The following is a 52244-nucleotide window of genomic DNA, read 5'->3' as shown; positions in this document are numbered from 1 at the left end:
TGTAAAATTAGCAAGTATGTTGTTCTGATTTCTTTTAACATTCTACAAAGTATTCTTTTTGTACCTAATTTTATGATTTGCAATTTGTAATTCTTTTTCCTAAAGAGGCCCCCTAAGTTATCTAAGTTTCAGGGGCCGTAGAACCTGGGGTGGCCCCTGTAGTTAGGGTTAATATGAACACAGACTCGTTTGCTGAATTGAAAGGAGTGTCCACTGCTTGACTCAAGAAAACAGACTGGGGCGCCTGGGTGGCTCAGCCAGTTAGACATGTCTGCCTTCGGCTGGGGTCATGATCCCAGGGTCCTGGGATCAAGCTCCACGACAGGCTCTCCGCTCAGGGGGAGTCTGCTTCTCCCTCCCCCTGCCGCTCGCCCTGCTTGTACTCTCTCTCTCTGTCAAATAAATAAACAGAATCTTTAAGAAAAAAAGAAAACAGACCACCTGGGTTCAAGAACACCTAGATTCGATTCGCCTCTGCTACTCCCTAGCTGAGTTATTTTGGAAAAGTTGCCTAATCTTTCTAAGACCTCCGTTTACTCATTTACAAAATGAGAACAGCAATCATTTTTTTCCCTTCGGGATCAAATGAGGATCAAATGAAATAACCCCTAAAAAGAGCCAGGCCCACAGGAAATGTTCAATAAATATGAGTATCTTTTTTTTTATTATTGTTAGTCCTCAAGGTTTACTCTTATCATTTGCCTTGATGATCTTCTCTTTCCTCCAAGTCCAGGTAAGAGTGGAGGAACTGGAGACAGGAAAAATTCCCTCGGGATTGGCAGGTCGCCTCCCTAACCTGCTACCACACCAGCTCCCTTGCCCAACGGGCCCCGCCCCCTCACCTGGGCGTCCGGCTCGTTACCGGGCAACCACTGCCCGCCCCCGCATGAGGATTGGCTGGGCGGCCTGGCTCCCGGCAGGCCCCACGGCTCCCGGAAGCCGCTCTCGGCCATCTGTTTCGCGGCGGGTGGCAGCTATGGTTGGGGAGGCCAACGTGGGCCGCGAGGCCGCAGGGCTGGGAGCAGTTCCCGGCCGAACTGAGCGCGGCCGGACTGCATCGCCGCAAGTCAGCGGGTGGGACGGCCTCGTGGGGCTGAGGATCTGCCACCCCCCCCCACCCCACCCCACCCCCACCCCCCCGCCTGGCGCTGTGAGTCTCCTGCCAGTCGGACAGACCCGAGAAGTCGGGGCTGAGTCCGGGAGGCAGCTTGGAGCACCCGCGGCCCGGGCCCCTCAGCAGCAGCTCCTGCCACGCCACCCCGGGTCTGGGCCCCGAGGACCGGACACTCCTGGCCCTGGCCCACCAGCCTAGCCAACCTGGTTCAGCTCTGTGATCTGGGCAAATGACCCTCAGAAGCTTCTTTGCCTTCCTGGTACTGATAATATCAATAGTGATTAATACTCAATGACATTATTACTGATTGCTTATTTTTTACCCTTGATAAGCATTCTATCATAGACACTTTCTGATCCTAAGAGATAGGTATTTATATTATGACCATTTTGCAGAGATGAGGAAGAAACAGGCTCGGGGAGGGATTTAATTTGCCTTAAGTCACACAGCTCCACAGGGCCAGATTTCCAGCCCCAGGTAGTGCAATCCAGAGCCCAAGATTTTTAACTTAAAAGCTTCTTGTGAGGATTGATGAGAGGATGTTAAGTCTTAGCCAAGTGCAGGCATCTGCTAAGTGCTCAGGCAAGGTTAGTGGGCAGATCATCAGATTCATAGTAACAAGTAATGACAGTTGTATCAGCATTGAAGAGTGACTGTGGCCAGAGCTTTGTCAGAGACATATTGCTTTGTCCACTTGGGACAGGGACCGTCTGGAAAATGAAACTGCCCTACTCCAGTTTCAAGTCCTTAAAAATGTTGAAGCCTCTGTGTCTTCCACTTCCTACTTACATTTCTCTCCACTTCTATTTTTACCCCTTCCTCTCCTTTTTACCAGTTACTGCTAGCTCCAGGGCTGAAGCCCTTTGCCTCTGAAAGTGGCCCCATTTGTGCCCTGAGTTTAAAGGGAACGATGAATAACTTCAGAAGTTCTCACTTTTATGGGCTAATATGAAAACAGCCACTAGAGGAGAGTTAATGGGGCCTCAAGTTAAAAGGGGGCCTTACCTAGCCCTTGACCTCCAAGTGGAACACTGTGGTTCTCAGGGCACACAGATGTCTGTCTTCTTAAATGTCCGAGACACTCATTGTGGAATCTAGGGACTCCTGCCTGGATGTCAGTTTACCTGCCTTGAAAATAATAAACTTGAATGACATTTGCCATATGCGAATGTCACCTGTATCTTTTTAATTTAATATTCTTTAACTCAGTTGCTTTACTTATATTTACTTTAAAAAACAAACTATACGGACACCTGGGTGGCTCAGTCATTAAGCGTCTGCCTTTGGCTCAGGTCATGATCCCAGGGTCCTGGGATCGAGCCCCGCATCGGGCTCCTTGCTCGGTGGGAAGTCTGCTTCTCCCTCTCCTGCTCCCCCTGCTTGTGTTCTCTTTCTCTCTCTCTCTCTGTCAAAATAAATGAATAAATCTTTAAAAATAAATAAATAAAAAGGAAACTATACGGGGCTCCTGGCTGGCTCAGTCAGTACAGCATGTCACTCTTGATCTTGGGGTCATGGGTGCAAGCCCCACTTTGGGTGTAGAGTTTACTTAAAAAATAAAAACAAGCAAAAAAGCAAACTATATTATCACTGTTTAATAGAAAACCAGTATCCCCTGTCATAAATAGAAAAGGCAGGAAAGCATATAAGGAAGTACAAATAAAAACAAAACAATCCCAATTCTAGCAGGCAAGACCTTGAGCTGAGGGCAGATGTCATTTTGTTAAAAAGGGAGAATGGCGAGTTTTAGCGAGTCATTGAAGACTTTCAAGCACTAAACTGCAAGTGGCTCCTGCGGGTAATCAGGTTGAACGAATTGAAAAGGGAAGAGCCCCCAGAGGCTGAGATGCTGCCTCTTGACCCCTCCGACCTCCTAGCAGAGTATCAGTAGCTCACTTTCACCCTTGAAGACACAGTGGCCAGGACACTCTATTGAGTTTAAAAGTCACTATCATCCAGTCTTTGCTCTGATTCTCTTCGGGTCTGCGGGGCAGGTGGGGAGCAGGAGATATTCCACAATGAGGGCGCCGCGAGGCTGTCCCCTCATGCCCTCCCTTCTCTGCGTCTCGCCCCCTCAGGCACAGGGGAGGTGAAGCCGTTGAGCAGAATTTGGTGTGCACCCAAGTCTTCACCCACCTGCTCCGCCTTCCCAGGGCCGCAGGAGGCAAGGGGGAGGGGCCGCTCTTCCTGTCTTACCTTCTGGGGGTGGGAAGACTTAACTCACAGAGGCAAGCAACCCCACTTTGGATCAGGGTCCCTGCACTGCCAAAGGGTATCTGAACAGGAAGGGGACGTTGGGAAAGGGTTTTCTGTGGGGCAGAATGTGGACAGTGACACCTTCGGCAGCAGGCGAGGGAGAGTTAGGAGAACCCAAAGGGGGCCTCAACTCCTGGTGGAGAGTCGCTGGCTGCTACCTCTCACCAACTGACGTACGCCCTCTACCAGCTGAGGGTCTGCACCCTTCCAGGATGGAGGTGGGGGAGCACTGGGCAGGACCACTCTTCCTATAGTTGCCCCCTATACGAAAGTCTAGGCTTCTAGGGCCTCCTCCAGCCCCAGGTTGGAGCCCATGGCTTTTCTTGGTATCAGCTAGTTCCTGTGGCTTCGGGGCTGCTGTAGCACCAGCAGCGTGGAGCTCTGTCTTCCCCTGAAGCAGTAGAGATGTCCACTGTCTGCAAACCGCTTAGGAGGCCGGGAGGCAGCCACCGACCAGGGAGGACCCAGGGATCCCTGTCCCGTGTGTCACTAGGGGGGTGAGCAGTGGTGTGAGGAAGAGAAGAGAGCCCCTGAAATTTCAATAAACATCTCTGAGTCCCGACTACATTTCCAAATAAGGCAAGGCTTTGGATATTTAGGAAGACAGAGGAGAGGAAATAGGAGGCACAGAGAAAGAGGAAAGTAAGAGGTCTGTCTGGCTCAAAGGAAGTGGAATTTAACCTTTTTTTTTTTTTTAAGATTTTATTTATTTGACAGAGAGAGACACAGCGAGAGAGGGAGAAGCAGGCCTCCCGCGGAGCCGGGAGCCCGATGTGGGGACTCGATCCCAGGACCCCGGGATCATGACCTGAGCTGAAGGCAGACATGTAACGACTGAGCCACCCAGGTGCCCCGGAATTTAACCTTCTAATAATAAAAAGGAGCATGTGTGGGCCTGGTGCAAGAGTACCAATCGAGGCCCGTATACCATGTGTCTCCATATGTAAGTTAGAAGTCAAGTAGCAAACTTAAGTACGTTCTTCCTTCTGGAAGCTCAGGTCTGCATCTGGAATTCTCTGACTTCTTAGAGTTCTGCTGTGGAATGGGATGGTTCACCCCCACCTGTAGAGGGGTCTCCTGTGCACAAATTGGATGCCGAACCCGTATGTCCCAATGCAGCACCGCTTGCACACAGCCGTCCCCTGAGTCTAGAAGCACCTCGAGCCATCTGCCCGTGGGAGGACAGACCAGGAAAGAGCCCACCCGGCCGTGTTGGCAAGTTTAAGCGCATTTAGGCAAGGGACTTGGGAGTCCTGGGTACCCGGAGCATGGTTCGGAAGGGGGAGGGAGGTGTGAGCTCCAGGCTACCAAGTCCCCTTGAACCTACAGCCTCCTGGCCCCCGTGGGATGGGTTACGAGTGGGCCTGCAGTTAGTTTGGCAGTAATAACAAGAGCTACTGTCTTGATACCTTCTGCAGTTTACAGGGCACCCCGGGCTGATCAGAACTTCGAGGTACGCAAGATTAGTTCCCCATTATACAGGTGAGAACACGGAGGCTGACAGGGGTTAGGGACATGCCGAGAGTCCCCTGATTGTAATCCCTGTCCCTGAGCTCTTCCCTATTTGAAGAATTCAGGTGGCTAGTCCTTACCCAACATGGCAGAAGCCGAACGTCTTGAGCAGCAAAAAGCAAGGTAAAGGGACATTCCTGATGGCGTCACAAGAGGCCAACTGGTATGGCGTTAGCAGGCCTGGCGCATTTTGGCATTTGACCCCTCCTGTTCCCACAGAGCTCTGTGGGCAGAAGGTGAGCCACAGACAACTCTCTCCTGAAAGACAACTTAGATAAAGCAAGGCCAGACTTCTGCATTTTTAGTTCACAGAATGTTATGAGACAGTGCAGCCCCTTCAGTTTCTGTTGCAAAAAGCGTTGCTGTTTGGTAATGGCTCATTTCCCTTTTTGAGTCTCAGCAAAGACTCAGCAAAATTAAAAACAGTTAACACCACCTCAGCAACTAATGAGCCCAGAGAACAGGTAGGAAGTGTGACCCTGCCCTTGGCAGGAGGCGGCTCTGCACCCCCACGCTGCTGCTCCCCAATTACAGAACATGGGAGGGAGGGAGACCACAGGTCCTTCCGACTTGTCGACTCCAAGCTGTGGGCAGGACGCCTCGCGCATCAGGTCTCCCCCTTTCTCCCTCCTCCCTGCTGAATATTTATGGTGGAGGGAGCAGGTGGGAAAGAGGCAGCGAGGAGTAAAAGTCTTGGGATGCCAACTCCCAGGCAGAGAGCGTGAGTTTGGCTCTTAACGTGCACAGGCTCTGCCCTGGATCTGGGATCACTTTTAAAGAATGATGATTGAGTGTCAGCAGTGTGTTCACTTCTCTAGAGGCTTTCCAGTCCTGAGCCCTCAACTGGAACAGGAGCAGACGGAGGCCTTGCTCTCTCTCTGGGCCGGGTGTGAGCTCCTGAAGAGCCCTTATCCGTGGTCTCGCAGAGTGGCTCCTGAAGTGGGATTCCCGGACCCGCAACATCAGCGCCACCTGGGGACTTGTTAAAAAATGCAAATTCTCATGGCCTACCCCAGACCCTGGGAATCAGGAACTCTGGGGGTGGGTACAGCAATCTGCATGTTGTTAAGTGATTCAGGTGAGTCTAGTGGGGGATGTCACCTTCAGGCCCTGGCGTCCTGGAGTCAGACAGACCTGCCTTGAATCTCAGCTCTGCCCCTTAGCAGCTGTGTGTCTGAGTCTTAGTTTTGGCACCTATAAAATGGGCATACTATGACTTCCTCAGGGTGAGCTGAACAGATTAAAATTATGCATCGACATGCTTGCTTATAGGGCTCCATGGGCAGTCACTCTTCTGTTTCTCTGGAAGTCAGATGAGACAGGGTAACCCCAGGGAGGCCTCCTTGGACATGCTTGCAGGCCACATGGCAGGCCCTTTCAGACGTGTGGCTTCTGACTCCTGCCTAAAGCCACCTCCAGCACCCTGTGATCCTGTGCCTGCTTCTCAGTACTGGACCAGGACTGACAATGTTGGTAGATGGCTTGATTTCCAGCTTCTCTAAAGGAAACTCTCCCACCTTTGAGGGCAGTGCACAGACCTCCTCGGGGGACCATAGGTACTCTGTCAACCGCTTTCCCAGATAAGGAAACTGAGACAGACAGGTTAAGAAGCTTGTCCCCCGTCGGGATGCAAAACCGGGCAGGCCAGCTCCAGAGTCCCACCCTTCAGCACTGTGTGTCTACAGGGACATCATCTAAACAGAGCGGGCCACTGGCATCCTGGGGGTCTGAAGCCTTAGGACAGGGACTCCTCTGCTCACCTGACAGATGTATGTGGCCCCTCTGCCCGGGAGCACACGAACTTCTGCACAAGCTCTCAGGCTCCGTGAGCCTCTCACTGCACCCAGGGGCCTGAGCAACACCTGCGTAAGGCTCTTGGAAGGACAGAAGTCCAGGGTCACTAGCATGCTCTGCCCTCATTACGCTCCACGGGGCGGGCCTGGGGCTGGAGCAGCAGGGGTGGGGCTGTGGGGGGAGACTGTGGCCATGGCGGGGAGGTTTCATGTCCTTCTGTCTGGAGGGTGAAGTGTGTGAGAAGTGGGCTGGGAACGTGCAGCTGTTTGCAGAAGAGCAGGACTGAGATGCTCCATCTCCTTGGGCCTCTGGGAACTCAGTCTGGAAGACTCTGCTGATCAGCACAGGCCGGGTGCCTGACTGTCTAGAGCCACCCAAGTGTCATCCCGCCAAGAGGCAGGGGTTGGACTTGGTGACCTCAAGACCCCTCCCAGCTCTAGGTGTGTTTAAGTCAAGGACAGGAGGTGTGGGCATCTGAGGACCTCACACTTCAGCCTGCTCAGTGTCCGGGAAGGTGGGCGCCACCCCTGGTTCCTTGGCACCCTGGAGAAGACTCACGCAAGGCATCTGCCATGTAAGGTGTAGGCAGCAAGGCTCCCTGCCTGGAACTACACGCTCCGCAAACCTGGCCCTTGGCTCGGCGCGCTTTACGTTCGGATGCCTATAAAGCCTGCTGCCCTGGTAACCAAGGGCCAGTGCCTGCATCAGACACCACAGTGGCACTGAGGGCAGGCTGGGTGGCTGCTATGCCTCACCCAGGAGAGGTCAGTCTGGCCACAGGAAGGCTGGATGTCCCACAGCGCACGCCGCCCACCCAGCATGTGGCCCAGGGCGCCTCCCATCAGGAAGCCTTCTAGGCAGCAGGGTGGCCGGGAGAGAAGCCAGGCTTTGGAACCTCACAGCCCCGGGCTGAATTCCAATTTGACCTCTTGCTGACTTAACCTCTCTGAGTCTCAGTTTCCTCCTCTGTGAGATGGGGCCGCCCCACCTGGCAGGGCTGTCGTACGTGGGCACAGTGCAGGGACTCAGCCATCGGCCCCTCGTTTACTATGATGCCAGGAGCTGGGCCTGTGCCGAGGCTCACAGCCCCGTCGGCCCTCGCAGAGCCCCACTACAATTGTAATCTCTGCATCGCAGCCCAGCGTGGAAGCAGAGACACCCCTCGTCCACGAGTGTTCTTCCAAGGTTAAAGTCACCACACCCTGCCCGGGTGTAACAAGGCAGAAGCGTCATCCTGTGGGCAAGAAACACCTTTCCAGCTGCCTCCATCCAAAGGTGGGCAGGTGAGGAGGGGAGGAAAGGAAAGCACCTGGCCTTAAAGACAGAGCCAGTGGCCACGGGGGAATCTTTATAGGATACCTCTCACTCCCATTCACCGAACCACCCGCCTCCTGGAGCTGGGGGGAGACCCAACTCCCAGCCCACCCTCATCTCCTCTCTTTTCGCTTCCTTCCTCCTTCCTCCCTTCCATCCTTCCCCTCCTGTCTTTTCTCTTCATCCCCCCCGCCCCCGACTTATAAAACAATCACCGGATGAGCAGCACCATCAAGCCACATTCCCGGGGAAGCTCGTCCAAGCCGACTCCGTAGGCCCCGACTGTGGGCCGCACTGGGAGATGTGGCTTTGAGAGGTGGGCAGGGGAGGGGCTGAGCAGCTGGTACAGGGGCAGGCCCAGAGTCTAGTGAGGGAAAGAGACAAGGTCAATGAGTTAGTCCTGATAGGTTAGGTAAATCGGGAAGGTGCGAAGATACAGCCTTCCAGAAGCTGGTGATGAGTGCCGATTACACCCGGCTCAATTCTCAAGGTTTTCTACGAGTTACCACCATGCCACTTACCACACACAACAGCCAGATGCACGGCTGGAACAACCACGGCCAGTCAGGTTGAACTTGCCCGTGGTGCGAGGACAAGGTGGCGGTGAGACTCAAACCTGGGCCGGCGGGCTCCAGAGCTCAGAACCAGTTTGAGACACGACCAGTGTCTACAGGGCATCTGTGTAGCGGGCCACCTGTTGATGAGGCAGGCAAGACGGGTGTGGAGGTAGCCACTTTTCCAGCTGAGGCTTACCAACAAAGTGATGTGGCTAGCCCAGAAGTCAAAGTGAGGGGCAGAGTGTGGTCTGGGGTCTTGGATCCCCAGCTTTCCTCCTCACGCATCCCGCCCCCAGGTCAGGTGTGTCCAGACAGCTCCCCGGCAAGGCCATAAAGAGCAGGCATCAGGCCGGGCTGGGCTGGGCACTGGGCGTGGGGTGCAGCAGACTGCTGTGGGCAGCAGGGGAAAGCGGGAGGAAGCACGTTTGTTGAGGACCTGCTCTCAGCTAGGTACTTCTACATACAGCCCGGGGGCTTATTTACCTCTCATAGAAGCCCTGAGAGGCTTCTCAGTTCAGATGTGAGAGGGTAACAGCAAGACTGGACCAAAGCACCCAACCAGGAGGCAGCAGAACCAGAACTCCCACGTGGGCTGGGTGCCCAAAGCCTCTGACTGTCCAGTCCTCCCTCCCCTCATGCACTGCAGGCCTGGAGCTCCCTCCCACTGGCAGGCAAGGGCAGGAACTGTTCTCAGGGGGGAACTGGCACAGGGCCAGCGCCTTAGCTGGCTGGAATCCGGTGAGGACAGAGAGTGTGACCGTCTCCGTCACTCTCCTTTGCGTTCAAGCCCACGGCAGCCTGAAGTTGAGGTCATCTGTCAGGCTGAGGCTGGGCGCCATGCCCTTGGGTCAGCCTGCCACACGCAAGTGAGGTCGGGTGCAGCTCGGCCTACGTGGGCTGGGTGTGTGTGGGGGACTGGGTGTGCCAGGTTGGCTCACTGGCACCCTGGACAGTCACATTACAGAACTTATCATCCCCTTTAGAGATGAGGAAGTGAGGCTCCAAAGGCGATGTGACTCAGAGTCAGTGCCTGGTGGAGCTGGGGGCAAGGCTTCCTGAACCAAACCATGTGTTGCGCCCTACACCCTGTGTCCAAAGATGGGCCCAGCAGCACCCACGCTGGGACGAACTCAACGGCAGGGGCTGGTGTGGCCGAGGAAGGGCTGAGGGGACCTGAGGGCAGGGGCTGGGGATCGGACTGCACAGGGCAAGGCCTGGAAGCAGCCCAAGTCCTGTGCCAGGGTCCATGAGGACCCAGTCCAGCGGGCACTGGTCAGCCGCACTGGTCTGATCAGTTAGGCCAGGGCCGGTGTTCTGGGCAATCCATCTAATTGACACAACACTCCCACCAGGCCATGGAGTGAGGAGTCGGGGAGACAGGTGTCAAGAACCAAGGAGAAAGCCAAGGTTCGACCAGGGGAGCAGGAGGGCAGGGTGGGCCGGGAGGACCTTTAAGGAGAGCTAGGTTTGATTCTTGTCTAGGCTACTTGGTAGCTGAGTGACCTTAGGTACGTTACTTAACCTTTCTGAGCCTCCTTGTGTTCATCTACAGATGGGGAAATAATTGGGGTGAAGACCTGGTGTAGGACAGCACCGGGCCGGGGTTCTGGGCGGCTGATGGCAAGGCCGGACCCTGGGTCTTGGCCCGCTGACTACTCCCAGCCTCCACCTGCTGTGGGGCCGGAATTCCTTCTGCGATCCTGCCAGGGTCCAAGCTGAACAGGGAAGTGGGCTAACCTCAGCCACTGGGTGGAGGGCAGCATTGACTCAGGCCCCAACAATGCCGCCACCAAGGAAGTGAGGATGGTAACAGATGTTGGAGGCTTTGCTCAGAAAGCCCACAAAGGTAAGCCTGGGCTGTACATGTAACTGCCCACGGAATGAAATCTCTCAGCTGATTTTTGGCCCTCTCTCTCGTACTTGGAGTGCTCTATAAAAGCATTACATGGTCTCAGAAGCCGGGGCCCTGCAGTGACCTCCCCCCACATCATGTCCAAGCTGATGCAGGGGCCCCGAATCTTCTCTAAGGAGCACTGGGCCGAAGATAGCAGAATGAGGAGTCTTCGCCTAATGACAGCCCCTCCTGTAGGAACAAGCATTTTCTTAGGACCTGTCACCCGCTAGTTGAAGAGTCAGCTCTGGTGGCCGCCTCTGGCTTTCTTTGCTGAATAAAAGGAGGGGAATGACGATGTGTGTGGTCTAGAAGATATACAAGGGCACGTACTAAAAACTGGCCCTCGGGATTGAATCAGAGACTACGAGGCAAAGCCAGCTTCTTGGGGACTCCCCCACCCTCACACTGAAAAATACCCTTTTCTTCAGCAAGTTTTGTTCACTCCCCAAAGCACGTGAGCTAGTTCCACAAGCCTGCTGGGGTCACGTGAGACAAACCCCACGAGTAAGTCCAGTGCCTGGGAAGAGCGGTTTCTGAACCACTGTCTGTCCTTCCGCTGGGAGATGCGTTTTTACTTTCCTTCCTGCCTCCCCAGGAAGGAATGATCCTTTGTGAAATGCTCACGAAGGTGAGCAAAAGTCTGGATAACTCCCACCAGCCAAGCAGCCGACGTCTCCTCCTCCAGGAAGCTGGCCTGTTCCCCCTGCCCCCCACCCCCAGGGCTGCACCCTCACGGCTGGCCACCCTCTTGCCCCTTCACTCTGCACTCATTTCAAATCATTTCACTCACAGGGACACCTCTTCTACTTCTGAACACTATCTCCCTTCAACCGAGCGTGTGAGGCCCCCTCTACTCTGCTCCGAGGTGGTCCCCATCTCTAAGCACAGTGATGACTTTACTTTCAAACAGACATGCCCCCCGTTTGTAAAACACCTGAGGTTGGGATGAGTTCACCACCCAGGCCACTGCCACCAAATGATCACCAGCATTGGAGTCGGTGAAAAAACCAAGGGAGAGATTTCAGGCTCCTGCAAGGGGAGGGGAGACAGGAGAATTTATTTTTAGTTAGAAAAAATTTTTTTCTTCTAGATACCAAGTTTCAGAAAACCTTTCAAGGGTGTCTTTTTCAATTTTGTGGCCGGAGAGAGGGAGTCTATCCTAGCCTGAAATGGTGGGGAACATAAGCTGCTCCCACTGGGTGGATTACTTCCCTGGCTAATCGTCTGTCTGCAGGGCACCGGGGTGCCCGAGCTCTTCCGAGAAGGAGCGGGTGGATTTATGGCTCTCGGGGTTAGTGCTTCTTGGGGGGCAAGCTCTGTTCTTTCTGCATGACTCTCGAAAAAGAACTCCTGGGTCTGATCTAGCTCCTTTCTCTCGGATTCCCAAGCCAGCCTGTTCCCCCCAAGGAACAGCTCTGCAGAAGCCTTCAAGGAACCTAAAGAAATACAAATTACTACTCATGTCAGACCATCGTGGGGGGGAGGGCACACAATCTGAGGGTTGCCTGCCATAACAACAGCTTCAAAATACACAGCTAATCCAGGACAAACCAGCACAGAACACCACCCAGTACTGCTGGCCAAAGCTTCAGAGCTATCCTAATGTGCATATGGGACCAGGAGGCTGGTGGCCCCTTTTGGGACACCTGCTGCCCCTCCAAGTCTCGGCTCCACCTCTCTGCCTGCTCCTTGGCTGTGGTTCAGTCCACAGGGGCTTCGAGGAGATGGGAGGGAGGGAAGGATGAAGGGGGTCTACCTCCTGTGGGTCACAGCAGGCTGGAGATGCCCCTTGCCCCTAGCCCTGGTTAGGGGCAGAAGGGCCTTGCTATTTCTGGGAATATAAAGCACAACCCTGTAGGATTCCTACACCCTGTCTTCAAATATCCTCATATTATCCAATTGGAGTATGCCACTTCCTGCCAAGACCCTGACTAATCCAGCCACCAATTAGGCTCTCGTTAAATATCCAGGTATTCATTATGCCCTTGAACCAATGTGCTTGACATATTGTAAACATGGACAGGAAAAGACTTCCACCCTGGCACAAGCCATAGACCACTTGGAGGATCCCTGTCTGAACACCCAGGCCTGACCCCCTCAGTCTCTAGGACAGGGGAGCCTTCTGGAGCCCAAGTTTAGGGAATGGAGGATTTCTAGAAGGTCTGTCTTTCTGGGGCCCCCCGTCTGGTTGGCAGGTACTCTCTCACGACAGAAAGCAGGGGTCTGACACAGCCTTGGGTCTTGGGTCTGACAACTGGCCATTCCAGTGGATTTCCTTTTTTGGGGGGGGAGTTAAGTAGGCTCCACACACCTAGTGTGGAGTCCAATGCGGGGCCCGAACTCACAAGAGGACCCTGAGATCAAGACCTAAGCTGAAATCAAGAGTCCGACGCTTAACCGACTGAGCCGCCAGGTGTCCCTCCAGGGAATTTCCATTCTAGGGGAACCCCCTGGAGAGGGAGGGCTGCGAACTGTCACGTCACGCTGTCCCCTGGAGGGAGCAAGGCCGGAAGAGGCAAAGGGCCTGTGGTTGGGTTTTGGCACCGGCCTTGTAACAGCTTGGAGTCAACACCGGCGACGAAGGTCACAAGAGGCTATAAAACAAGGTGGAATGTAACCAGCAGCTAGAAAAGTGATAGGCATGCCCATTGTCCACTGAGTAACTGTGGTCACTGTGCCCCATTCAGATGTCTTTTGGTCTCCTTCAAAGGTTTCAGGAGACCTCTTGAAAGTGGAATGTGTGCTCGGCACAGCTGCCTGCTCCCCGGGGAGAGGGGAGGCCCGGGTGAACTCGGCTCTGCACCCGGCCCAGCTGCAGCTCCCTTCTGCACGCTGCCCCAGCCCTCCTGGCGCTGGCTCCCCATCTCACCAGGGCTCCCAAGTGTCTGTCGCACGGCACCGAAGTTCTTGCCATCACCCCCACTTCTAGATGAGGTGCACGAGCAGGGCAGAGCAGGCCGAGCCCAGGACCAGGCCCAAGCACAGGTAGAAGGACATCACCACCCCCGTGGCCTCGGCCAGCTCACGGGGCACGATCTTCGGCCCGTACATGAGAGCCAGGGTGCTGAGGTAGCCGTTGCTGAGTCCCAGCAGGGAGGTGAAGAGCACCGGGTAGAGGTCGGACCGGAAGAGCACCGTGCGCAGGCGGACGCGGGGCTGGTAGTTGCAGAGCATGAAGAGGGGGAGGAGACAGGTCCGGAGGAGCACAAGCCCGGGGAGCACCTTGCTCCTGGGCCCCGGCACCTGAATCCAGGCTGTGACCTGCCGGCCACACAGGTCGGCGAAGTTAAACAGGAGGAAGGTGGTGAGGGGGACGAAGAACTTGGTGGTCCACGGCGAGCCCGAGCCCTTGTCGAGGGACTCGATGTTGGTGGCGATGGCAGGGAAGACAAGGCTGGTGATGAAGAACAGGTAGACGACACAGAAGCCCAGGCCAGCTGTCCTCTTCAGGATGGGGCGGAGGGGTGGTATGGAGGGGTCGCGGGGCCCAGGGGCTGCCAAAGGGGCGCTGGGGGAGTCGTGGGGTGCCTGGTCTTCCCCAGAAAACACGTGGGCTGGCCAAGCAGGCCTCAGGTAGAACCTGCGGGTGGAGAGGGCTCGTGGTCAGAGGACCCCGGAAAGCAGGCTCACCTGGGATTTCCAGGGACACGGCAGGGGACCTACAGGCCTGGTACACAAAGCCTCAGGGAGCCCTCAGACATGCGTGTCTCGGGGTGGCCACGGGGAGGCCCCCACAGTCCCTGGCCTGCCCATCCTGGTGCTGCCTGAAAGGCTGGCCACGAGCAGAGACAGAGGGAAGCAGCACTAACTGCCCCCTCTGTTTGGTCTCACTCCTTAGGGGTCTTGATGGTTAAAAATCTGGCGGCTATGGCCCTACGGATGTGCAAAAGCCCCCACTCCCCCCACCACGTGTCCTCCTAGTTCTGTTTCTTAAGCAAAAGTGGGATCAAACTACACACATCGTAAAACTTTCTGCAACAGGACAATTCCTAAACACAGTATATAAATGCATTACCTAGCAGCCCAAATAACATCCTTGACGATGATATACACATGCGTGCACATAATCGCGTCTAGAACAGTATCTTGTGGCCAACCTTTAACATGGAGACACATGACCCAATGCCCCTCTGTTGTGTAGTGTATTTCATTGTATGCATATGATTTAATATTCATTGTATGCATATACAATTTAACCGTTCCCTTACTGACGGACATTAAGGTTAGCTCCAATTTCTCTACTACAAATGATGGTGCAATGAGTAGTCCCACACATACAACCTTGCACCTGTATGTATTTCAGTAGAGCAGATTTCTAGAGGAGGAACTTCTGGAGCAAAACGTTTGTATCTTTAAAATTTTGATAGCTGTCAAGTAAATTGCTCTCTAAATAGGTCAGACCAATTTGTCTCTGCTCTGTACCACTCACCTGCCCCATCTCCAGTGTCACCTGCCCTGTTAAATCTCTACATGGTCGTTGGTTTTTTCAAAAACACTGACCACAAATTATAACCATTGAGTTAGTTTCTAGTTTATCATCTGGCTCCTTCGATAGAAGGACCATGTTTGCCTGTTTCCAGCTAAATCTCCCGGCACAGAGTAACCCTTCAAAACATAATTATAACTAATATGTCTATAAAGGTGTCTTTCCCCCCATATCCTCAACACTGAATATTATCAATATTTTCCATTTCTGCTACTCTGACCACAGTAGAAGACGCTTGGGTTACCTGGCCTCACCGTCTTGCTGTGTGACCTTGCCTGAGTCACTCAACCTTTCTGGGCCTCAGGTGCTGAAAGCCAGGAGACATAGGCTGACTGCATGACCACACCTCACACAGAAGGCTTGGTGTGGGGTTGGGAGAACAGTAGCTCAGTGATGGCTGGCTTCTGGTATCAGCCCCCGTTCTGTCTCCCCATGTGACCTTAGGCCAGGCACGCCCCTCTCTGGGCTCAGTCTCTTCCTCTGTAAGATGGAGGGGTGCTGCAGCTGCGAGCTTCTGAGCCCCCTGCCAAGCCACCCATCCTAAGTGCCTATGGGTAATAAGCAAGTTGCTGGGACGGCTCCTCCTCCGAGCCACTTTTCTGTGTGATGCTCAGCTGGGCACCGCAGCCTTGAACTCTGTCTTGTTCCACAACCGCTATTTAGGGAAAGGAGTATTCTTACTTCCCCCACTACTCAGTGGCAGGTCCCAGCCTGAAGTCAGCTCTGAGAGGGCTCCACCCCAAGGTGCCCTGGTCAAAGCTCTTCCTCATCAAGCTCTTCCACATCTGTCTCATGTCGCCCTCCTGGAGCCAGCAGCTCCCCCCGCCCCACCATGGCCTGGGGCTCCATTCATCCTGGGGGCAGCCCCTGTGGGCTTCCCTTTTAACTATGATTTAGTTTGAGCAGCCCCAGGAGCACGGCTGTCTCCAAAGCTCCTTCCTCAGATGCATTTTTGTAAACCTAGAAGTCTTGACCAAAGTGTTAATCAGCAAAGGAGGAGAAGCTTCCATGGGACAGCATAGCCCCTGGCTCAGCTGGGAAGGATTTTATGAGGATTTCAGTTGAAAAGTGAGACTGGAAACTAAGGTGACCAACTGTCCCATTTGCTGAGACTATCCTGGTTTTAGCACCAAAAGACCCTCATCCTGGGAACCCCTTCAGTCCCAGGCAAACGGGGAAGGTTGGCCACCCCACTTGAGACAGACCCATGTGGAGCACCATGAAACAGGACACAGGGAAACGGCAGGAGTACTGGGGACCTCCTGCCTTCTGTCCGTTCCATGACTCAAACATGGTGCAAAGGACACAGCTGTGGAAACAAATCCGGGTTCAAACCCCGGTCTGCGACTCACCAGGGGAGCAGCCTGGGCACGTCTATTAACTTACAAAGCCTCGGTTTCCTCATCTGCAAAATGCGGAAGGACGGTAACAACTGCACACAGTTGTCACACATGAGAAGTGAAAGAAAGACACCCAGGCATAAACCGCTGAGCTCAGGGCCACCATACAACATGGGTCCCTGTGGGAAAGGGCAGAGCCAGGGCCTGGGCCTCCCCAGCTCAGCCGGCTGGCCCCCTGGGCGGCCACAGGCTGGCCCCCTGGCCTTCTCCGGCTCTGCTTCTTCACCTGTAGAAAGGGGCAAATAATTCCTGCTTCTCCTACATCAAATACAACAGTGGATTGGAAAACGCCTTGCAAAGAATAAAACGTGAGAAAAAGTTAAGGGCTATTGTTAAAAGAGCAGCAAGAAGCACAAAGAAAAAGGAGAGATGAGAGAGAGAAAGCATGAGAGAGGCTGAAGTGAGAGAAAAGGTCCCCCAGGGGGAGGGAGGCCTGGGGAGACAGTGAGCACAACGCAGCTCTGGGGTCAAGGGGGCGCTCAGGCACGTCGTTCGACCTCGCGGAGCCAAGCCAGGGTTCTCGTGTGCGCATGGGGCCGGCTGTGATGCACCTTAGTGCCGCACCCCACGAGGAACAGGTGCCTGAGCCCCAGAGGAGAGACGGCCCATCAGGCCGGGCTGAGCACAGTGCAGAAGCGGCAGAGGTGCTCCGCGAATGGAGCTGTTCTTCATCACTATTATTCCTCAGTCCCACTTCGGGCGCCTGCCCTCCCTGCCCCTCCCTGTTCAAAACCTGGCGAACTCCAGCTGCTGGGGGGCGTGCGGGGGGTGCAGCACAAAGCCGGCTTCTCGGATCTGCCGGGGCACAGCAGTGAACAAAATCCACACCATTTCTGCCCCGGTGGTGGTGGTGGTGGTGGTGGTGGTGGGCGGTGGTGGGGGGGCCTCTCTCCCCAGTGGGGAGATGAGCAGTAAGCGAGAAAGCAACCAGGCCACAGCTAAGGGAAGACCGCAAGCAGGTCCGGCCGGTAGAAGCAGAGCTGGGGGCCGCTCGACGGCAGGGCGGGCCTCACCTGGCGTACTCCAGCTGGGGTAGCAGCAGGTAGAGGCCGACGCAGAGCCCCAGGAAGACGTCCGCCGTCAGGAAGAAGGCCAGGGTGCTGTCCGTCACATCGCTGGACGCCGCCAGGTCCACCAGCAGGGCCACGGCACTGATGGTGCCCCCCATGGCTCCTCCTGCCGAGAGCACAGGCCTGTCACCGGGACGGGCGGGCCCACCTTCCTCCACCTCCGACCTTGGACCCTCCATTTCTCTTTACTGCCCTTCTGGTGGAGTCAGCAGTTTTAGATTCAGGGCCTTCTCAGAGAGCCCTCTCCTGTACCCTCAGCCCAAACCACCTACCAACCAAAGTGGGCCAGAGGTTCAGGGAATGTTCCAGCACAGGCCCTCCCATGGCTCGGAGCAACAGAACCGCCATGTCGCCCACCCGTGAGCTCACGGCACTGACCTTGTACCCCACGGGAGGTGTGGCACATACACACGTGAACGCGGGTGTGCGCACAACACACACGTGCTCACGCTTTCTCATATACACTCTCTCTCACACACACACATTGCTGTGCTATCACAGTCTTACACACTCACACTCACATGCATGCAGCCGCCCTCCCACATGGAATGCTCTCTCGCCAAGGGCTTTGCCATGTGACCCATGTGACTCCGTGCCACCACCATTCACTGCTACCAACAGAGGAGGCGGCACAACTTAGTGCATCCACGGCTCTGGGCGCCAAACGGATGTACATCTGACCCTTGACCCTGCAGCTCACTCGCTGCGACTTGGGGGCTAACGTGACTCCTTGGAGCCCCAGTTTGCTGGTCTATAAAATGGCGCTAACAAGCCCTGCCTTGCATAGCTGCTCTGAGGACTGAATGTCCGGAAAGGGCCCAACACACAGTCGGCTTTCAACAAGTACCGGTCCCCTTCTTTGCCACAATCACACCGTCACTTCTGGGAGGCGGGGGGCGGGGAGGCTGTGCCTTACTTTTCTGTCGAACTCTCACAGCCGTGGCTAGTCAACCTGTGCTGGGCAAGACTAAGAGGTCAGACATGTTGTGCATGCCCCCAGATCACTTACTCCTCTCCGTCTCTGTTTCTTTGCCCGGAAAATGGGGCTAATACTTGTGTCCTCTCTGTCCCCCGAGGCCTGGTGGGTATGTTGCACTGCCGGGCTGAATGAACGCGTCTGCCCGCATTCGAGGACCAGGATACTGATTCTCAGCGAGACAAGGAGGTGGCAAACTGCAGACAGCAACCAGCAAACCGGCCTGCGCGGGCAGGGACGGCCCTGTCATTGTCATGCAGCCCCGACCAGGCAGCACCTTCTGCCTGGTGTCGCACGAGCAGGAGCGGAGAGCAACGGTTGAGGGCCTCGCCCACACTCTGCCCGACAGCGCTGGGGCTGAGCTTCATTTGCCTGGGCAGGGCCCGGCATCGGGATTTGAAAGGATGGCAGAGATTTCAAAGTCAGCGCAGTGGTGACAAAGAGCACAGACTCTGGAACCAGAACATCTGAATCCAATCCTGGTTTGACCGCTTCCGGCTGTGTGGCCTTCAGCAAGTCACTGAACCTCTCTGCGCCTCCATGTCTTCATCTGTAGAATGGGGATGTGAGTAATACCCACATCAAAGGGCTCTTACGAAGATAAAAAGGATCCTGAGCTGGAAAGCATTCAGAAAGGTGCCCAGCACACAGAAGTGCCTATGAATCCTCTCAGATCCCCAGTTAGGTGTTCGGCTATTTCTGTCCTTCCTACATCAAAGCAGCAACAACAGGGTAAACTCCTCGCCAACCTCGGAGAAGCTGTAATCCCCACCTGGGTGTTTTGGAAGAACTGGAGCTCAACTTGAGTAAGACACTTGCCGGCTACCCTGAGGAACAGATCTTAACATCACTGCCTATTGATTTCCCTCTCTCTCTCCTCAACTTGTAGGGAATTTACAATATTATCATCAACAACAAACCAGGCCTCCGGGAGCTCATCTTTCATGACTCCCTACTTTTATCTCATCGGTTATGGAAATACATGCAAATGAGGGGTTTAAAAAAACACCAGCACAAAACAAATGAATTGTTCCTCCCAAGCCTACACTTGCAGAATTCACAGATGGGCTCCTCTGGACGAGAAATGACGGAGGCTAGGGAGGTGGCGGTGGGGCCTCTGGGAGCTGGGGCCACCTCGGATTTTCCAGGGTGAGGGGCGCTCAACCTCCCCCCTCCCCCCCGCAGAGTGAGGACACTGGCTTAGGGCCCCAGGGTAATCAATACCGAAGTGCGAGAGCCGGACTTTTCAACCTTTGAAAAAATGGACTTTCTGAAACATTCACAGGAGAGTTCCCTTTTTGAGAAGATTCACAGGTGGCCAGATGAACCTGAAGGGCCCCCTGCCAGCATAAATGGTGTGTTTGGTCACTGGCTCCTAGACAGGTAGCCAGCAATGTGGTTGTAATGAAAAATACATCCTTTGGCAGGATGGAGGCAGTTGAGGGGACAAGAGCTTCTCTCTGCGACTCGGGTGACAGAAGAGATTACATCCAATGCTCGCGGGCCATTTCCCTCCGGCTAGGCATGTCCTTCTCAAAGCCCTGCTAGGGGCATATTGATTGTACTCAAGAAACTTAGCAATGGGTCCACTTTTATTTTACTTTAGACCCAAGGATTTCCCCGGGTAGAGCCAGAAGCCTAATCTTATGTCCAAAATGGCAAACAGATTGAGCTCACATCTGAACTCTGATCTGCAGGTAGGAACACCTCCAGGGCTGAGTTGAGAAGGGGTAGGAGGCTTAGGAGGAAAGATACAGATCTATTAGTGATGTCTGGCACTGGTGCGGGCGTGGAGAGGGGATGCACACTTGTCCAGGTATTTGTCATCCCTGCCACATACTGCCTGGTGTTATTAATTCATGGACACAGAAGAGATTCCTAGTGAAATTCTTCTCAAGTGGACAAATGCTTACAGCACTCCTTCATGCAACAGGGATGTGCCCGGACACCGAACACAGCAGCTGAGTCCCCAGTCTGGCATTAAGGGATGGTGGTCTTCTGCAAAAGCACAGATTCTTACTGACCCACCTCCTTTTTATCTTGTTGGGACATCTGAGCGAGGGAACAGAGCTGCTAAAGGCCTGGACCACGGGCTCAGGATCAGCATCAAACTTCAGCCAAAGGGGTTGGCCCAAGTCGTGCATCTGCGTTTCCAGAGAATGCCAAAGTTCAGGGTCATGGAGGTGTTTATTTGCTAGGCTATCAGCTCCTGAAAGGCTGGGTCTTGTTCATCTTTGTATCCCTCGCACACAGTAGGACTTCTATAAAATGAGAAAGGAAGAAAGGGGGGGGGGAAGCTAAGAGGAAGGAAAAGGAAAGGGAAGGGAGGGAAGGGAGGGGAGGGGACAGGAGAAGGCATGGGAACGACGAGGAAGGGAAGAAAGTGATGCTGCTTCAGGAGATGCACTTGGTAGACAGATGCCGAAAGTGGCCGCAACTGGCTTCCCTCCCACCGGCTCTTCCTACAGAATGGTTTTCATGTTCTCCCGCTGATGTGTGTGGGTCTGTGTTCTCCCCCCTCGCATCCAGGTGGGCTCGTGGCTTTGGTGACCATGGCCCTAAATGGCTTCCACATCTAAGCCATGAAAGGAAATAATGCTTTTGCCTGGGTCTCCTGGGATGCTCGCTCTGGTGACCCAGGCACCATGCCTTGGGGAAGCCCACCCAGCTGTGCCAAGACCCCAGCAGAGCGGAGCGCCCCGGCCCCGGCCCCGGCCTGGCTGAGTTTCTCGGGAGCGGGTCTCCAGCCCTGTTGGGCTCTATCAGCTGATGCCGTGCGGAGCAGAGGGGAGCTGTCCCTGCCGACTCCTGCCCGGACTGCAGATCTGTGAGCCAAAGAACTGACTGCTATTGTTCGAAGCCACTAAGTTTTGGGGTGCTTTGTTACCCCAAAATAGATAGTGGAAATATAGCTAACACTCGTTGCCTTTTCTGGAAGGGTCGCTGCATGCTCACCTCTGGCTCCTCTGCATGACCCCCAGGTAGACTGACCTGGTGGGCCGTCTGGAGTCTGGCTCTCACCTGATATCAGTGCCTGGGAATTCCTCATGGGGAAGGAGCCGGTCATGCCAAAGACACTGCTATTGAAGATGGTGGAGGTGCCGCTGAGGATCGCCATGCAGATAATGGTGACAGCAAAGAAGCCAGAGGTCCAGGAAGAGGTGTCCACCTTCACTAGCACGGTCATCACCAAGAAGATGGCCAGCATGACAGTCAGCGAGGCCAGCACACGGACACGAATCGGAACCCTGTCGGGGGAGGGAGGGATGCCAGAAGCGGTCAGAGATCCCCTTGGGCCTCCCACGCCGGGCCACGGGTGGTGAAGGTTCTTAAGGGACACTGCAGCCGGGAGGCCTGGGCCTGAATCCTGCATTCCTAGCTCACTACCTGTGTGACCCTGGGTCAGTAACTCAATCTCTCCAGTTTCAGCTTCTGCATCTGTATAGCAGGGAGGAGAATGGATCCACCTGCAGGGGTGGTTGTAAGGGTCTCTGGAGGGGTGTGCGCAGAGTGCAGGGGGCAATATCAGCCCAGGGCAAATGCTCGGCGGATATTGCTTCTTTCCATCTTGCTGTGAGGTTCGAGGACAGGACAGGAGGGCTCTCAAGCCCCTGCTCCCCCACCACAGGGCTGAGCTCCCACTGGCTTTGCCTAGTGTTTCAACGAAGCAACCACCCTCGGGGTTTCCTTCTCCCAAAACTTAGCAGTGAGGGGAGGAGGGAGACGAGCAAAAAATCATCATCATCATCATCATCATATAGCAATTACCCAGATAGTACGTTATTTGTGCTAAGTACTCTTCGGAATGTTTCTACATGCTGACTTGTTGCATTCTCGCACCAGCCCTGTAAGACAGGCCCTCCTACTTATCCCGCACATACAGGGAAGGAAACTGAGGTCAGAGATGCTAAAGAACTTGCTCAAGGTCACTCATTGTGACCCCGAGAGGGCTGGCTCCAGTCTGTGTTCTCAGAAGGACACTCTGCTTCCTTGAGTGCCTTCCACCCTCTCCCAGCAGCTGGAACTGCCTAATACCCCAAGGAAGGGAATATGTGTGGTCCAGAACAGGCCAGGGCAGAAGGATTCTCCTGTGATGTCTCAGTAGCCACGGGCAGCCGCTGATGCCGGCGCAGCCTAGGGCCGGCCCCCAGCCCCACACCAGCAGCACAAACCATACGCCCTTCCCGGCCCCCAACCGCCCAGACACTGCCCTGAAGGGAGGAGCAGAGAAGGCTGGCTCTCCTGCAAACAGCACATTTTTATTCCAGGGAGAGAGAATATCATTGAAAGGGGCTGTTTAAATCATCAGATTAGACTAAGCTTTAAGCCGGATTGGATGTTTGGTTAATTTTCCTGCTAACCAGTGGGTGGGGGCTGGGAGGAAAGCCAGATTAGTTACACACGCAAAAAAAAAAAAAAAAAAAAAAATTTATAAAAAAGAAAGACCTGAAAGGCAAAAAGAAAAAAAAAGTATCTACATATATATGTACATAAATAGGTGTGAAATGATGAGCATGAGAAGCAAGGATTTTTCAAAGTGTTTTTGTGGCTCCAGGCTAACTTGAGTTTTCTCTGATCTTCATTCTGATCCTCGCTGGGGGAGAGCGGGGGTCGCCTCTGCTGTGTGAGGGGCAGACGGAAGCCTGAGGATGTGAGGAGGCAGTTCAAGGTCGCGGCGTGAGTCCGTGGGGAGCAGGGAGGAGAACCCAGGTCGGCTGAGCCTCCGCCCGGGGCTGTCTGCTAACATGCATTCTCTCCAGCGCCTGTTCCACAAGCGTGTGTTGGGCAACTCCTGTGTGTCAAGCACTGTGTGGGATGACCCGGGCCCTGGCCAGACGAGGGCCAGGCATTTTGCTTTAGTGTGCACAGTGGGAGGGCCTCAGGGCATCCGAGGGGGCCCAAAACCCAGCCCGGGGGTCGCACAGTCTTTCTGGAGGTGGCACCGAAGCTGGAGTGTAAGGTGTGCCGGGATGTGAGTGCACACGTCTGGTGAGAGGGGATGCAGCTAGCCTCGGGCTGCAGGTGAGATTGAGAGCAGAAGCTGGAGGGAATCGGAGCCCTACCCTGGAGGGCCTGGTCCACCAGCTAAGTGCCAAGGCTTGACCCTCAGAGTAGGGTGCAGGGTGGGCCTGCGGGCTTCGCCTGCCAGCATCCCTTCCCTGAGGAACACTCTTTCTTCCACATCAAGTTGTTCTGGCGAGGGGGCCGGCCACATTGTCCACCCCTGACCCAGCCACAGATGATGGACACATGATGACTGGGTCTGGGGTGACTGGAGTGTCCCATGCCATGGGGCGGGTCGCTGAATTAGGTCAGGGATTAGCATGTGAGCCAGGCAGGGCCAGTGAGGGCTCTCCAGGGCTGGAAGGTGGGGAGAAGTGCCCTCTCTGCCACGACCGTGTTGGGGGCTGCTGGTTGCCACCTGGCCGGCTGCATGGAGAGAGACCACATTTGGGATGAAGCCAGGCAGACACACACAGAGCCCAGGGACAGAGCAAGAGAAGGACAGCCCTGGGGACATATGTAATCCCCTAGATCTAGCAATGTGTGGAGGCAGCCCTGACTTTAATTTTCCACGTAAAGAATGAGAAAATCCTTTTTGTGTCTCTGTTGTCTGTTACAAGAGTGCAAGTTAACACAAAGAGGCACATCAAGGTTTCTAGCTGGTGGGTGACCCGCCCATGCACCCTCCCCTCTACCAGGAAGCAGGCTGCAAGTGAGGGGTAATTAACACTCCCAAGAGCAGGCTTCAACCAGTAATGGGGGCGTGGGTGGATAAATACCCCAGCTCCCTCCCCATCAGGTATGTGCTCCAACCTGGGTCCCAGAGTCCCCAGGCAGGTCAAGCTAGGTCTCTCTCTGTGGGAACTGGTTTGGTGAGCCATCCTTTATTGGCTGCCTTCCCCTCTCGTTTCCCCCTCTCCATTCTCCTACCTTCACCTCCCAAATAAACTGCTCGCACTTAAAATCCCTGTTCCAGGGGCTGTTTCTGGGGAACCCCACACTACAATGCATCTTCTCGGGGTCTGCAGGGGCCTCATCCTGGGCAGGAGCTGGTGGGCAGCCAGGTAGAGCACCTGGACCCCTGGGGGCCCAGAGGATCCGGTGTAAGTGCACACCAGGGGCCCTGGAGGCTGGTGGTCAGGCCCACCTCTGATGTTCTGGGTAGTTCTACACACTCAACAGTGTCACACAGTGCCCTCCACCCTCTCCCAGCAGCTGGAGCTGCCTGATACCCCAAAGATAAGAGCCAGCAAGGGCCCAGAGCCTGGGTCAATATAACGTTCCCATTTACAATTATAAATATTAAGACAATCAAGTGGAGAGAGAGGGTGGGGACCAAGGCCAAAAAGCTTTACCAGACCCCTGGGGCAAGAAGGCAGCCCAGGGCAGACTGGGAGACATGAGGAATACTGCCAGGACACTGCCCTGTCTTGTTCTCCCCCCGCCCCAGGGCGGACACAGGGCCTGGGAGGGACTGATGAGTATCCGCTGGATGCACAAACCGACAGGCAAGGGCTATTAGCAGTGCAGGGAGACTCTCTGCTTCTTGACCCCCCCCAAGCATGGCAGGGAGACCACTGGAAACACTTGCTCTTTCCAGCCAGCCTTAGGAGTAGCCTCTGCCTCTAACCTTACCTCCTCCCAGCCCTGGTGAAGACGAAGTCCACACCAGGAATGCTGATGGCATCCCAGGAGCTCTCTGGGTCCTGTCACAACAAGGTAATTAGTTGCCCCTACAGGAAGGTTGCTCTGGAGAGAGCTGGGGGACTTCTTGCCCAGCACCCCCAGGGTGGTGGGAGGTGAGGAGGTAAGTGCCAAAGGCAGGACAGGAGCAACGCAGTCCCCACAGGTCCCTTGCCTGCACAGGCCTCCTCCTTGCCCGCAAATTACCTGCCACGTGACCCATTCTGCGCCTGAGCCTCATCCCTGGGCCCCAGGTCCTCAGGGACCTTGCGTGGGGCTCTCTTCAATGCCCACGAGGCTTTATGAAACATGCCGCATGAAGCCCACCCCACACGCCATAATGGGGGCATGCTGGCCTCACTCTGCTTCTTCCCCCTGGCCTGGGAGAGTGGCCCAGGGGACAGCGGTGCCATTACGATGGTAGAGAAAGTCTAGACAAGCGTTGCCCTGGTGTCAGTGGTTCTGCTCTGGAACGGGATGGCCGTGGTGACTGCATCAGCCCCTGGGACCCTGGGGCAGGCCACAGGAATGTGAGATTCTGGGAGAGGGCTGCCGGCTCCCCACCCCCTTGCTAGAGAGGCCTCAGGACCCCAGGGGGCTGATTTCTTCATAAGTCTCTCAAATGTAAATCCTCCTCATAAGTATTTATGATGCTACAGATTTAACATAATAAAACACTTGGAGATTATGGATGAGCCAGTCAGAGAAAGCCAGGGTTCTCCAGGAGGGGAAAAAAGGAGACATTTCAATTTCGCACATTCAATAAAAAACAGCTTAGCCCCAAACCATCTTCCCACAACCCAGAAACAGATGGAGGCCCACGAGCATTCCCCACATTGCCTTCGCCCCTCTCCCATAGGCAGGAGAGGGCAAGGGTAGGCCCTGGGGTGGGCTGAACCTTCTGGAAGATGCCCTATAATGCTGAGCCTTCAGAGCCAGCAGCCTGCCTGACCTTGGGAGGGTGGCTGCCTGGGCGGTCCACTGTCCCCACTGTGGACAGACCTAGACTTCCTTTACTACCTCCTTCCTTCCAGCTTCCTGAAGACAGGGCAGAGACCCTCATCAGAAGGCTCTGAGGTGTGGCTCTGGACGCAGGGAACGGCTGGGGGACCCAGAGGTTCCAAGTACAAGTGTGGGGTGAGAAGGGTCCTAGTTCCCATCTGGCTTCACCCTGTTAGTGGCCATGTGACTTCACTGAGCCTATCTTCCCATCCATACAACAGGTACTGAGTCGCCTGCTCTCCGGCTGTTGGGAGGATTAAAGGAGACAAAGCTCTAAGAGGTACGAGCGCTCGGAAGCACTACTCCAGTGTCCTGAGGGTTGACCTTCCCTGCCCCTGCTGACCACTGTCCCAGGCTGGCTTCTGGCCTGCAGGATCTCAGGACCACAGAGGAGGTACAGCGTCACCTGGGCCTCCCTTCACTGGTCCCGTGGTCTTGGGTGTAGTCCTGGCTTCCGCCTGCAGAGTGGCTAATGTCACGGCCTCCCTCTCAGGTTACTGTGTGTCACCAGGCGTCACCCCTTGTTCGAGGACACTGAGGGTAGCCCCGTGCGCCAGAGGAAGGCACGAGGAGGCGGGTTTAGGGTCAGCTGGTTTATGATTGGGGTCACAAGGCCCTCAGGCCATCTGGGCCCCATTCTGCTCTTCGCCCTTACGGCCTACACTTTGGTTTTAAAATGGGTGCAAATTCTTTGCCTCTCCTTCCATTGACAGGTGGGTCTAGGTCTCCTTGAAACCAAATGGGCTTGGGGAGTGCCTGGCCCTGCTGAGTCCGGCATAAGTGACGCCATGTGGCTGCAGATATTAGGTCACAAAAACCACGTAGCTTCTGCCTTGCTCTCTTGAGCACATGCTCTTCAGCCACAAGACGAAAAGTCCTACTACCTGAGACCAACGTACAAGAGACCACAGGGAGGGGAGGGGAGGGTAGAAGAGAGGAGAAGGAGATGGGTGCTGGAGAAGGGCCAGCAGCTCCAGCCCAGCCCAGCTTTCTGCAACCACATCAGAGACAGCAAGTCAGAGCTGCCAACTGAGCCTGATGATGCCCAGAGCATGAGACATACTCATTACTGTTAGTGTTTTAACCCACGACCATGCTTGGGGATCATTGAATGCCACGACAGATAATTGCAATAGCCCCATAGCATAATGTTTGGAAGGACCGGTCTATCCAGGCTTAGCCCACATGCTGCCCTATCTCCTCCTATGTTCAGAGCAGACACCACCATTCAATCGCAGCACACTCGCTGAGGCCAGACCTGCCTTGGAGTCCTGTTCCACCAGAGATCCAGGCCGGCACTGCGAAGTTAGTGGAGTTGAACTGATTTGCCATCAGGGATCTAAGGTTTCAGGCAGCTGTGCCCAGAGAAGGTTCCTGGTGGTAGCTTAGGGGAAATGTGGGCAAAGTAGCTAGGGCTGGTGCTCCTGCAAACCTAAATTGAGAATGGATGGCAAGAGTCCCCCGGTGGGTTCTAAGGGCCATGCCAACTTGCCCGGCTGTCTCCTACATCATTCCTTCTTCCACAGCACAGCCCTGGGGCTCTCTCCCGGCCACCACTCTAACACAGTTTCAGGAGGTCCCCACTGAGCCTCTGTGAGCAGTCAACACGAGCCATTCCATGGAGAGAGAGCCAGAATTGTGGGGTGCCAGGCTCTTAACTTCCCACACTTTCAGGAATGCTTGGAGGGGCGCCTGGGTCGCTCAGTTGGTTAAGTGTCTGTTGGTTTTAGCTCAGGTCATGATCTCAGGGTCGTGAGATCAAGTCCTGCATCGGGCTCTGCACTCAGTGCAGTCTGCTTGTCCCTCTCCCCTGCTCCTCCCCGCCCCCCTGGCTCTCCCCATCTCTATCTATCTCTAAAATAAATACACTTTAAAAATCTTAAAAAAAAAATGCTTGGAAGACCAGCTTCCACAAGCCTTGCCCCCCCGGGCCCACCCCTGCCATCCACATGCTGGCCTCGGGCCACCCCGTCTGTAGCCCAGGCAGCTGGTGACACACAGGCACCCCAGATGGGAAAGGAGGAAGGGCCGGGTCCCCACATGCCTCCCACTGGCTGCTGACCCAGTGTCCTAGCGTGTGGCTGGGAAGTGAAAGTCCAGCTCCCTGCCCCAGCTTCCCTGGGCCCCAGGTCGCCGGGCTGACCTCTCAGTCTTCCCTGCAGGCCTCCTACTTGGGGGGCTGCCCCTGGAGCAGGCAGAAAAGCAGCAGCTGGGAGCGAGAGGCGCGTGGAGATGGCTGGAGGCAAAGGGCGGGGGCTGGCGGAGGAAGAAACGTGGCCTACCTGTTGACAAGCAGGAAGTTCGCCATGAGGCACAGCACAGAGGAGACGGTGGAGGCGATGGTCAGGTAGCTCTCAAAGTAGTTCTGCAAGCACAGAAGTGAGGGGGCTGCTGATGTCACCGGGGATGGACGGGAGGGCCCCCTGGAGAGCAGAGACAGGGCCCCTCCCGGGGGGCTTCTCCCCACTGTCTTCAGAAACCAATGAGTGATGGACAGGTCTGCCCCAAGATGGCATGGTCCCACCCCATGGTGACCTACGAGCACTTACAAGGTCACTCAACAGATACCAATATGAGCTATGCGAACTGCTGGGGACATAAGTCAGGATAAGACATTGTCCCTGCCCTCAGAGAGGCCCCAAATGCTCTGCAGCCCATGCTCCCCCCGACTCTACCTGTCCCACCCACAGATGAGCCAAAGGGGACAGAACTCAACTGTGAGCGTTGTGCACACAGAGAGACTGTGCCCTACCGGCCTGCTTTGCCTCTCGCCAAATTTCAGTTATCCAAATGCGCTTTGTTATGACCCAACCACATTCTCGTGTTCTTGCAACTAAGTGGAGCCTCTAGAAATACACCAACCCCGATGACTGTGGGGAAGCTTTGTTCTGACTCTGGATTTGCTTCCTCGGAGAGATGCTACCCAAGGTCAGGGCCACTTTGGGAAATGGCTCCTAGACTAGCCAAGAGGAGGGAAAAGGGCATTTTTCTGGAAGCAGCTGCAGGGTATTCTAATGCAGTGTGCATGAGACCACACGAGGAAGAGCTCCAGATTATAACGTGCTAGAATTTACGGCTAAGGAAACTGTATGGTAATTGTACCTGGTTCTCCAAACTCAGAGAACTGGCCACTCATTAGGATAGATTTTACTGCGTATCTGTTATTCCTCAATATAACTGTCGTAAAAGAAACAAAAAAAAAAAAAAAAAAAACAGAAAGGGCTGACATATCTTGGCTTTGGTCATTGTATGTCAAACCATGAACCCCAGGTTGGTAATGATCATGGGTGTTAAGCCGTGAGAACAGATCACACATATTGAGCATTTCCTGTGTGCCTGATACAAGAGCTTTATATTAAGTATGTTGTTTAATCTGAAAAATAAAAGAGAAGCTGTGAGCATTCTACTCTGGAAAGCTCACAAAATGGGACTTAACTGAGGCGATATTTTGAGTTACAAATGTGCCAAGCACAAGGGACAATGCGTGCAAAAACTTCGCCAACGTGCAGAGCATGGTGGCAGTTGTAGGGATCACGACAGAGAACGAGACACGCTTCCTGCTCGCTAAGAAGGAAGCAGCCCACTGGGAGTGTAACACAGAGTGTGAAAGTATTTTCATGTCAAAACACTATGGGAAGAGATGTCAGAATTCTGTGGTTTTTTTTTTTTTTTTTTTTTTTTTGCCAAATCAGAGGTAGGAGCGGTGAGTTCTAGAAGGGGTTCTGGTGGGGGGGAGTGGGACCATGGAGGCGGATCACGTGAGAGAATGGGAATGATTATGGGTTTGGGGAAAGGTCCCAGAGGAGGTGGGATCTGAGTCAGACCTTGACACAGAGGGTCAGAGCTGTCCTTTCTGGGACATTTGATTGCAACGTGGAGCCCAAAAGAGAAAGATATCATAATGCGTCCCTTCTGGTCTGAAACCAATTGTTCCAGGGTCTCTTTTTAAAGCCTGCAGAGTGCTTTGTGGTCTTTGAAATCTGCACCCTGAATATAAGGTGGTGGTGGCCTTGCAATTAAAATGGTAATCACAGTGAGTGTGGTCCATCAACCATGAGCCTTAGAAATAGCCTTCCTCCTTCGAGGTGCCACCTCATTGTTCCTGCCCTGATGGGCTCAGTAGAGCCTGGACTGGTCTGAGGCACTCAGTCAATTACGTCTTGACACAGTGGCTGAGCCTACGTGAGTGAGGCCAGGCAGGCGGCAGGCAGGAGCCACAGAGAAAGGCCCCGAGGAAGAGACAGCTGCAGGTGGGGGGCCAACCAAGACGGCCCCAAATCCAAGCCCCCTGACGGGGCTCCCTTCATTCAGTGGCTGCTCATTCCATGGCAAGTCTACAAACGACCGTTGCATGGGATGCAGAATCTCTGCCTTTGTTTTTTCCAGCAGGCTCAGGTTCCTTGAACACTTTAAGAATGGGGATTTTCTAGGTAATTGAATGTTCTGGTTTGTTGATATTTAAGCAGAAAATTGTCCTTTTAATGTTGGAAAGCGTTTTAAAATATTGACAACGGAGTAAGGCTCTGCCTCCCTTTCTGTGGATGGAGACCATTTTCTTGGCTTTTCAAAGAGCAGGCAGGAGGGGTGGAATGGACTGGACCCTGGGCCATTTTCCTACTGGTACATATTGGGGGCTGTAGAAGGCTGCGTGGGCTGACTCAGCACATCCCATGGAACTTTTTTTTTTTAACTTAGTTCCTGATATAAACATGTTGGTGGGGGGGGTGGGTTACTTATTTGATGCTTTTGTCTGTAAGTAGAGTTCTAGCAAAATGTGGTGGGCAGACTCTCTAGGTGGCCCCCACGGTCCCAGCCTCCTCTGCTCACGTCCATGTACATGACACCCTCTGCTAAGTATGGGTGGGACCCGTGACTTTCTTCTAACCAAGAGAACACGGCAAAGGAGTGGACATTACAGGATGATGTGTATGGGATAACGTTACATGAGAAGGTAGCACCTGTCTTGCTGGACTCTTTTTTTACCTCCCTTGATGGCTCAGAGGATGCAAGCGGCATCCTGGGGAATCCCAAGTGGCAAGAACTGCAGGTGACCCCTAGTTGCTCAGAGAGGTTTCTGGCCAACACCCAGCAAGAAACTGAAGCTCTCAGTCCTACGACTGCAAGGACCTGGATTCTGCCAACAACCCAGATAGCCTGCAAGTGATCCTTCTCCAGCCGAGCCTCCAGTGAGACCGCAGCCCTGGCTAAGCCCTTGACTGCGGCCGTGTAACACCCAGAGCCGAGGACTCGGTCAAGCCATGCCCCGACTCCTGGCCCATGGGCACTGTGAGAAAATAAACGTGTGTCGTGTTAAGCCACTGAAGTGTGCAGCTTTTTGTTATGCAGCAATACATTCCTCATGAACAAGGGCTTTGGACAGCTGAGTTCCTACTATCCAGAGTTTTTCTGCATCTTGCTGCCTTCTTGTAGTTTACATTCGGTTTCTCGATGAAAACAGGGACAGCTGACCCTGATCTTGCTAGACACGAAGACCAATGTATCTGCCCTTGAGGGAAACAAAGGTTATGCTTGCTGACATCAGTCCCCTTGGCCTTTCCTCATCAACTCCTTTGCTGAAATTAGGTTCATTTTGTGCCGATTCCAAGAAACAGGACTTAGCTTACATGCCACCCCAGATCTGCTCACCTTGCCCACCCTGTGGGCCATTTGCCTTGCTACTCAGTCCCACAGACATAAAGCCACTGCCCCCAGAGAAGGAGCCGACTGCTAGGGAGAGACCCCTGTGCTGCTCACTGCCGGGCCGCACCCTCGAGGCTCTCGCTCCCGGGGTGACGGTGGGAGGGGTCAGGTGACACTCCGAAGTCGGGGAGAGGAAAAGCCCCATGACATAGGCTTTGACCAATGAGAGGCAGGAAATGGGAAGGAGCCAAGAGATAAACTTCTTGACTTTCTTCTCCCCCAACCTCCTGGTCTAAAATGTGGTGGCCCCATGTGGCTTCTCTGGATTCCTGCTGGGTGCCTGAGCAGCCAGCCAGCTGTGTTTGGTTGCAAAGCTGTGGCCAGCCTGCGTTTGCTCTCTCCCACCCCCGCCTCACTTCCCTTTTCCCCTACTCTTGCTTCCCTAGGATGGCGCACCCTGAGATGGGATTCACACACAACAGGTGGCCTCGGGCCCTTTCTAAGAAACATCCAGCAGTGAAGGCCCTAACTGTCCACCCTGGATTACACCCTTTGCAGACCTGCAGCAGGCATTTCCTTCCTGGGTTCGTCTCGTTTGCCTGCAAGGGATGTTGGGGCCCCCTTCTCCCATTTTACTCCAGGCAATGCAAGAACATTTGAATATTGGTTCAAGCACATTGGTAACCGTCCTGCCCCCTCCAAAGCAATCCGTCCTCCCCATCCCATAGGGCGATCTTATGTCATGCAACGTGTGGGGATGATTCATGCCACAGTTCACCTGCACTTGGGTCTGGTTCCTAGGAGCTCCCTCAAGAGGCTCCGTTGTTATTTACCACACCAGCTGCCCCACAACGTGATTGATGAACATGGCCTCTACCTCCAGAGGTGAACCCAAAGACCCCAAGGGCCAGCGCCGGCCAGGCAGGAGTGGAGGGGAGGAGGAGAGCCCCCGGGCAGTGGCGCTGGGCCACCTCAGGGGACAGCGGAGTCTGCGCTTTGCACACCCACAGGGAGCACCAATCCTGAAGCGACGAGGTGAATGAAGCCCCCCACGGCTGTGCCACATGGCAGCCCGGCTGATACAGTCCGCGGAAAACCTACCTCCTAGGGAGTCACTCCTGTAGGTAGACTGTGTGACTCAGCAAGCAGGCAGGGCCGGAAGATGGCTCGGAGCGGCAGGGCAGGACATGACGGGATGACAGGGCCTCTCGGAACAGGCTTCTCTGCCTCAGAGGTGGGGAGCCCCAGAGGCTGGTAATCCCACAGCCCTCCGCCTGGCCGGCGGTCGCTGCCCGCCCAATCCGCGACTCACTCCTTGGTTCCCTGAAGATGTGGCCACGCCTGTGTGCCCTGCACTGTGCTGGTGGCTCGGTGTTTGCCCTCTGGGAGGGAGCACGTAGCCTGGCACCGTCCTGCAGCTGGAGTGCAGGGACACAAGGCATGGTGGGAGGAGGGAAGGAGGCGCAGGGGGGCTTCCTGCAGGAGGCCCTCCTGGACTGCAGCCCGAAGGGCCGGGGGAAGTTTGCCAGAGGGATATGGGGAGGTGGCGGTGCTGGCAGGGAGACAGACCACACTCCAGGAGGCGGGAACAGCACATGCAAAGGCCTGGGGGATGCTTCTTTGCCACTTTATGACTCAGACCCAAGTCCCTTTGTTGGAACAGACTCCCTGAGACCTTCCTTGGCATTGACAGGAATCAACTGCACTGTGCTGTGCCTTCCGCCCAGACATCCCGGGAGAGGCGGCCATGGAGCCACGGCACCCACCCCTCTCTTTCAGGGTGCTGATGGCAGACAGCGGCCCCATCGGTCACCATTCTGAATTCCCCAACCCAATGGGAGGCGAGGCCCAGCTGAGGAGGAAAGAGGAAAACTTCTGTTCCTCGTGTATCTCCTCTAAGCTCCCTGCCCTCAACCTTCTCCCTGCCTGCTGCAATCACCTGGGGCTCAGCACGCTGGAAGCGGTAACACCAGAGTCATCCTTGGCATGGGGCAGGTAAGCCAAGTGGGGGCACGGAAGCCCCGCCGAGTACCAGGTAACTGCCAGTGAGCAAAACCGCTCACAGGTGGCCTGCACAGACCCCAGTCCCTTTGCTCTCCACGCAGCCCAAGGCAGAGCTAGGTTTGCTCCCATTTTATAGATAAGAAGCCTGAGGCTAATAGGCGGATGAACTGCACAGAGGCGCCTACCTGGCACATGTGGGTGGCAGATCTTCTGATGCAAGGCAGGGGTGGGGTGGGGTGGGATGGGGGGACATTTAGCGGCTCTAGCTGAGGTGGCCTGCCTCACAGATGCACAGGCCCAAATGTTGTCCCTGGGATTGCACCACGTCACCAGGAGGCCCCAGTGGCCGGCACTGGCAGTCCACATGCCTTCCCAGCAGTGAGTAGGAATCGGCTTGCAGACTCTGAGGTCCCATCGGGGCAGCGTCTTCTCTCTGCCCCAGCCCTTACAATGGGTGACCTCCCAAGCCAGCAAATGATGGGGTTTGATTTCTCTCCCCTCTGCAGTTAACTCTCTGCTCCTTAAACCCCACGGTCCATTCCCCAGGGCATTTCCACAGGGCGGTGGTTCTGAGTAGAGTTAAAGGGAAAAGGATTCGGAGAAGAGACCTCGTTTCTGTCAGCCACCCGAAATGGATGGACACGGTCCACTGACGAGCACAGAGCACGGTCCAGAGGACATGAGAATTGGGAAGAGCTGGGCAGGCTTCCAGCTTCCCCCCTGACCTGTGCTGACTCCCGCAGAGCCCTGCCCCCCAGGCCCAGCGGAGGCGGGGCTCAAAACCCAGACCTGGGATGCCCGACAGGTGTGGGGGAGCCCCGCTCTGGCCTGGGTGAGGGGCGCCTGATCCCCTGGTGATGGAGATGGGCAAGTCATGTTCATCTGTTACACTCTGGCCCCGCTTGCAAACACCAGCAAAGGGGAGAGCCGCTCTTCAAACACAATTTAAAAACCCACCAGAGGCAGCTGGCCAGATGTGAGGCCCATTTTACGAGGGGGAACATTTCCCCTCCTCTGCCACGCTGAGCAGCTCTGTGCTAAGCGTCTCTTCCGGAAGAATTTAATTCCGGGCTCAGCGTCCAGGTAAAGAGGTTTCTTTGGGCAGGGAGGCCCCGAAATGAGCCCGTTTATCTCTGGCAGGCCCCAGGTAAGCTGCTTCTCCCCTGAATGCTATTTGGGCACTTTGAAATAAGTGCAGCCAATTAGCCACGAGCTGCAGCAGGCTAACCCGGAGCCCGGCCGCCCGGCAGCTCGGAGGCAGCCTCGTGCAGCCCCCACCTCAAGAGCACGGCGGCAGAGGCAGCTGGCTCCTGCGGGGCGAGAAAAAGCGATTCGGGCCTGGGGGTGGCAGCTCGAGGCAGCAAAGCGTTACCTGGATCACAGGGGCATGAAATTAGCAGCAGCGAGCGGGCTGGAGCCAAGAATAGTCTGCTGCTGCAAACTTGCTGCCTTCCGATCACCAAGCTCTCGGGCCTGGGATGTGGTGGAGAGGCGCCCTCGCCCGGGCATCGGCCAGGAAGGGACCAGAGGGCAGGTGGCCCCCAGGGGTGCAGCTGGCGTCCTGCCTGTGGGTTCCGAGGCCCCGTGTTCAGGGACGCTGGCCCAGGAAAGCTAAGGGGGTCGTGGATGCGCTGGGAGGGCTAGCTGGACGATGCCTGTTCCAGGACCCAGACAGCTGAGGGACACAGGAGCCCCGATCCACCCAGGTGTGATAGGTGGCCAGGGGCCCAAGGGCAGAGCAAAGCCGGGTCAGAGTCAGACAGGTAAGGCCCTGAAAGATGCCGGCCAGATAGACCCAGCCACTCTAAGGACAGGCCCCCGCTTCAGACCTGTGCGCACGGCTTCCAGGCTCTAACAGCAGCCCACTGATGCTCAGCCTCGTGGGCCATCTCCAGGCCCCGGCTCCCTGGGGCCACTAAAATCTTGCTCTTTAGTGGCCCGGAGGCCCTCCTTAGCCTGCAATCCTTTTTTTACATCTCCCTGGAATCCCTGCCAGAAGATAAGCAGAGTTGCTGAGATTTTCCGGAATGAGCCTCCCTACATCCCCCCGCCTCTGTGTAGAGCCCTCTGGAGCACACCTTGTCTCCCCAGCCTGTGCTGACTTCCAGGAGACTTGCACCCTGAATGCTCACCCTCGCTGCCTGCGTTTTCTCTCTCTCCTTCACTGCTGGGCCTACCTTCTCAGAAAGGTAAGAGAAACCTCTCTGACTTGATGGCCTCCAGCCACAAGGCCCCTCCTTCCCTTTGCCCCAACCCCCCTTGACAGGCAGCCCATGCCCTCAATGCTAACACCTCACCCCCTCCCAGGCTGCTCTGGGAAAGACTCCTTCCAAGGGGCCTCTCTGCAGCCCACCAGGCCTGGTCATGCTCCTGACACCACAGCACCCCTCCCGGCTGTAGCGGGCTCAACAGTATTCCCCCAAATTCCTGCCCCCCAGAACCTCCGAATGTGACCTGATTTGGAAATAGAGTCCTGGCCGATATCACCAGTTAAGATGAGGTCATACTGGATCAGGGTGAGCCCCAAATGCAAGGACTAGCGTCCTCAGAAGCAGGAGAGGGCACGCAGACGGAGGCCGGGAGAGAGCCATGCGAACAGAGGCAGAGACCGGAATTACACCGCCAGGAGCCAAGGAATGCCAAGGACTGCTGGGAGCCCTGGGAACCTGGAAGAGGCAAGCAAGAGTCTTCCTAGAATCTTCGGGGCAGGCATGGCCCTGCTGGCCTCTTTGGGGCTTCTGGCCACCAGAATGTGCGAATAAAATGCTGTTGTCCTGAGCCACCGGGTCTCTGGGCACCTCAACACGGCAGCCACAGGAGCCGGCCACACCTACGCACCTGAACTCCCACGCGACCCCTCCTCCCCCTCCCCCTCCTCCCCCCCTCCCCCTCCTCCTCCTCCACAGCAGCTTGGTGCCTCTGAGCCCCACCCTGAGTCTCCTCCGTTCCTGCACCATACTCCTGCCTTGGGAAGCTCATCTCCCCTGGCTTCCATGAGCCCCGTACCTACATCTGTCCCTGCCTCCAGAACAATTTTCACTGCCTGCCACCCAGGTGGCCTGCTGAACCCAGCTTCAAGCTCCCTAATCAAAGGCCTTCGAGAACACCTTCGAGAGCACCCCCAGCCACCTGTCCCCAGGCTCCACGGTCTGCCCTCCCTTTCCTCAGTGCTCCTGCTCCAAGTCTCTCTGCTTTCCTTCACCCTCATCCCAGGTCGGTCACTTGCCGGTCCCCACATCCCTAGCAAAGGAGAGTGGCTCGCACTCCCACCCCCACTCCTGGGACTCCCCCCCCTGCCCACCCCAGGCTCTAGCCCCTCCCCAGGTTCCCATCGCTCAAGCTCCTCCTCAGGCCTGACCACCTCCTGCCTTCCTGACTCCAAGCCACGCTCACGGGTCTGGTCCTTGCCTGCCTCGCAGGGTCCCGCTGCATCCCCTGCTTCTCTACACAGCCTCGCCCCTCGGCCCTCCTCAGTCTCCTCGGTGCACGGTCCCCCTTCTTTGGCCCCCTTCTGGGACACCCCAGGGGCTCCAGTTTGGTTAAATGAGGGGGCCTGTGAGGTAAGGGAGGCCCGGAGGGGAGACTACGGATGGTGTCAGGTAGCAGGCTGAAGAGGGGTGCTTGTCTCAGAAGGAACTGGGGATCCATGGAAGAAGGCTTCCGGAGAGCTCAGACATGCTCAGTGCTGGGCACAGAGGAGTCCCCTGGCCGGGGAGGGTGGAAGGAACCGAGGGGGAGGAGCAGGTGGTAGTGGGCACGGATGGATCCATTCATTTCTTCACTTCAAGACACAGAAAAGACAGCTGATCTGCTAGAGGCCACGCACTTATTCAACAGTCATGGCTAAGCACCTTGTTAAGTGCCAACATGTGCTAGAGGCCGGGAGGCCATGGGACTCTAGTGAGGGAGGCAGGAAAAGGAGTAAAGAGCAAGTTCAGAAACAAAAAGCCTGCATGTCACATTAAATGCAATGAACAGGCAAACCAAGTAAGGAGCTCTAATATAGCCGGGGCGATGGAGCGGGGGAGCTGATGCTGGCGAGGGTGGTGAGCGACTGCCTCTTAAAGGAGCTGATGTTTGGACCCGAGGATAAGCTATGCCAGGGGTAAGGGGAAAAGCATTCTGGGCAGAGGGAACAGCATGTGGTTGGCCCCAAGGCAGGAGTGAGTTTGGTGTGTTCGAGCACCTGGCAAACCAGGCTGATCCTGGATTCAGAGAGTAAGGGAGAGAGTGGGGAGACCAGGCTGGAGGCAGGGGCAGGCCAGGGTGAACAGGCTGGGGTCAGAGTTTGGATCTTATTCTAAGTGCAACGGGAAGCCACTGCCGGATCATAAGCGGCTGGGAAACTTGGTGCTGGTGCACAGTCACAGAGCCCTCCCCACACTCTGCTGTTCTGAGTGCTTTTCACGTATTCACTCCGTTGATGCTTATAGCACCCCTCCCAGGGATGAGTCCTATTGCAGATGAGGAAACTGAGGCTCAGAGAGGTCAGGCCCTCGCCCAGAGTCACACAGCTCAAACCCAGCTCTCTGTCTGCGGAGCTTGTCTCTTTCCCTGGCGCAGTAGACAGCCTCTTCGTTCTACGTCTTAAAGGACCACCTCTGTAGCTAATGGAGAATGGTTTGCGGGGCGGGGGGGGGGTCCCTGGGAGCCAGCAGCCAGCAAGGCTGAGGCTGGGGTGCTGGCCATGGAGAAGAGAACCAGAGGCGCTTGAGACGTTTGGGAAGGTGGGGTTAACAAAACTTGCTGACAGACTGAGCGTGGGGGTGGAGCACAGAGCAACACAAAGGGGACCCCCAAAGTGTCAGGCATGACCGACCTGTTATCCGCAGCACGTACAGTTAACCGGGCAGTGAAGGGCGTCCGCTCCGGTGTCACCTAAGTGTGCCCAAAAAACAACCCCACCAGGATTCCAAACCCCACCATGATTCCAGACCCCTGAGCGTGGCACCATGGTGCACCATCCCGGGAGCAGGGTCCTCTGCCTGTTCCCTCTCCTCGCCAGTCCAGCACCAGACAGGTCTTCCACAAACACTTACAGATTAATTCACCATTCCGCATGTATTTGCTGAACTCAGTAGATATTCTAGGCACATGGGATTCAGTCCCCAAGTTCCTGCTCTCATGGAATGGATGGTCTGGTCAAGGAGACCGTCGGCAAATGCATACACAAATAAATGAACGATATGTCAGGCAGCGATCCGAGTTCCAAACAGAAATTCAGCACGGTAGGTCCCTCTATAACAGATCTCGGAACACTAGTGGGGAAAGACCTGTAAAGGGAGTGTCTGGTCCAGGGGTGGGCAGCCAACTGCCCCTGGGGCCAAATCTGCCCGCCTCCATTTTTGTAAATACTAGAAACTGGTCAGGCCCATTTGCTGATGGATTATCTGTGGTGCAGAGCAGAGTAGCTGTGAAAGAGATCACGTGCCATCTGGCCGTTTGCAGAAAAAGTCTGCCAACCTCCACCTAGTTTCTTAGATAAGGAAATAGAGCCCTAAGTCACCCAGCAAATGTGAAACACAGTAAGAAACAGAACCAGCTCTCCCGAACCTCAGGTCTTTCTACCACCAGAGGTGAGCATGGAAAATGGAAACAGGACTCCTGCCAACCCTTCCGCCCCACCCCTCCACCAAACCCCTCCCCAACAAGGCAAGCTGCTCTTTGATTTTCACCCTTTTTGTTCCCCTACCCCCCCCTTCAGGCTGAAACCTCAGCAGGCAGAGAAACGGCTCAGAACCAGTTCGAGGGAGGGGTCAGAGCAACAGGGAGCCCCGTCAGTCCACACGCAAGTGATGCCGACCTCTGCGGAGTGACTGCTGATTCGGGGCTCGGCCACTGCTGATGCTCAGGCGGGGCTGTCCTTCCTCTTCTGCAGCCTGACCACGTGGCCAGGGCGAGGCCTTCCAAGGAGACTCCCCGCTTACCGCACCGCCCTCGCCAGAAGGGGTGGCTTCTGCACCACCCAGAGGGCCCACATGCTTTGGTGTCCCAGGGCTGAGAGCGGCGGACAGGGCCCAGGGATATGGCATGTGAGTAAAGAGGAGGTGGTCAGGGGGTGCTCCAGCTGCTCTCCATAGAAGGAAACACAGGAGAACCACCAGGAAGAGGGAGAAGTCCTGAGAAGACCCAGCCAGCACTTGCTTACCCAACATGCCTGCAGGGAGGCCGAAGTCCCAGGCTCACAGGCCGCTACAGGCCTCAGGTGAGTGCGTGTGTGCTCACAGAGGACCCCCAAGAGGCCTGCTAGGACCCCTCCCCAGCCCCCGCCACCACCACAGACCCCTCCCAGAGGATGATCCCCATAACGAAGGCACCCGGCAAAGACTGATCTGGCTCTGCTCTCTGGATACACTTGATGATCAATCACGTTAAGGAGACACTTGAGCACTTAAGGCCCCGGGCCATGTTCTAATTTGTCGAGGAAATCGCCTCTGGATTCCAAGGACCAGTGCGGAAGGAAATAAAATCGAAGGTGGGCGGGGGGCGGGGGGGGGGTGTTGGGGAGCGATTGATAGCCCAGGGAGGGCCAGGGAGCAAGGTGCAGGTAGGAAGCTGAGGCCGTGAGCACGCACAGAGAAAATAAAAAGAGAATTTGAGAAGTCGAGGCCACCAAAGGCATGACTGACAGCATTTCAAGTCGGGCTTTTTCTCTCCCTTTGCAGGACGCAGCAAGAGCTAAACACAGAAGAAAAAGCCATCACAGGGGTATTTATTGGGAAGAGCATGCTGGCTGCGTCTGCAGCGAGAATCAGAGGGTGGAGAGGGGAATAAAAAAAAGGACTCAGTTTTGGTTCTAATTTTAAAAAAAAATGGTTTGAGAGGAGCCATCCCGCTAGCCCAAGCCACTGCGCGGCTGCGGGGGAGGGACCTACCCTCTCTGCCCCATGGCAGCACCCATGCCCTGGGCAGGAAGCCTGGAGCCCTGTCCCCTCCTGCTGACCCCTGGACTGTCTCTGCCATCTCCCCTTCTGGGATGACAGGGCTCAGACCAAATCCTGCCTTGATTTGGGTTTAGCACCATGCTTTGGAATTCTGCTCTTAAAAAGTGGATTGCCAAGTGGAGTGCACCATGCGTGTTTTCCATTTGGAGGGACCTGAGTGGCTCTAGGATTGGTCTGCAGGAGCATCACGTTCCACAATGGTGCAAGCTTCTCAAGGAACAGCAGGTAGCTCAGAGAAGTGGTTCCCCGATATACCAGGAGCACCTGGCAACAGTAGCCCAGGCCCACCGTGAAGAGAAGGAGGCAGAAGAGAAGGAGGCAGCACGGCAGGATCTGGGAATCTGGGAATCTGGGCATCTGCCAAGTGTGCCAGGAAACATGATGCAGACTCAGATACCCCTGGGTCACAGCCCCGCTCTGGGCTTCACAGCCCTGGGCCATCAGCAAGTTACTTATTGCTTCCGCTTTCCTCCCCTGTCAAATGCGGGCAAAAACGCATCCTCATGGCCGGCTGGAGGCAAACAGGCAGAGCGGGGGTTTTTCAAATTACAGTTGCAGCCCACTAAAGAATATGAAATCCACCTAATGGGTCATGACTACAGTTTTGTTTCCTTTTATCTTTGGCTGCCTTCTCTCCTGTTCCTAAGGATGAATCACCTGCATTCCTTTTTTCTTTAAAGATTCTATTTATTTGAGAGAGAGTGAGCGAGCACTAGTTGGGGGGGGTGCGCAGAGGGAGAAGCAGACTCCCCGCCAATGCAGGGCTCCATCCCAAGGACCTGAGATCGGGACCTGAGCCCAAGGCAGACGCTTAACTGACTGAGCCACCCAGGTGCCCCTCACCTGCATTCTTTTCTGGGCCCCCCTCCCTGTGCCCCGGAGCCCATGCCCTCCGCTCATGGACCTCACTCGCCGAGCGCACAAGCTGGCTGCCGTTTCTCCTGAAGAAAAAAGAAAACCAAACCAGAAAATCCATCCCCTATCTTGACCACAGTTCCCTGGAACTCCCGTCTCGCTCCTCTCGCATGAGTTAGAAAGCTGCCTCCCTCCCCCATCCCCCATCCTCCAGCTCTGTCCAGCGTCTACCCCTCCCCCTCAGCACTGCTCCCCAGGGCCACCGCAGACCTACACAAGGTTAGAGGTTAAATCCAAAGGCAGCTCTCCATCCTCAGCCCAGCTGGCTTTAGCCACTTAAAAGGTCATCATGGGTGATCACCGGCTCCTCCTTGAAAACTCCAGCCAGAGACTGTTCTTGCGTGCGGATGCTGCCATTTCCGTTACAGACATGGAAGTCTTGCCGGTGAGGTATGCACGGGGCAAAACCAGTCCGGAAACACTCGAAAGCATTGGCCTGGAGCACAGGGTTGAGAGCATGTGACAGTCTGGGTTCAGACAGCCCAGTCTGAGTCCTAGCTGTCACTTCCTTTCTGCTTGGGAACAAGTTACATTTTTTGAGCCTTGGTTTCCTTCTCTGTAAAATGGGTATAATACCTATCCCTTGCACAGCTATAGTAAGGAAAGGGATAATGAAAATAAAGCCTCTGGCACACGGCCCGTTGTTGAATAAATCCCGAATGAACCAGTGCCTTAGCACATGGTGAGAGCTTCTCTCCCGGTGATATCTGGGTCTGGAGGGGAGCTTTGACAACCTGCCCTGGAGGAAGTTCTTCCGGAGAACTCTCATCACGTAGCCTAAGTCTATAGGGTGGGTGCTCTGGTGAGGGGCAGAGAACAGCTCCTCATTACCCCCATGAGGTAACCTTTCACTTGGATCACGTGGCTGTATGTTGGCCTCACCTGGGAACTTGAAAATGCTTGTGCCCAGGCCCCTCCTTCAACTGCACCAGAACCCGGTGGGTGGTTGGGGCAGGCGGGTGGGCTTTAAAAGCTCCCCAGAGGATTCTAGCCTATTCCACCAGGGTAGCTGGAGAGGCCAGAAAGCATGCTGGTTAGCAGCACAGGCTCTGCTCACCTCCAGACTGCTCCCGAGCCCAGTTCTGTCACTTGCTAGCAAATGGCCATGGTGAGCCTCAGTTTCTCCATCAGGAAACTGGGGAAGATAGTCCCTAACCCAGCAGGTTATCCTGCAGATAAAGATGGTAGGTCCAAAGGCAGGTAGGCATGGGCTTCATGGCAGGGACTTTGTGAAGTCAGCAGGTCATTGCCAAGACCTCTGATAATCTGTCTTCCAGTTTCCTCTTTTCCAAACTAGTTCATCCTAGTTCCTCTTAACCCCACGTCTCTGAATGGGGATGTCTGCCCTTGTTCGTAAGGATAGACTTCGTAACTCATGCTCTCCTGCCTTTTTGGGGGGTGCTGAGGGGTTGGGCCAGGACTAAGGTGCTGTAATGAGGGGATGTCCTAGGACACCCCCACCCCGCCCCGCTCACCCAGACCAGCCTGGGTCCCTTCCCTATAGAAGAAATCTCACTTCAGGGAGGGGGGTGGAGGGATGGGGTAACCAGGGATGGACATTAAGGAGGGCATGTGATGTAATGAGCACTGGGTGTTATACAAGACTGATGAATCACAGACCTGTACCTCTGAAACCAATAATGCTTTATATGTCCCATTAATTGAATTAAAATTAAAAATTAAAAAAAAAGAGATCTCACTTCATGTCTATGCCAACCCACGTGAAAGTGGCCACTATGGTGGTGGCCACTATGACCCCCAGATCTTCTTCTGCTCCTTTGCAGACCCATGCCATCCCTATCTTGGATTGAGGTGATGGGGTTTCCTCCCCAGCCATACAGGAACTAATGCAACAGATTTTTCTTGTTGCCGTTATGTGCTGGGCACTGGGTCAGCTGTGCCCAGGGCACAGGGATGTACGGCAGGAGAGCTGCATTCTCTACTGCAAAGAGTTCACAGTTTAGTGGGGGAGGCAGGCCCATCAGGGAACTGGGTATACTCTCATCACAGATAATAATACCCCTGCCTCACACAGGTGCCGTGCGGTTAAATGAGCTAAGGCCGGCGGAGTCCTGAGCAGTGGCCCCCTCACGACAGACACTCAATACCATGAATTGTGTGGCAAGTGCCAGAGGGGGAAGTGGGCTCTGGGGACTGAGGACTCTAGGGGTCTGAGGATCCCCCTAACTCAGAAGGGTGGCAGCAGGAGAGATTCCACTCCCTCAGACCGGGCTAGTGGGGCTCCCACCGGTTGGGGGATGGATGGGGCAGCAGCAGATCTCCAGGCCTGGGTCCTGGCCCTGTTGATACCAAGTCAGACTGTGGGTCCCACCCATGACCTGGTCATGTCCTGCAGTCCCTTCCGAGAGGAGCCCCGGACAGGCCAAGGTGCATCAGAAGAATGTGTGAGGAGGCGGCCACGGAGGGCTCGTGGCAGGGAATGACTAAGAGAAGGCGTGCTCCCTCTCCTCTCGGAGGTAGAAAGAGGGTCGGGTCTGGCTTATACTCCCTGGCCCAGGGGCAGCCCAGACGGGCTTGCAGGAGAGGCCAAGCGGAGGGCGAGAAGTGCCCCACAGGATCAGGGACGGCTTACAGAGCCCAGAGCCAAGGGAGGACCTGGGGGCAGGGGTAGGGAAGGGATCAGGGACACTGATAGCTTGGAAGTTGGGTCCAGAATCCAGGGGTAGAGCGGAGGCACCTGTTCTCCCAGGGTGGAAAACGAGACCAGACCAAGGGCAGGCTCTCCATTTGGCGGAGACAGGGCGTGGGGCCGTCCCGTCTCCAGGGCTGCCCCCTCTATGCCACTCTCTGAGCTTGACCAATTTTGCAATCATCTGTCCATTTGAATTCTCCGTGACATTCCCTACTGCCCTTGCTCACTATGTGACTGGAGGCAGGTTACTGAACCTCTCTGAGCGTGGCTTTTTGTCTAAACAGTTAAAGAGAGGCGAGTTTAACATCCCTGTGAGCATGGTGGACCCAGAGTCGGGCTCAGAAGATGGTGGCCACCATGGCGCCCTGCGGCACCACCTCTTCAGAGAAATTCTTCCTTGTTTATTCTCTAATTTTCTGGGCTCTGGGCCCAAAGGCCTGTGGCGGAGTTATTCAAAGTTTTGATTCCAGGGACTAGAGATGAGGAAGCAGGTGAGCAGGACGCTTTCTAAACCATCCCCCAAACTGTCCTAGGCAGAAGGGAATGAGCCTGGGAAGGGAGGTGACCTTGAAAGTCACCTAAATTGGAGGGGAGGGGGTCTGTACCAACACTCCTACTCAGCCAAACTCCCCAGCCAATGGTATCCGTCCCTGGGAAATATTAAAAGTACAGAAAAAAAAAAAAAAAACACCAACATTCGGAGCTAACTGAGCTGCAGGTGGTGGCTGGAGACAGACTCATTTGACTCCTCCCCCTCCTTCCCCCACAGTGGCCCTCAGGTGACAGAGCAGACCAGCCACCTCTTGCAGGGAAATCAGGAAGAGAGTGGGAACGAACTGGGGAGGTGGGTGGCAGGAATGAGGAATTAGGCAAAGAAAAATGGCCTGCGAAATGCAGAAACGCCCCAGCATGCTTGCTTCCCAGACCTGGCCCATGAATCGAGGGGTGACAGGTCTCTCATCTCTGATGCCAAGAGCCAGGAGCTCCGGGGACCGCAGGTACTACATCTGCACCTGCCAGCACTTGGAAAGAGGCAATAAAGCATCCTAGCAGGGCCTGGAATGCTAAGTGCCTGCAGCTGGGAAGGGGCTGCCATGCAGCGAGAGCAGCTCGAGGCAGACGTCCACTGCTCGAGGCCCCACTCCCAGACACTGGCTCCGGGGGCCGAGGAAACGGACAGGGGAGGGGACAAGACAGGTGCACACTCAGTCTAGCCCTGGGGGCCGCCATGGCCGGGTGCTGGTCCAGACAGACGGAGATCTTCTGGAAGAAGCCTAAGTGCGCTGGGCAATTTACCGAGGCTGGCAGGAACTGGGATGCTTGAGTCACAGGTATATAAAAGTGGCTCATAAAGCACCCCAGCTAAGCCAGACGTCTGGAAATACACCAGGGCCACATGCAGCTCGGCAGTGGGTGCCCCATCCCCCCAAGTGATGACAATGATAATAATGTTTGCACAGCACTTAGAGTGGCGGTGCCAGAGCCTGGGCTCAGTGCTTTGTGTGCATATTAATTTACCAAATCCTCACAACCTTACTGAGCCGGTGGTAGTAGCATCTTCCTGCTCTGTACCAGGAAGCCGAGGCAGCCCAGAGGCCAGAGAGCTAGGCCCTAGCAAAGGCAGGGTTGGAGCCCGTGCAGTCGACTTCCGGAAGCCACGCCCTAGCGAGGGTTTCTCAAACTCAAAGGGGCCGGTCCGTCACCTTGGGGGCTTGGTAGCCTGCAGCTCCTGACTCAGCTGGCCTGGGGTGGGGCCTGCATCATTAACAAGCTCCCAGGTGACGCCTGGTCCAGGGACCACACCTTGAGTAGGAGGCTCCCAAGTCCTGGACCACCTTCCCAGGATACCTCTTCAGCTGTGGAAATGGGTCTACACTACGCTGCTCTGGCCCTGGGGGCCTCTATGAGTCCCTCAGTTGACACAAACAGGCCTTGGCAGGGTGTCAGAACCAAGGGGCTGAGGCCAGGGGAGGGGGTGTGAAGTCTTAGAACGCCTCTGTCCCTTCCGCACCTCAGCCTAATTCAATCCCAGGCGCTGCGGTGGGGCTCAGACTGGGATTTTTTTAAGCTCCCTGTGTGATTTCAATGTGTGGCCATGTACAGTCCCGGAGACAGACAACAGGACTGCTCCAGTCATTGTGTTAGATTTATCCCTACAGAACTGGGGAAAGTTCTTTGGGGTTAGGTCAGGGATTTCAAGGGGGTGGTGAGCCACATGCCTGGCTATGGCTAGGGTCTGCTAGGGTTCCCTCTTCTCGTCCCCTGGAGGAGGGGGCAGCTGGCAACCCTCCAGCCTGGCATGCCTTCAGAGATGCCCACACTACCCCCATCCATGAGCTTCCAAGAGAGAGCAGACACCAGCCTAGATCAGCTGTGGACCCTGAGGCTCCTGATAGAGATCACCCAAACCTCTGAGCCTCTCTTCTCCACTAGGCCTTGCCCTTGGCCTCCATCCTGTCTTCCACCTGCCCAGCCCAGTCCTAGCAAGAATCCTGCTAAGTCCATTTATGCAGAAGCCCCCCATCCTTGATCTGACCACCCTCAATATCTGAGCAAGCTCCTCATCCCCCACCCCTGGTGTGCATGTCCTTGGCCTGCCTTTAGCAAGAACCCCCCTGCCCTTGATGGCTCCTCTTTTTTCCATCCACCAATTCCTCTAATTTTCCATCCACTGAGCTCTCACTCTGCTCCTTGGCTATAAATCCCCACATGTCTTGTAGTATCTGGAGTTGAGCCCGATCTCTCTTTCTTATTGCAACCGTCTTGAGTTAAGCCTTCCTTACGTCTTAACAAGTGGCAGAGTAATTCCTGTCTTTAACACTGCCCCTGCCCAAGGGAAAAGTCACGCCACAGAGTGAGCAGCCCCGATGGCGGGAGGGGGCTTGTTGTCACCAAACACTAAACACAATGTTCATGCCTCACCCTGGCATTCAAGGCCCAAGCAATGACTTCAGGGCCCAGGCAATGATCTCAAGCCTTATTTTTCCCTTACGTGTACCCCCCATACAGGAAAACTCAGTGCCTTACTGCCCCTCACACACCTGAGCACCCCCCCATCCTGCCTCTTCTCAGGCTTTCCCTCCCACCTGGAAGATCCCCTCCCTTCTAGTCCACCTGCTCTGAGTCACAGTGATCCCTCCCCTGGTGACAAGACTACTGACCCCCCAGTCTTCATTTCCCCTGTCTCCCACAGCTGTACAACCTCCCATTTTGGCTGGGCACACAGTCCTCTGGGATAACGACTACATCTAAAGGCTACACTTTTGCAGCCTCCTTTGCAGCTCATGTGGTCATGTGACTGAGTTCTGCCCAATGCCATGGAAGCAGAAGCAATGTGTGTTACTTCCAGGAATGTTCTTATGCCTCTCCTTCTCCTCTTGCCGTGATCGCTGGAGCTCCAGCAGCCATCTTGGACTGCGAAATGACCTTGACCATGGAAGCTCTACATGGTGGAGCAACGAGGTTCCTGACCACATGGGACATCATACCAGCGTTGCGCTGGCCCCTCTAGACTTGAACAGGAGAGAAAAATTAGCTTCCATCTCATTTCACCACTGCTTTTTTTTGGAATTTTCCGTAACAGCTGAACTTACTGCTATCAGAGCTACCTTTTCAAATCCCTGGAGTCATGAACTCTGGGTTCTTGGGCTCACCATAGGACAGTGCAGAGAATCACCACTTGCATCTTCTGCCCAAGTTAAATAGTAAGCAGGCTGGAGGCTGCAATCATGTCTTCCCCACCACATGAAGCATGAGGCTTCACACACCACACAAAGCGTGTGTCAGGAGTGAGGTCTTTCTACCGTGCTCCATACAACGCACTGGTTTGCATCCATATTCTCAGCAGGCTGCAAACTTTCCTGGAATGGTACACCCAGGTACAGTCGCCCCATCCGGGCTGCTTGCTCCCACGGCCCCCACCCACTCCCCGGCTCCCCGGACGAACGCGCCCTTACCAGGATGTCCGAACCCACGGATTCCTCCCCCGAGGCTGGGTTGGAGCAGTTGCGGAGTTTGAATACCCAGTACTCCTTGGCAGTGATAAAGAAGTTCCATGGCAGTAGGCCGCCAATGCCCAAGCTGAAGAAGATGATATAGGTCCCATGGAAGCGGTCCTCGGGCCTCTGCAGGCCGGGCGGGGGGCGGTCGAGCAGCTTCTCAAGCAGTGTTTCCTGGTCAGCGCGGAGGGAGCTGCTTGCCGTTCTGTAGGTGGAGTTTGAACTGTGATGAAAGTCATCCTCGGAGGCCATGGCCACGGCTGGAGCAGAGAGACACAGAGACAGGGCAGGCAATCAGAAGCTTAGGCTGGGCCCGGCTAGGGACTCACCCGTCCCGCAAAGCTGACTCTGCCCCGACCCTGCATCACCACAGCATATGGTTAGAGGGGGAGAGGGAGGATCGGGGAGACCAACAAGATGCCGGGACTGTAAGTGACCAAAGCATCACCCCCGTCCCCGTGCAGGACAACAGAGGTAGCCAACAAGCTGGGGGCTGGCCGGGAGGAAGGCCATGTGATGCAGTGGGACCTACGGCCATCGATCCAGAAGGGCAAACCTGAGCTCAAGGCCTCCAACTGTCTATGGAGCCATTAAAAAAAGGCAACTAGGACCCTTGATAGGCAAAGCATGTTCTCCAAACTCTTTTCAACTTTATGTGAGAAAAGTAAGGAGCAGGAAAGTGCATAGAATATGTTATGATTTGTGCCAAAAAGCAGGCAGGGTTGGGCTGGGTGGGGAGGAGAATATCCTGCGGAAGGACACAGGGGAAATTTCCGAGGGGTTGCCCCTGGGGAGGGAGGGGTCTTCACTGCCTCCTCTTTCGCGCCTTTGGAATTCTGAACTATGTGAAGGGATTATGTATTCAGAAATAAAATTATAAATAAAAATAAAGGCATTCAAATAAAATAACATTTAAAACAAAAAACTAAAACCATGGTGTCTAGAGCAGCCTTGAGAAGCCAGTTTGAGAGATCTAATAGGACACTCCCTCATTTAATTTTTGGGAAACGAAGGTCTGAAGAGCAGAAGGTCACAGACCAGGTCCATGGCCAAGCCTGGGTTTGTAGCTCCTGCCCGGGTCCCCACCTCTGTCCCTCACATCCCATCAGGAGACAGCCACTCCCAATCTGTGACAGCACCTAAAACTTAACTGAAATTCTGGGATGCCTACATGAACTTGGGCAAGTCACCATGCTTCCAAGCCTCAATTTCCCCATCTATAAACCGAGGAAGGCCTTTTTTACGATGCTTATGTAACTGCAACTGGCTGCCAGTGCCTGGCCCGTGGTAGCAGCTGCTGCAGGAACATCAGCATCTTCCCTGCCATCCTGGACTTGTCCCCTGGCTGGCTGGCTGCTGAATGGCTGCGAAGTAGCACGCCTGCTTCTGTCCTCTATATAGCACCTAGGACATGGCGGCAGCTTGATAAATGGGCAGTACTTCCACAGAGGTGAGGATGGGACACTGCAGTCTCTCCTGCAGTAGCTCCCCCCGCCCCAATACATCAAGAAATGAACTCGGCTTGGCCCCCTCGGAGGCTGAGCCTTAGACTCACAGCATCAAGCCGGGCCCTCCTTCCCTGGGAAGATGGGAATGCCCTGTCACAGAGGCACATGGCCTTCTCTGGTATCTCAGGAGAGCCTCACAACATTCCTTGGAATTAAGCAGGACAGGAATTCGTGCCTCCCTTTTTTCAGAGGCAAAGAATGAAGCCTTGAAGGCAATTGATTTGTCCCACATTCAAATAGTAAGAATTCCCAGTAGCTAAAATGAAATCCGGTGCTCATGCAATGTCAAGGTCTGTGCCTCGCACTTGAGCATGACAACAGCACAACATGACAGGTACCACTCTAAGGCTCATTTCACAGATGAAGAGTGAGGCTCCAGAAGGTTCAGTCATTTGGCCAAGGTCACACAGCTGCCAAATGGCAAAGGACGAGGTTACATAGCCAAGCAGTCCGAGGCCCACCCAGGAGAGGAGGCTGGCTGGCAATGTGAACCCGTGTCTGCTGGCTCCAAGTACAGACCTCCTTCTAGAAGGCCTCACGGACAGTGAGCTGTGAGCAGAGGTGAAGAGGATGCAGGGCACCCTCACCAGTGTTTGCTGAATGAATGGACTCTGTCTGGGTGGTCAGGATATTCCCTCCTATGGGGGCATGTACCCTGCAGCCGGCAGGCAAGAGGCTGCCAGATGGCCGAGCATGAAAGCCAACAAGTCTATTTTCAACTCCCCTGGCTGAGCAGTGCCCTTTCCTAGCCTTGTTCTACAGGAAGCCCAGCTCTGACAAACTAACCAGTGTGGGCACACATGCAGTGTGCATGCCCAGGTGCAGACACACACGCATTTCTCAACTAATGTTTAGAAATGTAAAAACTATGACCCATGTAGGACAACAGACAAAGGACAAGTGGTTCTTTCCAGATGCTCCAGCTACAGGGGTGGGGGCGGGGCCCGTGGCCGGCTTACTCTGGCCCACTCTCATCTCCACAACATCTATTTGTCCAGGGCCATTCAGCCTTGACCGAGCTTCTGAAGAAGGAACCAGAAATTTTCTCTAACCTGGGTCACAGGCCAGGGCACTGGAGTGAGCAAAGTCTTACTACTCTTTATAAAAGCTGGCTGCTGGCTTTTTGGATTAAAAGGAAAGAAAGGAAAAAGAACGCTAAGGAAGAGCCCTGGTGTCCGCAGTGTGGGCTGGCTGTGGCCTGCCCTGTACTCAGTAATCTGCAGGAGTTGGCCAGGCTTGGCGGGGCTCCCTTCCTGGGTGAGTTGGGGGAAGGGGCAGCACCCCCACAAAGAAGCAGAAGTGTGTGGTGCCTGGGCTGCTGCAGACCACCATCTGGAACTGGGAGGCCTGGTTCTGAGCAGGTTTCTGACTCTGGCTCAGTCAATCTCCCCACTGTGCCTCGATTTCCTCACCTGTGAAATGAGGGTAGGGGAGCTGGTGATGCTAACCCACGGGAAAGCACTTCTGGGGAACAAAGGGTGCCACCCAGACACCATGGCAGAATCGGCTTTGGGGTTGGAGGCACCCCCAGCCTCAGACTCCCCTAATTTGAACTAAGAGTCGCCACCTTCTGGATACTTTGGGCTGACTCGTCCATACCCAGGCCCCCCACAACCAGGCAGTGGGGTCCCACGTCAGGAAATCCATGAGGAGGAGGAAGAGGAGGGGAGAAAATCCAGGGGGAGAAAGAGCACAGCGACCCAAAAAGGGAAAAAGGGGGGGCCAGGAGTCAGAGGGGGCACGATGGGGAGGGATACAGTGAGAGATGAGAGGCGCCGCAGCGGGGTGGCTGGGGCTGCTGGGGCTCCCCCTCCCGAGGTTCCCGCGGAGCAGCCCTCAGGAGGGCTCCTCGGGGGAGGCCGCCGAAGCGTGAGCCCAGGGGGCGGCCGGGAGCCTGAAGAGCCGGCCGGGGGTCAGGTCCACGCCCGACCACCGGCCCGCACTTACTGTCGCCGCCGCGCCGCCGCCGCCGCCGCCGCTGCCTCCCCGGCCGCCGCGGCCACTGCGAGTCGGGGCTCCGAGGGGCCGCAGGCCGAGCTCCGCCTCCCGGCCCCGCCCCGCCCCGGCCCGGGCCGCCGACGCCGGCGCTTCCCGATTTGCAAACCCTTCCCCGGCCCGGCGTCCCCGCGCCGCCGCGCCCATTGCACAGGCGGACCGAGTGAGGCGCCGGGCGCCCCGTGCACCGCCCGCCCGGGCCCTGGAGCGCGCGCCGCTCGGCCTCCGGGCTGCTGCGCGCGCTCCTTCCGCCCCCTCCCCGGGAGCCGGCCCCTGCGGTCCCCAGAGCCTGCGCCCCGGGGCCCGGAAGAGCTCCCGCTCGCCCCCAGACTCCTGCAGAGAGCCCCCTCTAACTGCAGCCCCCATGAACCCTGCTAGCCCAGCCACCCAGCTTTGGCGCCTAGTGTCAAGGCCTCCTGTGTGCCAGGCCAGCGCCATGATGCTTTGCCTTGTCACCGCCTTCCGGAGGCCCATCGTCCGGCTGAGGCGGAGGGGAAGCTGGGCCGGGGGCGGGGGTCGGGGTGG

At 55.5% G+C, this 52244-nt stretch overlaps 1 protein-coding gene across 3 annotated transcripts; it reads right to left on the bottom strand.

The window, feature by feature from the left end:
- Positions 1–7354: 7354 nt before the first annotated feature.
- On the bottom strand, positions 7355–51724 carry SLC29A3 (solute carrier family 29 member 3). 3 transcript variants are annotated; one of them, XR_003520449.2, is made up of 7 exons: positions 51672–51724; positions 48175–48476; positions 28345–28427; positions 21395–21621; positions 17341–17503; positions 13311–14021; positions 7355–8684 (listed from the first exon to the last, which is right to left on the bottom strand). XR_003520449.2 is itself a non-coding variant. In XM_027597166.2 (6 exons), exons 2-6 carry the CDS (start codon positions 48466–48468, stop codon positions 13367–13369), a joined length of 1422 nt encoding a protein of 473 aa, XP_027452967.1. In that variant the 5' UTR covers positions 48469–48476; positions 51672–51724; the 3' UTR covers positions 11463–13366. The 3 variants fall into 3 exon arrangements, 1 of the variants encoding a protein (XP_027452967.1); XR_003520450.2 differs by lacking the exon at positions 7355–8684 and adding an exon at positions 11209–11470; XM_027597166.2 differs by lacking the exon at positions 7355–8684 and having other exon boundaries at positions 11463–14021.
- Between the last annotated feature and the right edge of the window lie 520 nt (positions 51725–52244).

This window comes from Zalophus californianus, chromosome 15 (assembly GCF_009762305.2).
Source record: "Zalophus californianus isolate mZalCal1 chromosome 15, mZalCal1.pri.v2, whole genome shotgun sequence".
NCBI classification, from domain to species: domain Eukaryota; kingdom Metazoa; phylum Chordata; class Mammalia; order Carnivora; family Otariidae; genus Zalophus; species Zalophus californianus.
This window is presented reverse-complemented; position numbering and strand designations above follow the sequence as displayed.

What these genes read in the sequence shown, in the direction of transcription:
- SLC29A3 (XM_027597166.2), bottom strand. Translation starts at nt 48,468, where the DNA reads ATGGCCTCCGAGGATGACTTTCATCACAGTTCAAACTCCACCTACAGA. An exon ending in CCGTGGGTTCGGACATCCTG is followed by an intron (nt 28,428 to 48,174) that starts GTAAGGGCGCGT and finishes CTGTGCTTGCAG; the next exon opens with AACTACTTTGAGAGCTACCT. An exon ending in TTCCCAGGCACTGATATCAG is followed by an intron (nt 17,504 to 21,394) that starts GTGAGAGCCAGA and finishes TGCTCTCGGCAG; the next exon opens with GAGGAGCCATGGGGGGCACC.